Below are 72,089 nucleotides of genomic sequence, written 5' to 3'. Positions count from 1 at the left end.
CTTCAGCCCGCTCCGGCCTGCCTCTCCCTCCTCCTAGCTTGCTGGCAGGCTTCCCAGGCGGCTCCCCCTCCTCCCCGTCATCAGTACTCTGCTCGGGGGGCGGATTTTCGTGTAATGACGCATTTGCGTTGTGACTTCACGGCGCAAACGTGTCATTGTACAAAACTACGCCACCCGAGCAGAGTTGTAATGACGGAAAGGAGGGGGAGCAGCAAACTGAGCCACCTAGAGCCGCTGCGGGCGTCCCGTGCGAATGCACGCCTCGCCCGCCACAAGAAACGGCTCTGGTCCCCGCGGCCGTAACATTACCCTTCCCCCCCCCAAAAAAAATAGTCAGCTTTGGCCGGGGCACTCTTGTGGGTTATCTCAATTAAGCTTGCGGTAAACCGCATAATGCCACGGTTCCCACCATGGAGAGCAATGGGGCTTTTCCACCATTTATTTCTATGGGGGAAAGTGTGACTGACAGCCCAGCCACATAGAGCCAATCAGCGCAGTGCTCCTCAAGCTCAGGCCCAAGCTGGTGACTGATGGGACTCCTAGTGACAGCAGTCTCCCAAAGCCCAGTAATTCGCATAGAAGGGCTGCATGGGTAAACACATGCTGCTCCTCAGTCCGGTTTGGTTCACTAGACCCATATTTCTATTTTTAACCCATGGAATGCCTATTTGGAATAAAGAAGACTGATCTACTTGGGAATAGATGAGTATTTTTTTTTTTACAGGTTATGGCGATTCTACCAGACAAGAGGACTTGAATGGCTACAGGGCATGTAGGTAAGTATGTGTGAATATGTATAGGAGTGTGAGATTATGAGTGTGCAAGTGTTTAATAAACTTTTACTTTCTATGGTGTGTATTTTCTTTTTTTATATTTCTTTTACAGGGCGCTACAGGTACCAGTGGGTCCTTAATGCCTCGCATGCTGGTACTTATGGTTCACCAAGTACTAGTATGCAGGGTATGCAAGCTAGGATTTGTAGTTCCACCTGTAAAAGACAACACTATTTCAAAATTTTACACTTACACGTGGCATACACCGCCCAGATGTGCCAAGGATAGCCTCAGGCTTCAGCTTAGCCTTGGGTGAGGGATCTTTATTGTTAGGGGTTCTCACTCCCCCAGGGTACCCCAGCAGGGATGACTAGTTGGTGGGGTAATGTTACAGCTACGGAGACCAATATAAGCGTATGGCATTACCTCCCTGGCTAGTGTAGTCCGGTGCTGGTTTCAAAGATACGGGGAGCCCCACGTCTCCCCCCATTTTTGGAACCAAGAAAAGTCCAAAAGCCTGGAGCTGGTTGTTAAAATATAGGGAACCTCACTCATTTTTTCCCCTGTATTTTTTTAACCAGGAGCCTGGGGCTGGTTGTGCTTTTGAAGAGGGGACACTTGTTTTTTTATTATTGTTTTTAAATATCTGTAACCTTTCTCAGACAGAAACATACACCAATCTCACTGTTCTGTGCATGCCCCTGTCAAACTCGCACATTTTAATGAAACTCACATTACAATGTGTGAGCTTTCATACGAGTAGCGTCGGTGCTAGGGTGTTCGGCGCCCTCCTGCAAACTATAAATTTTGTGCCCTCCTACAAATACAGATGTGGCTGCTCTCATCCTACTCACATTCAGCAACAACACACTTGTAACATTTGCGGTAGCGTACACACCATGCGATTCTATGGATTGCGGGTGCATGCACACCCACAGGCACGCTTATTGCGGAAAACGAGTTGCATTTGCCACAATTAGAGGCAGTGGCCAGTGCATGACAGTGAGAGGAGGAAGTGCATGACAGTGAGAGGAGAGGAAGGTGACAATGAGAGGTAGAGGGTGAAAACAGATGGTGACGCAGAGAGGGTGAGTCATTGGGTGACAGGAGAAAGAGGTGACAGGGAAAGGGTTAGAATTAGTTGGCAACAGGGAGGGCGTGACAGGAGAGAAAGGTGACGGGGAGAGGGGGAGCGTTAGTGGGTGACAGGGAGAGGTGATGGGGAGATGGTGAGAGTCAGTGGGTGACAGGAAGAGGGTGACAGGAGAGAGAGGTGACAGGGAGAGGGGGAGAGTTAGTGGGTGACAGGAAGAGGTGATGGGGAGAGTCAGTGGGTGACAGGGAGATGGTGACCGGAGAGAGAGGAGAGGGGGAGAGTTAATGGGTGACAGGAGAAAGAGGTTATGGGGAGGTGAGTGACGGGGGAGGTTATGAGGGAGAAGGTGAGTGTCAGTGAGTGACAGGGAGAGGTTATGGGGAGAAGGTGAGTGTCAGTGAGTGACAGGGAGAGGTTATGGGGAGAAGGTGAGTGTCAGTGACTGGAGATGTGACGTCAGTGACAGGGAGATGTGTCAGTGACAGGTCGATGTGATGGGGAGAGTTAGTGGGTAACAGGGAGAGGGTGTAAGGAGAAAGTGTTTATGGGGAGAGAGTTAGTGTCAGTGAGTGACAGGGAGAGGTGATGTGGAGGTGGTAAGACCTAGCCGGTGACAGGGAGAGAGTGTAAGGAGAAAGAGGTTATGGGGAGAGGGTGGAGGTCGGTGAGTGACAGGGAGAGGTGAAGGGGAGATGGTGAGAGTTAGTGGGTGACAGGGAGAGGATATTAGGAGAAAGAGGTTATGGGGAGAGGGTGAGTGTCAGTGAGTGACAGGGAGAGGTTATGGGGAGAAGGTGAGTGTCAGTGACTGGAGATGTGACGTCAGTGACAGGGAGATGTGTCAGTGACAGGGAGATGTGATGGGGAGGTTAGTGGGTAACAGGGAAAGGGTGTAAGGAGAAAGAGTTTATCGGGAGAGAGTGAGTGTCAGTGAGTGACAGGGAGAGGTGATGGGGAGATGGTGAGACCTAGCGGGTGACAGGAAGAGAGTGTAAGGAAAAAGAGATTATGGGGCGAGGGTGGGGGTCGGTGAGTGACAGGGAGAGGTGACGGGGAGACGGTGAGAGTTAGTGGGTGACAGGGAGAGGATATTATGAGAAAGACGTTATGGGGAGAGGGTGAGTGTCAGTGAATGACATGGAGAGATGACGGGGAGACGTGAGAGTTAGAGAGTGACAGGAGAGACATGACGGCCGGAGAGAGGCAGTGGCTGACAGGCAGTGGGAAACTGCATTAATAAAATAAAAAATAAAAAACACATTAATATGCCACTCCCTCCCACACACACATTGTTAATATACTACTCCCCCACCCAGCACACATTAATATACCACTCCTCCTAACACACATTAATAATACATCCCCCCAGCACACATTTATACTACCCCCAGCACACATTAATATGCCACATTCCCCAGTGTATCTAGAGTGACAATATTATCCCTTTTACCTGGGACGCTCATGGATTACACAGGTTCTGTGGCTGATTAAAACCAGCTGTAATACAGGCTTGAAGTCAGCCAGCCACAGAACCTGTGTAATTCATGAGTGTCCCAGGTAAAAGGATAATATGGTCAGCCTAGTGTATCAGCACATCAGTGTACCTGAGTGTCTGCTCCTCCATATGGTATGGCTGACTGCTATGCCTGCGGGGCTGTACATGACATATTCATGCCTGAGGCTCCTCCATTGCAGTCACATGTGCACCATGTGACTTCCTGTTCTTGCTTCTAATCAGGAAGTAAACTCAGTAGAGCATTGGGAGTTGGCTGCCCGGCATCTGCTATGAGCATAGTGCAGCATGTGGCTACATATGAAAAATAAAAGTGCCCAGGCCCTGAAAATGTCTGTTGGTAGCCCCTACCTAAATTCACCACTGATGGGATGGGGCAGCGGGCGGGTGATGAAGACTGCTGTGTCTTTAGTGACAGAGGAAGGGGAAGGAAGGGGGTGGGGGCAACACTGCAGTCTGTCTGTCATCCTGCTTGACAGGTGCAGCGGGGAGGAGGCAGGTGGAAATGGAAGAGGGGAGGGCCCTTAAATGAGATCAGAGTCGTCAGACTGAACCGAAGGAGCTTCTGTGCTTCTGCTGCCGGCACTTCTGCTGCCTGTCCTACAGAATGACAGGCACAGGCTGCGGCAGCCAGCTGCAACATTTGGAAGTGCGCATCAGCAATGTATAGTAGCAGAGCGGTGAGGGCACCTCTTGTGTCCGGCACCTCCCTGCTTTGCAGACTTCGCTGAGCGGGTAGCGCCGGCTCTGCATACGAGAAAACTCATACACACTTGCACAATGTAATTGCCTCAAACTTAAAAACTTTCAGCTTATTGCATTGGCCAAGCTGTGGGACAAACTCGCACCTTCTAATGTGTAAGAAGCTGCTAGTTTGTCCCACAAAAAAATCTCGGACCCAATTACATTTCCCCCCATGAGCTATAATGGACTATTTATTGAAAGACTTTAACAGTAAAAGTGGGTGGAGCAAGGATTGATGACAGGTTAGTATGTGAATTGCATTCTTATGGCCCCACCTCTGGAATGTTGAGCTGTGAATCACAGCATTACACCATGGGTAAAATGGGTGGGATGATGCAAAATGCAAAAATCACACCTTGCCCCTCTCTATTGGACAGCTTGCTCTCAGATCCCTGGGAAACATATTGATAAAGCAACTTTAACAAGTGAAATTCCCTAAATGGTTGTCACCACACCCAATTCAACATTAACCCCAAGAATAATAGGGAATTTGGTCCTACATAAATGCTAATTACATATGAATTAGACAATTAGATAATTTTATGTGTTATTGAATTATGTCCTCGTTTTCCTTCTTCCTTTGCTTGTTGATGCCTCAGTTGCAAAGAATATGTGGAACGAAATCAATGAAGTAGACAATGTGTAGTATTGTTAGAAAAGGATTCTAATTAAACCAACATGATCCCACAAATTTGAATCAGGAGGGTAACAGGGAAAAAGCGTACCCCAACTCACAATGGAGCTCCAAAGATGGTGTATATGAGGGTTTCTTTAATCTTCTCAATTCCCTGTGTGGCCTCCACCAAAAAAATCAAGAAAGATGCGTACGTCACTGACTGATAGTATAGATGAATGAAAGCACATAAAGGTATATTTTCCTATGAAAAGGTTCATATGCATACCAACTCATGGATTAATTAGTAATATGACTCCTATCTGGGTTTCTTTGATCCACCACCACCTCAAGCAGTCTTCCCTGGACTCAAGTCAGTATATATCGACACAAATCCAACCAAGAGAAAAAAATGAAGCTCAATTGCATAAGTCAGTTCAAATACAACATTTACTTATTTATTACAAAACCCCATAGTTGAGGTATGTATGACAAAAACAGAATTACACAAACATATAAAAAGCTTAAAAATGCTGGATCAACATAAAAAAAGAAAAAAGCATCAAAAAATGCCCAAAAGATGGAGTCCGGACCATCGGGCAAGAAATGCTGAATTACCTTGAATCTCTTATGATGGTGAGAGGTTTCATAGCGCCCAGTGTCAACGCATTTTGACTCAGTAGGAGCCTTTATTAAGACATGTGGGCACTGTGGGTCCCCATGCGATTTAACTGGAAAGTAGCCAATGAAAGGCACAGGAAGTAACATCGTGATCAATTGTCCATACAAATAAATACATATAAAAATAATTTAATATAATAAAAAAAGATCAAACATAAGAAACAAAATATCCCAATTCCATTATGTAATAGGTTTTATACAGAAACATTCAAACTTATACAGCCAGAGTGGGGAATATATCTTGGCTATAGTCAGAGACCGGAAGTAGTTGTCACTTTCCAGTACTTTAGATGCACTGCTACAAGTGGAGTACCAGATTCAGGGCAACCATTTTAACACCATCTTCGGAGTTAACAAAGGGGGCATTGTGCTAATAGATCTAGAAAAATATGACAAAGAGATATTTAGACAGCTTGATGACTAAAATACATATAAAAAAAACTGAGGGGGGTCCTCAGAAGTCCATTCAGTATAAAATTAAAACACTGATTGATAAATATTTATAAAAGGTACAATTACTGACAGAGAAACCCTATTTATTTTAAATGAGGTTCCAAGAACCCCAGTTCTAGGAACTGTATCTCCCCAGAGGGTCTGGTGGACCCTCTAAGGAGACCTATTATCTCCGGAGTAGAATCCACCTCAGCAAACCTTTCATAATATCTAGATTTTTTTCTACAACCCTTGGTTAAGAAAAATAAATTGCACCTTATGGACATGAGAGATTTTTTTTATAAATCTGGAAAAGGCAACACAGGAAGAAGGACTCACATTAATTACTGCCGATGTGAGTTCCCTCTATACAATTATAGATCGTGAACAGGGTATTGAAGCCTAAACATATTTTTGGACCAGTCTGGAATATTTTAAGATTTACAAAAAAAAATATTTGACAGTATCCATTTTTCTTTGACTAATAATGTGTTTTTATTCAAAGATTAATTTCTTATTTAAAAAAAACTGGAGCCATGATGTGCACTAGGTTCGCTCCGAGTTACACAAATCATTTTATGGGTTTATGGGAACTTGAGACTGTTTGGTCTAACAATCCCTTTGGAGCAAATCTAGTGTCCTACATGCGCTATATAGATGACATCTTTTTTTATTTGGAAGGGAGGGAGAGATCGTTTAGAATTTTTTTTTTACTTTTCTTAACTTAAATAACCACAACATTAAACTGTCTTTTGAGGCAAGTAAGACACTCATTAACTTTTTGAGATATTACTGTCTATGTGAAAGATGGAAAGTTTACACCATAAACTACACAAAAACCTACTGACTCTGGTTCTTATATTCCTTCAACCAGTTGCCATAATGAAAGCTGGATTATTTCCATCCTAAATGGCAAGATAAAATTTAATTGTACAGGACAGGACACGTTCATGGATCAAGCTGTAGATATGAGAATTAAATTTGAGACTTGTAGTTATGATAAACAAAAAGTTGAGAAGGTGATCTCTACAGTTAGAGATAAGGGGGGTAAATTCAGACCTGATCGGTAGGCAGCGATTCTTGCACTGCTGCGATGAGATAGTCGCCACCTACAGGAGGAGTGTATTTTAGCTGTGCAAGTATGCGAACGCATGTGTAGCAGAGCTGCACAAACTGATTTTGTACAGTCTCTGCGCAGCCCAGGACTTACTCAGTCACTGCGATCACATCAGCCTGTCCAGGACCAGAATTGACGTCAGGAACCCTCCCTGCTAACGCATGGACACACTTGCGTTTATCTAAACACTCCCAGAAAATGGTCAGTTGCCACCCACAAACGCCCTCTTCCTGTCAATATCCTTGTGATCACCCGTGCATTCGTAAAATTTGCACCATCCATCGCTGACCGGTGATCCCTGTTGCTGAGGTCCATCATGCCTGCACATTGCGGTGCATACACATGCGCAGTTCAGATCTGATCGCAGGCTGTGAGAAAACGCAGCCTAACGATCAGGTCTGAATTGGCCCCATGGATAGGAAGGGACTTTTTAGAAATTAAAATAAGGAATAAGACTGTGGGTAACAAATTCCAATGTGTCTTTATCACAGAGTTCACCAGCCAGAATAAAGCAGTGGAGAACCTTCTGAAGAAACATTGCGGTGTTTAAAAAAGGATCCAGTTATTGGGACTTTATCCTGATAAAACAAGTCATATTTATAGGAAACTCGTTTCAAGCACACTTTTAATAAGTCCAAAGATACCACTATAAAATCACAGGGCTTCTATAGGTGTGGATGGTGTCAGAGCTGTAAGAACATCAAGTACAAAGGTATTAGTAAATTTGACAAAATAGAAATCAATGAGATCGAGGTCCATATTAAAGATTTCATAACATGTAATTCAAAAAAGGGAATTTATACCATCCAATGTTCTTGTAACAAATTTTATATAGGTAGAACATCAAGACCACTCAAAGTTCGCTTAGACAAGCACCTTAGAAACATAAAAAAAAAGTTTAGAAACCCATGATCAGTCATTCCATTTTAAAAAAGTCCATTATTGTTCTTTGAAGCAAGTTTTTTTGTCATACGGATAGTAAACGAAAATACACTATAAGGAGTGGGAATATTTCTAAAACATTAGCGAAAACTGAAATCAATTATATTTATTCATACAAAACCCTCACACCTCTTGGTTTGAATAAAGACTTCGAAATGAAGTGGCTCCTTTAGTAAGTATAATTTGAGGACCTTTGTCCACTTTGTTAATTCTAGATATATGAATTACTGGTTATCTTTATTGATTCATGTATTTTTAGCCTTTCCTAGATTGATGTATGGGACTGTCAGAAAAAATATGGACTTAATGAATTTCAGATTGATATCACTCATAGGACATTCAGACTGTTCGACTCATGGATCCGGATTGTTTTTATCCAACGGTATCAGGAAATGATATGCATGTGTTATTATCTCTGAAACATGTTATTATGTACACTGGTCCCTTTCCAGTGGTGCTGTATTGCGCCTTCCTGCTGGGATTGGAAAATGTTGTGGACATCTGGTCCGGGTGGCGGGCGCTGTACACTACCATCTGGACATATTATATGCATTACAGTACTTATAATTGCATTTTAACACCTGTTTAAAATTCATGTTTTTTATTTGTTCTTTTATAATTTAGTTCCTCACCGTTAAAACATGGTTGGAACGCATGGGATATTGCGGTGACACGCACTTGTTAATACCGGGAGTATGGAATGCATGTGGGGGCTCTGTGACACACATGCGTCACTCCAGGATACTGTGATGGAATGCAAACAGCGCCGCTTTGGAACTCAAGTGGTGCTGTTTGACAGACATCTGGAAATTGTAATGTAATGCAAATGGTGCTGGCTTGGAATGCAAGTGGCGCCTTTTAACAGTGAGAGTCCCATCTCCGGAAAGAACAAATGTTTGTTATATCCGGAGATGGTAGTAAAAGTGTCAATCTGCACATGGAACGCCACTTCCAGTAGTGCATCTAAAGTATGGGGAAGTTACAATTACCTCCGTTCTCTGACTATATCTGGGATATATTCCCCACTCTGACTGTATATACCCACCTGAGTTCATGGAAGACTGCTTGAGGTTTTGGTGGATCAAAGAAACCCAGATAGGAGTCATATTACTAATTAATCTGTGAGTGTGGTACGGTATATTAACTTTTTCATAGGAAAAGATACCTTTATGTGAGTTCATTCATGTATACTATAAGTGAGTGGGGTACGCATCTTTCTTGATCTACAGTATATGGTGGAGGCCACACAGCGGATTGAGAAGATTAAAGAAACCCTTATATACACCATCTTTGGGTCTCCATTGTGAGTCAGGGTAGGCTTTCTCTCTGTTTGACCTATACTTCCTCTGATTACCCTCCTGATTCAGCTTGGTGGGATCATGTTGGTTTAATTAGAATTAATTTCTGACAATACTACACATACTATTTGAAACTGGAAACATACTTTTGAGACATCAACAAGAAAAGGAAGAAGGAAGAGGAGGACATTCTTCAATAACACATAAGAAATGTATATTATATTATCTATCTAATTGTCTAATGCATCTGTGATTAGCACTTATACAGGTCCAAATTCCCTAACCTTGGGTTCAATGTTGGTAAGTAAGGACAATACAACAATGTCCAGGTGGAGTGAATTTTGCATACCATGAATGACATTTGGCTACAGTTATATATGTGCTGCAAGGGTCTAATAAACAATGCATGATTTTCACCTGGCATTAAGCAGGGTACAGTATCTTTACCTTTTCATTTGGTCTTCCAGAAAATTAAACCCTCTATCATCACCACTCAGGTTATGAGCTACTATCTGACTTCATCATGGTCCAAGTATATGTAGATATTCTTTCCACCACGTTGGTCTCTCCCGTAATGTAATTTCATGTTTGATACATAAGTTTCTGTAACTTTTTATGTGTTAGTCTTCAAAGAGTTAATCCACATGTGCCTGTCCAATGCCAAATAACTTGTTCTACTACAAAATTGATTTGTGCATATAAATCTTTGTGATTTAATAAACAGCTAACAAAATCCTCAAATGTATATTTGGCAGGGTACACGGTGTACGGAAGCTGTTATTTATCTATGTGAAAATTTTTATCTGAGCAGATGTCTTTCTTTGACCCATACACTAATTACTATAAAATGTATTTCACCTTGAGTTATCCTTCTATAACCCACGTGAATACATTCATGCCTCTAACCCTTGAACTCTTGCATTCCTATATAATCTTAACATATATAGAAGAAACCACTTAATGGAAGTTTATCAGTGCTTACTGCACAGTATTCAACACTCACGCATAAAAAGTATTCTAAAACACTATGTTGTGTAACATGGATAAATGTCTGGTATAAACTTCCAAATTATTGTATCTCACATCCCCTGCATGGAGTAAATACAGGAAGTCTATGAAAAAAAAAAATATATATATATATTCCACAGAGTTCAGTAAAGCGTAAAGAGACTTGCTGACATCCAGAGTTTATATCCCAATTGAGTGCCGCTCAAATCCTCTCCATGCCACAGGAGTAATTTTAGAAACTGTCAAAGAACAGAGAGTGCACTCGTGAATATATTAAAAAGTAACAAACTTTATTTGAAGACATATGCTCACATACATAGAAGTAAACTTAAAATTCATCAGCATGGGTGTTCCCACCACAACTCAGCCATTTGGTATTCAAGATCCCGGATCGTATCCACACCGGCTCTGCTTCCAGAGGATGACGTCACAGCGTCCACGTCTATCAGCCACGTCCAACGCGTTTCGTCCTATGGGGACTTCGTCAGGGGGTGTGGTTTGCCATCTACATGCTCACTTTATGTACCCATTCTGGGTGTTCCTCTCAATTAATCAATAAAAGAACCTCTAACTATAAAAATGATCATTTAGCACAACTCACAAAACACTGTACATTTCTATATATATTAGGAGACCAAATCCGACCATGGTCACGTTTCTCTGAATAAATCTTATTACGTAGTGCCACGTATTTCTAATCCTTTTGTTTGAATATCATTTCTCTTTAATGAATCAGTCAGCTGAACTACATCCAACGTAGCCATGATTTGGATTTAGCCTTTACATCCCATTACAAAACAGCATTTTAAAAAACTTTTTAATTCATCAATTCAACAATATAACAACATCCAGGGAAACAAATATATCAATGTGATTAAACTATGCCGCACTCCACCACACCGTGCTCTACATGTACATATTAAGTCTGCTGGCCGAGACATAGCCGCTGCAACCTGCACACTCTATGTCATGTGTACGCAATTGACTGTGGAGAAACGACACAATGTCACATCCTTCATTCATACCATGTGGGATGAATGTTTTCAATGTGTAGCTGCAAAACGTTTCCCGCTTTGATAATAAATTTAAAATATCCCCTTTTCTTTCATCCAATTCCACCTTCTCTATAGCCTTGAAGGAAAATCCATGTAGTTTTGAATCACAGCACCCAGCAAAGTGACGCGGAACACTGTGATTCTCAACTTTGTTTGTGATATTTCTTACATGTTCTAAGATTCTTAATTTCAGGATTCGTTTAGTTTTCCCTACATACTGCTTCCCACATTTACATTCTTAAAGGTAAATCACATGTGTACTAAGGTGGTCATTCCGAGCTGATCGCTAGCTGGATTCGTTCACTGTACAGCGATGAGGCAAAAAAATCGGCAGTTCTGTGCATGCCTATGCAGCGCAATGCGCACGCGCGACGTACTATTACAACAAACGATGTAGTTTAACACAGGGTCTAGCGAAGCTTTTCAGTCGCACTGCTGGCCGCAGAGTGATTGACATGAAGTGGGCGTTTCGGGGTGTCAACTGACCGTTTTCTGGGAGTGTGGAAAAACAAAGGCATGCCAGGAAAAACGCAGGCGTGGCTGGGCAAACACAGGACGTGTTTGTGACGTCGAAACAGGAACTGAATAGTTTGAAGTGATCGCAAGCGCTGAGTAGGTTTTGAGCTACTCTGAAACTGCACAAAAAAAACTTTGTAGCCGCTCTGTGATCCTTTCGTTCGCACTTCTGCTAAGCTAAAATACACTCCCAGTGGGAGGCGGCATAGCGTTTGCACGGCTGCTAAAAACAGCTAGCGAGCGAACAACTCGGAATGACCACCTAAGACAACTTAATTTTCCCTTATTCTTCCATGATTTATCATTAGTGGAGTTAAGAAATTGCTTATGGTCCTTATTAACAAATTCACAAACCTTACACTTTGTGCAAGCATAATAGCCTTCCAATCTATCAGATCGTAAAGTGATATTCTTCTTAAGATTACTTGGAGCTAGCTTGTTTTTCAAGGACCGGGATCTTCTATAAACCACCTGTGGACACCTGGGAATCACATTCTGTAATAACGGATCTAAATATAGGATATCCCAATGCTTCTGCAGAATCCTTTTTATTTCACCTCCCTTTGTATTGTACCTAGTTACGAAGGGAATTGAGAATCTCCCCTTGTCCTGTTCACCTTGTTTATATACTACCAACTCAGATCTATTTCTATCCCTTGCTCGATTATAGTATCCTTAAATAACCTGTTCAGGATAATTCTTATTTACAAAGCGTTGTTTATATATATCCGCTTGTTCCTCAAACTTCGCCAACTCTGAACAATTACGTCTAAGTCGAATAAACTGCGAATAGGGTATATTCTCTACCCATTTCTTATAGTGGCAACTCTGATAATGCACATATCTATTCCGATCCGTTTTTTTTAATATGTGTATATGTATTTAACTTTTTTCCTTCCTTACAGTCCGTAATATCCAATACTAGATCCAAAAACTCAATTTTATTTTTTTGAAAGTTTGACGTAAAGCGTAAATTGAATGTGTTATCACTCAAATGCACCATAAATTCCTTAAACATCATTTCACTACCAGACCACACAATAAGAATATCGTCTATAAACCTCTTATATAGACGGATGTATAACAAAAAGAATTATTCTTTTCTATTGATTTTTCCTCCCGTTTATCTAGATATAAATTAGCCAGACTAGGTGCGTATGGCGTCCCCATCGCTACCCCACATTCCTGGTTAAAAACTGTATCTTGGAATCTAAAATAATTATTTTCCAGAATATTTATAAAAGACTTTCTGTTTGCACTTATATTTCATCTGCATCCAGAAATGATTTTATAGCTTCAAGTCTCCACATATGGGGTATACTAGTATACAGCGCTTCTATATCAATTGTTGCCCATGAGAAGGTGCTCTTCCATTGAAATTTTTCCAACTCATTTAATATTTGTGTTGAATCTTTTGTGTACGATCTCTATGAAGTAACATATTCCTTAATGTGTGCATCAACAAACTCAAAAAATATGTGAGCTTGCTGAACCAATCCCCAATACAATGGGACGACCTGGTGGTTTTTGTAGCCTTTTATGAACTTTTGGCAAGCTGTGAAAAATAGGAATCCTAGGTTGTGGGGTAAATAGAAAATTATATTCCTCCTGAGTTATACTCAAATTATTAACCCCCTTTAATAATAATAATAATAATCTAATTTCTTCCACTATCCTCTCTGTAGGGTCTGCTTCAAGTTTCTTATACGTTGTACTGTCATTGAGGAGCCTCTCACATTCCTCTACATAATCCTTTCTATTTAGCACAACTATGCCTCCCCCTTTGTCGGCCATTTTAATGACCAACTCCGTGTTTTCCTCCAGAGTTTTTAAAGCCACTCTCTTCCCTTGACATAGATTATCTCTAAATTTACTTCCATCTCTACATTATTTATCTAAATCTTTTCTTACTAAATTGGAAAAGGTATCAATGAAGCTCCCCCGAGATTCTATAGGATAATAAGTAGACTTTTTTCTACATCTCCTTTCATGTATATTTATATCATCTGTTTCTAGCTTCTTACTTTTAGCAAAGTGGCACTTTAACGTTAAATTCCTCACAAATGTATTAACATCAATGAACAATTCAAATCCATTAGGTGTTGTGTTGGGGGGGGCAAAGGATAAACCTTTAGATAAAAGTTTAAGCTCCGTTTTACTCAAATTGTGATCGGACAGATTAAAAACGTTTAATTCTAATGGGTGTTCTGTCTCCTCATTTTTGTGCTTCTTTCCTCCTCTCTTACCTCTTTTAAATCTTCTTTCTTTCTTTTGATACTGGTTCCCGGACTGGATTCTACTTCCTTCCCTCCTATTTCTTCTGTCCCTCCAAGTCTGTTCCCTGGCAAAAAAAACAACAACACTATTCTGGTTTGGGAAATCCCGGAGAGGGTAACACTTCATACCTATTTCGTAATGGAATATTGTTAGACCTTTTTTCATTATATTTAACGGATCTCTTAACTTATAAGTGGATATCCTTTGCCACTTATAATCATGAGACTGATCTCTCTGTCTCCATTCCTGTTTTTGTCTAGGCCAATTTTTGAGGAATTTTCATTAAGCACAGGGCTAGTCTGCCCCGCATGTCTGGCCCTACCCCCTCCGCATAGCATTTGCACCCGCCGAGTAGCTCCCTGCCTGCGCAGCCTAGCTTCTCTGGCAGGCGTCTACCCGCCGCGTTCCAGGTCACAGCGACTGCGTGTGACGTCACGCACCTGCCACGGCCCGCCCCCGCAACAGTCTGGACACACCTGCGTTGTATGGACCATGCCCCACCAACGGCGTTCTAACACCGTTGGCACGCCCCCTCCTGCCCTGCGACTACCTCTGCCTGTCAATCAGGCAGATACAATCACAGCCATGTGATGCTTTTGCATCTCACTGGGCTTCATGGGGTGCACACACACAGACGCTCTCCACAAAGGGCTTCAAACTGCGATCGCTGCCGTTGCAGCGATCCAGTCTGAATGACCCCCATAGTTTATTGTTTTTAGCAGAGACTGCTTCACAATAGGCTCACAGAGAAAAAAAAAATTTTATTTTATTATTGGAATAAAGTACCGTGCACACACATTAGCCAAGCAGTTAAACAATTATACTGTCACTATCAGAATAGTTGTGTACAAAGACAACCAGGGTTTATATTCCTGCTGAAAGTGCACAAAGCTTGATCTATGCACCTACTGATCTCTTGTCTAGCTCTCTCCAATCAAAAACACTTAGTACAGCAGATTTTGGGAAAGGGCGCAGGACTGCACAGTATAACAGTACAATGAAAGGACTAGGACAACATGCAGTATGTACATGGATAGAGATCATGATAAAGGACCTGATTCAGAAATGTATGGAGATGCAGCCAAGGATGTGTCTATCGGCGGTCGCTCATCTGTGACCATAGGCAAATGCTGCTACAAAGTCCATACCTGGTGTACATCCATATACCAGGATGTGCAAGGACTGAGACGCCCACTCTCATAATCCGTTCAAACAATAATACCGATTAATGCTTCTTTAGATGTCACCATTGGTAGCACTAACAAAACTTGCACCAGCCCTATGATAGTGTCATGAATCAGGATCTTAGCATTACCTATCAAACCCAGTACTGTCATGTTAGCTTAATCTACAAGTCTCCAAATCATTACTGTGTTCTGACTCTGCTGTTTCATCCTCTGTGCACCTGTGATTCGGACTGCAGTTACAAATTGCACAAGTTGCTGGTTAATTCACTCCTATGACTACAGCGGTAATCTGAAATCCTGATCTGTTATTAACATCTAAACATCCTGCATGCTTTCTGTAGCCATCTTGAACTCTGTCATGTGATTAATTAATCCAACCTCAGTGGTGCAGTGGTCATCTGACTTCACCAATCAACTTTCTCCTTTTCTTATTTAAACCCGAGACTCCCAGCAAACCAGGTCAGGGCAATGCCTTCCCTCTAGGATAGTTCCTGATCACAGGTCTTTGCTACCTGAATGCTGCTAGGGCTATATCGCTATCCCTCTCCAGTGTCAGTGTGTTCCTGCCTTCAGCTCATCCATGCATCTTGTCCAGCACTTCCATGTGCCCTGCTCAGATGCTGCCACCAACTAATCATGGTATCCTGCTCAGCGCTGTCTCCAAGTACTATGTGTACTGATCAACACTGTTAGATTTCCAGTATACCCATATTCCCTGTATCTGTCTACATCTGCAGTATATCTGCATCTCCGGTATCTGTGTAAGCATATCCAGACTCTTTGCATATCTGGATTCCCTGCATCTGCTACATCTCCAGTTATCCTGATTTCCTGCACCTACAAGCATCTCCAATATAACTGCATATCCTGCTTCAGCAAGTGTCTTCAGTATATATTCATATCCTGTACCTGCAATCAACTTCACTATATCTGCATATCCTGCTTCAACAAGTGTCTTCAGTATATCTGCATATCCTGCATCTGCTACATCTTCAGTATTTCTGGATATCCTGTATCTGCCAGCTTTCAGTGCACTTCATTACCTTTGTGTAACTATCAGCACTGCGACTTCCACGCTGCACACAGACTTGCTTCCAACACTCCATCTCCAGTCCGGCCGGTGTACCTGTAGTTCATCTCATCTGCTGCTGTAGTCATCGCTAACCATTCTTGTGGATTCCACTCTGCATTGTACCGGATGCTTTCATGGGCTGTGTTTGCAAGTATTACCTATACTCTGTTAACAATGGCATAACTAGTGCGGGGCGAGCAAGGTATGTGCCCTGGGTGCCGTGGCAGGCCCAGCAGAGGGGGGTGCTGCTAGCCAGGGCATTATACCTTCTCAGACCCTGAGTAGTAAAATTAAACTACAAAACCCATGCATTGCACCATCTAAAGATGGCTGCCACTGGAGCAGCACATCATGTGAGTTAGGGGACTGAACATGTATGTCAAGTGTGTGTGTCTGTGTGTGTCAGTGTGTATGTCTGTGTGTATTTCTGCCTGCCTGCTTCTGGAAGTCCTAAGGGGTAATTACTCAGTGTGCTGCTGCTATGTGGTGTAAGAAGCTACAAGGGTGCAAAGGGAGATGATGATGATGTGGTTGAGAGAGACGCAGGGAGAATGATGGTGTGGCTGAAAGAGGCAGGGAGGAAATGGCGTGACTGAGAGATGCAGGGAGGATATAATGGTGCAGCTGAGAAATGCAAGGAGAGATGATTTGGCTAGGAGATGCCAAGGAGGAAATGATGGTGTGCTGAAAGACAAAGGTGGGAGATGATGGTGTGCTGAGAGATGACACTGGCAGGAAATTATGTTGTGCTGAGAGATGATGCATGGGAGATGATGGTGTGCTGAGAGATGATGCGTGGAGAAAATGATGGTGTGCTGAGAGACTCAGGGAGGAGATGGTGTGCTGAGAGATGACAGGGAGGAGATGATGGTGTGCTGAGAGATGACACAGGGGGAGATGGTGTGCTGAGAGATGATGCAGGGAGGAGATGATGGTGTGCTGAGAGATGACACAGGGGGAGATGGTGTGCTGAGAGACGATGCATGGAGGACATCATGGTATGCTGAGAGATGACACAGGGGGAGATATTGTGCTGAGAGATGACACAGTGTAGAAATTATGTATGACTGAGAGATGACACGGACGAAATTATGGTGTGCTGAGAGATGACACAGGATGGAGATGATAGTGTGCTGAGAGATGACACAGGATGGAGATGATAGTGTTCTGAGAGACAAAACAGAGGGAAATAATGGTGTGCAGAGAGATGATGCAGGGTGGAGATGATGGTGTTCTGAGAGACGACGCAGGGGGAGATGATGGTGTGGCTGAGAGAGACAGGAGGAGATGATGGTGTGTCTGAGAGATGCAGGGGGAGATGATGGTGTGTCTGAGAGATGCAGGGGGAGATGATGGTGTGTCTGAGAGATGCAGGGGGAGATGATGGTGTGGCTGAAAGATGCAGGGAGGATATAATGGTGCGGCTGAAAGATGCAGGGAGAGATGATTTGGCTAGGAAATGCTGGGAGGAGATGATGGTGTGCTGAAAGACAAAGGTGGGAAATGAAGATGTGCTGAGAGATGACGCCGGCAGGAAAGTATATTGTGCTAAAAGATGATGCATGGGAGATGATGGTGTGCTGAGAGATGACGGATGGAGAAAATAATGGTGTGCTGAGAGACGCAGGAAGGAGATGATGTGCTGAGAGATGTTGCAGGGGGGAGATGGAGTGCTGAGAGATTACACAGGGGGGAGATGGCGTGCTGAGAGATGACGCAGGGAGGAAATGAGGATGTGCTGAGAGACAACGCAGGAGGGAGATGATGGCGTGCTGGTAGATGACGCAGGGAGGAGATGATGGTGTGCTGAGATGACACCGGGGGAGATGGTGTGCTGAGAGATGATGCAGGGAGGACATGATTGTGTGCTGAGAGATGACACAGGGGGAGATGGTGTGCTGAGAGATGACGCAGTGTAGAAATTATGTATGACTGAGAGGACACAGGGAGGAAATTATGGTGTGCTGAGAGATGACACAGGAGGGAGATGATGGTGTGCTGAGAGACAACACAGGGGGGAAATAATGGTGTGCAGAGAGATGATGCAGTGTGGAGATGATGGTGTTCTGAGAAACGACGCAGGGGGAGATAATGGTGTGGCTGAGATACACAGGGGGAGATGGTGGTGTGGCTTCAAGATGCAGGGAGGAGATGGTGTGACTGAGAGATCCAAGGAGAAGATGATGGTGCAGATGAGAGATGCCGGGGGAGATGATTTGGCTGGGAGATGCAGGTATGATGTGCTAAGAGATGACGCAGGGAAGAAATGATGGAGTGTCTGAGAGACGAGGCAGGGAGGACATCATAGTGTGCCGAGAGATGACACAGGAGGGAGAGGATGGTATGCTGAGAGACAACACAGAAGGGTGATGATGGAGTGATGTGAGATGATACAGGGTGGAGATGATGATGTGCTGAGAGATGACGCAGGGGGAGATGATGGTGTGGCTGAGAGACACAGGGGAGATGATGGTGTGGCTGAGAGACACAGAGGGAGATGATGGTATGGCTGAAAGTCGCAGTGAGGAGATGGTGAGACTGAGAGATGCAGGGAGGAGATGATGATGTGGCTCAGAGATGCACAATTGAGATGGTATGGTTAAGAGGTGCAAGGGGGTGATGGTATAGCTGAGAGATGCAAGGGTGAGATGGTCTGGCTGAGAGATGTGGGGGGAAATGATGGTGATTTGACAGACAATACAGGGGTCAGGAAGTGATATGGACACAAGTCTGGTAGAAGAGCTGTTGTATAATGATGACCTTGGTAATATTCCTACACAAACATGCATCTTCCAGATGATGTTATATCCTACATGAATAGTGAATACCGACTGAAGATGCCATCTTCGAAGGGAGGATATATTTCTTCAGAGGTTCCCCATTGTGAGAACCATCACATAGGTAAGGTGCATATGGAATGGAAAGAAATGTTCCCAGAGTGACAAGAAACAGGTGGCATGTCATGTTGACATGACCCATTTTCAGTGGCCATACAGTACCTCTTCTGGCATGTGACCATGCATATATTTTTTGGCAGGGACACAGAGTTTCGGTGGGGGCATCGTTCTTCAACTTGCCCTTAGCAAAGAAGACCCTAATTACGCCTCTGGTGGTTTACTCAGGTTATAGCATTTTCTAACTGACTGTTATTGGTTTCCCAGCACTGTGTGCAGTCTTGAGATGGCAGTTTTGTTTACAGGTTCCAGGGCTAGAATACATGATTGGATTACTTTGGACACTATGCACTCTGGTGTCAATTACTGTTTTACCTCGATTCTTCCTCTGTTCTGAGTTCCTCATCTGGATTCCAGGTCAAGGTCTTGCATCAGAGCAGTACCAGGGATATTGCATTCTCAAGCTCTTTCCTGGTTACATAAGAGACTGATTCCTGATTTGGATTCTAGTTACATGCTGCCAGTACTATGCTGCTTTAAGTTCCAGGGGTTTCCTTGTTTCTGGAGTGGGTCTTTGGCCTGACTGGTCTCCCTGATCATTAGGTAATAGGTCGTCCAGTGACCTGGTGGCTTCTGGTTCCATTTCAGTATTCTTGCATATCACCAGCCATGGTTCCTATGTGTCACTAGTGTGCCTAATCTCTTGTGAAACCATGAGCATGCCCATATTACAGCCTCCTCACGTCACTCATATGCCTGTGTCTGCAGAGCCCAAGGGTCCCGATACAGATCACAGACATGCTTAATCTGTGATAGACAATTGCAGTTTCTCCATCCAAGCATGGCCTCCTACGTGAGCAGTTGAACATCTGTGTACACAACCACTTTCACCGACACAACTGCGACGCGACACTCCCGTAATATGCCCATAAGACCAGGCCTAGCTCCAGTCCTCCTTATCAAAATTAGAGATGTGCACGGACCTTCAGTGTTTTGGCCTTGTTTTTTAGTTTTAGCAAAACCACCCTCAAGTGTTTTGGTTCAAATTGGGATTTGGTCTTAGAGTTTTTGAAAACTTTTAAAAACAGCCATTTCAAGTCAATTTTGCCCACCAAAATGCCCACCTGAAAAATGTCCAAACTGCAGTTCAAAACTTTAAATTCATATATAAAATCCAAGATCTAGCATTATGGGAAGACCCAAAACCAGCGCTTGGTTCGACTCAGAATCTAAAGACATCCAAACCAGGATGTGGTTTGACTCAGAGCTCCAAAATTCGTGTGGCTTTGGATTTTTAAACAACCAAACCACACATCTCTAGTTAAAATAGGCCCATCATCATCATCATGGAAGCATAATAACAAGTTGTTTAGCTGGCCACACAGTCCATAAATCATATGTATTGAAGTTGCATTTGTAGTCAGGGCCATCTTAACAGCAGTGTCGGCCCCTGGGCACAGCAATGCACTGGAGCCCCTACCTATCCTCCAGCGGTAGGAGTGGGGGGTGCTATCAGTAGCAGCTTTGATGTTCTATCTTCTGCTCAGCATGTACTACCTGTAGCAGTTATGGGGTGGGAGGGAGAACACTAAACTGTAGAAGGAAGCATTGGACTGAATGAAGGGACCCCAGTTCATGACTTCCAGGGTGGTAGGGGTTGTTTAATACGCAGGGAAGGGGTGGATAGTGAAGTGTACTTAATATTCATTTTCTGGTGCAAGGGCAGCTTGCTTGACTGCAGATATCTGTAGGTCCTGGAAATAGATTTTTTCTCTTTGAATAAGTTCAGGAGCCAGTGCAATCCACCAATGAAAATAAACTGCATATTGGGCGTGTGGAGCTGGAGCAGGGACCAGCTGCTTGAAGCAGATAAGCTGCCAATATTCACTGAAAGGGAAGAGTCCTAACTTTTGGAGTATACCCTCAGAAAAACTCCAAGTCAGACAGAACCCAAGATATCTGGCTGGGAAGAGCAATTAATAGGCTTGGATGGGGACCACTGCTTTGAAGTCAGATTTCTCTGGTTTCCCAGGGCCGATTTTCAAAAATCTGGTACCTCTGGAAAGGGCGGACCCCCAGCTATCAGCTTAGGACCCTTATGCTCCTGGGGCCATTGAGCAAGGGCCCATTGAGCCCATACAAAAAGACGGCCCTGTTTGTAGTCTATTTCACAAACTTCTGCAATGTTTCTATTTTTCAGTACTTAGGGAGACATTAGGGCTGATAGTACATATGTACACACACACCTGGCTCTGGCCACTCACACACACAGCACTGGTCACGTCTCCGCCCATTCTCAGTATAGGCCCTTGAACATTTTCAGCTCCAGGCCTATGTGACTCTTAATTCGGCCCTGCATAAGACCAACTTATCCCAGAGAGGAGACAAAAAAGTCATAAAGTATGAATAAGATACCTTCAGGTTATTATTATTATTATTATCCTTTATTTATATGGCGCCACAAGGGTTCCACAGCGCCCAATTACAGAGTACTTAAACAAATAATCAAACAGGAAAACAGCAACTTACAGTTGATGACAATATAGGACAAGTACAGAGTAAATAAACATAGCTACATCAACAGATGACACTGGAATAAGTATCAGGTGGCAGAAGACTGCTGGATTTGGTGCAGTTGAAGATTATTAAAGTAAGAAAGGATAAGCACATGAGGGAAGAGGGCCCTGCTCGTGAGAGCTTACATTCTCAAGGGGAAGGGTAGACAGACAGGGGTGACACAGATGGGGTACATAGAGAGCGTAGTATTATGCAGATCACATACTTTTAGATGTAATTTATGCCTATGTTTTTGGCATATTACATCCAAATGTACATCAGTCCAAGAGTTTAAACATAATAGTCATTACAAAATAATCAAAAAATTGTATGACCATTCCCTACTGTACATATTCATGGCTTCTCATTATGCTGAATGCAGACTAGAATAATTGAAAAAAGGGATGGGAACAAGATTCATTTTAATTATCACTCATTAATTATGGGACATTTTCAAGTATTTAAAATATGCGTACTCAACAGAGCAGGCACCAGTCACATCCGCAGGAATGAAAGGGGAATCCAAACTGAAGTATACTTTCCATCTGATGCAATTCCCTTTCCTGTACCTTTTAGTACAGCAACAATAATAACATTCCATCATTTTTAATGTGTTTTATTCTGCATAACATGAACAATACTATCTACAACAGTAATCAGTTTATAGGTTGCCAGGGTTACTAAGCTCCCGAAGGGTCATATTCATTCCCATAACATTAGAATGGAAACACAGCAGGGGGATATTCTGTAAAAATCTCACATCTATGCTCTCATTGTTTCTGTCAATATTAGGTCAAGTGATTAGTGTAGTCTAATGACGGCATATCCCAGGCCACCCTGCGTTGGTATACAGTTCTCCTGATGTAGTAGTGTCATTGCTTGCATGGTATATTGTAAATACTACCTCCCAGAAGATTTATTTTTAAAGTCAGGCTAAGTTTACCCTCGTAAAGAAAGAAAATAATCAAATAAACTTTTCATTTGTACCCAAACCATATTTGGTTGGTTAAAACTGTCTAGGAAGGAATGTGATGTAATGTGCTAAATATTTGCACACAACATACTAAATATTTTCAGGGTATGGGACTCATGGTCTACAGTGTCTAGGTTGACACCTATTAGGTCGACACCTATTGGTCGACAGTGGCTAGGTTGACACTAGAAATAGGTCGACACAGCCATTAGGTCGCCATGAACAAGGTCGACGTGAAAAAAGGCCAACATGAGTTTTTCATGTTTTTCGGTGTCGTTTACTTCATATAGTGACTGGGATCCCCAATTAGTGCACCGTGTCCCCTCTCATGCTTCGGGCAAGGTGCCTCGCTCCACTACCACTGCACAGATTACCGTTAATCGTGGTGAACGTGGATCGTAAAGTATGAAAAAGTAAAAAAAAAAAGTGAAAAACGCAACTTAATGGTCGTGTCAACCTATTTCTAGTGTCGACCTATTCACTGTCGACCTAATGGGTGTCGACCTAAGTGGTGTCGACCCAGAGTCCGGATACTATAATTTCACTACATACACATAGAAAAATGTCTTCACTATTTATTAATTAGGTTTTAGACCCAATCATTATAATTTCTTATCATTGCAATAAGAAATCTTGTAATGCCAGAAAGTAATAAAACATATTTTGTCCCTGCAAAGTGTAAAAGGAAAAATGATCTTCTAAAGCGATCACTTTCCTTGCAGCTATGGGGGCCGACCGCACTACTGGCCATGTGCAGGGGTTTGGTATGATTTACCACCGCTTGGGATGCCGAATGTCATTATGCCGACATCGGCGTCCTGAGCGGTGGAATGCCGGAAGGGGAAAGAGTGCAACTAAGTCCCTTGTGGGCTCGGTGGCAAGTTTTGCTTACCCCAGGTTCTATTTTCCCGCTGTGAGTGTCATGGACACCCATAGAGGGGAAATCACCTACCTCGCTGGTATATTGGCAGCAGTATGGTGCCCTCGTCGGGATCCCGGCATCTGTATTGTGATCGCTGGGATCCCGACTGTCTGTATGCTAACCGCATACCTTGTGCAGTCATCAGACCAGGCATGTTTGAGAGACCATTGCCAGGGAAGGATTCTACAGACCTTTCATTTCCCAAAATTTGACCCACTGGACCAAAATTCATCACGTTCCAAAATTATACGAGCGAGAACCTTTGCTACCTTCAGATACTGCTGATTCCTGGACTTACGATTCTTCCTACAGGATAGAAAGGATGTCCGGATTGCGAAAAGGGATCCTTTCAGATTCCTCTACTCCTCTTTCTCTACTGGATGCCAGCTTCTTTGTGCACATTATTGAACCCCAGTTCACACACGAGTACTAGCATTGCTGAGTCAGAATCAGCAGTGCTAAGTTTCACTGCTACAAAAGTAGCGGTGATAGGCAACAGGGGTACAAGTGATCTTTGCATCAGTTGTCTCAGCACTGGAGCAATATTGAATTGCTGATGTGTTTTAGTTTCCATTGCTGCTACTCACAGTGATTTGGATACTAAACTAGTTCCGCCAAAAGCAGTGCTTAATGAATAGGCTCCTTAGTGATTCCCAGGTTCATTTACTAATCACTGAAATGATGAAAGGCAGTCACCAATTTCTCAGTATAGAGCACAATACTTTATGGGTGGAATTCAAATGTTTGAAAAGTCGGTTGGGTTTCTATATTTTCCTGTTTATTAGATAGGAAAAAACAGACACCCAACTGACTTTTCAAACAACTGAATCTCCCCCTTAGAATGATCACTATGGAAATCCCCAGAAATGTGTTCACTGGTTGCAGGAACTAGACACAACTTCAGTACCAAGAAGTTAAGAAAAAAAATGTATAGATGGATATAGAAAGAACAACTTTTATGTATGTACAAGTAGCAAAATTAATTGGTTCATTGGAATGAATGGGAAAAGTTCTGAGGACAGATATAAAAAATTGTAAACAAAAAAGGAGGAGGCAGCATATTCCCCCCAGATTTTCAACTAGCCCTCACATTAAACTGCCAAGCTGGTTTCCACTGTAAGAGGGTGGTCTTAACTGTGGGGTTCATTATTATAAAGAAAATCAGACCCAGGTTGGTCCCAGCAGCTTACACCCTCTCCCAGAAGGTTTATCCCCCTCATTTGGAAACAGATGCAAAAAGATGAAATTGTATTTTCCATCTGGGCTCAGAGGTAGGCGATGAACACTGTTTTTCTCTTTAATTCAATTTTAGTTTATGTTAAAATTGTGGATGTCGTCTTTTTTTAACTGTTTATGGGGGTTTTTTTGTTAGGGATCGTAGGGACCAATATATATTATACAGAGACCACTGGTCCATCTTCAAGTCCTTTTGTGGAGTACATTAGGAACAGTTGTGTATGTCAATGAATGCCCATAAATATACCATCTACACACTTTGACTGAATAAATTAATATAAAAATGAAATGCGCTGTTGTGTCCACCATGCATTTCATGCAAATATCTTCACTCAATTTCCTCCCTTTCCTTGGTCAAAACTGTGGGGTAAATGTATAAGCCTCTGTTATGGGGGAGAAGTGGTATCAGTGCACGTTATGTGCTAATATCATTAATTTACTGCTGTGTTCCTTCATATATGCAGATTAAGGGTAGGGGGGGTGTCATGGCCTTCACATCATAATTTTGTGTGCAATCAAAGCCCTTTCCTCTGTGTTTCTGTATAAAAAAAAAATGCACTTGAAGGTTGAGATTACTTTTGCTTGGTACTATCACCCCTTCCATCTGCTCCGAGATGATCTTAATCAGCACCGTTCTGCATTGCTGTCTACAGCTTAGGGGGTATTATTTTGGTAAGTCATTGATCAATTGATTTAATGTGTTCATATTAGCTATGTTTAGGACCCATCTGATGAAGTTCCCCTTGACGTAATAAATGGGCATGCATGTTTGGTCAAATATGTGCTAAGAACCTCATTTACACTCCATCATAACTGTACAGTGTATCATAATTGTTTTGACTATCAGTGTTCTTATTGCTTTAAACAGTGACTCCAAAAGTAGGTACACAAATATCTATAACAGAACATTAAGTACAGCATTCCAGTACTGTAGAACTCCAGAATATAAAATATCATACAGTATGTACTAGGATCATAAGCAAGTTTTCCTCCATCTCTACGTCCCTGTACAAGAGATGATTCAGCTCAGACATCACAATGTCAAATCTATTGCTTGTCAAATATCAGTTTCTGCTGCCTCAGGCTACATTGTGGCTCAAGCGAGAGTGTTAACCTCCACCTTCCTGTCTGTATGATGTGGCTTCCAGTCATCTTCTGCAATGCTTGACGCATACAGATGTGACAGTTCCCTTACCCAAGACCTCTGTAGCTGCACCCTTCTTCTGAAATTCAAGACTGCAATTAGGATAGGAGTTAATATCTGACAATATGCCAAACATAGCCAAACAAATGGGGAGTAGCACACAGGAAGGTAGAATACTTCCTCAGTAAGAACACTTGCAAAATAAATGTAACATTTAAGATTAATATATATATGTAGCGCCCTAACATAGGAAGACCATGGGAGTTTATTTAGAGGTATGACAAGTTACTATGACCCATTGAATTATACTATGTAATGGTGTATATAAATGAATTCCTGTATTTTCCATTATATATATATTTAACTATGTATGTGGCTGGTAATGATTACATGGTGTACAGGGCTGATACTACTTATGGGACAGCTGGAGAGATTGTTCCAGAAACTGACCCTCACGCTGCTATAACGGTCAAATGGCAGAGACCGCACGAGCAGGAGAGTAGGTGCACAAAAGTCAGTTGGTGCCGGTGACTCAGGAGACTGGATGCAGCTGGGAACTGCTGAACACAGCCAGCCCCGGGAGCAGTGAGAGGAGACAAGTGACAGCCGCTAGGGAGAACCGGCAGATCTTTACAAGGGGGAGCGCTGTGAGAGTGTGACGCAGCCCAGAGAAGACGTGGTCGGGAGCCCGGAGTCTGCACGGTACCTGCCAGCTATCCTTCCAGGCATCGGGAGGAGAGGAGATCACACTGAGGTATTGTGCCGCTGCACGCTGCCCCCGCAGAGTCTTCCAGGCAGGCAGAGGAAGGTGGTGTGACCCGCGGAGAGCCCTATTAGAGTCCTCTGAGCGGCAGAAGCAGCGGGAGGGGAAGCGGAGTTGGCCAGCGCTATAACAACATAGACGCCAATAGCGCCTAGCAACAGCCACACACACCCTAACCCCAGGCCAAGCCACAGAGTGAGGCACCTATAAGCAGTGAAGAAGCGGCCTATGCAAATGAGAGAGGAGGAGTAGGGAGAGCCCCTTACTGCAGCATCAATGGGCGGAGGTGTAAGTGTATTTAAGCAGATATTCATCGTACACTGTACACCAGCAGTACTATCGCTCTAGTCTATGACAGGAGTGGGACTGATTATACTAGCGTTAGACAACAGATATAGAGGAGACGACTATAGTACAGAGGAATGAAATTTTATTGCATCATTAGTCCAGTGTGGATTGTACAGTATCGGTTCCTGCTCCATCATAAGAAATTAAGACAGCTGGAAAGTGCTAGAGGGCTATGTACCTGTGGAACTGTGCCCAAGGACTATAGTAGCGCTGCATAAATATTTCTAGCAGTGTCAGTTACCAGTGTTTCACAGCATCAAATTAGCACTGGTGCAGGCGAATCGGAACCTTAAGCAGCCCTGAGGATTCATTTTTGAAGGATATGACCTGCTATGTATACAAAGGGTGTCGTTCTGCTTAGGAAACAGTAAGAGCAGAGACCAAGACATTAAGCGCAGCATTTTTATAAAGACATCAAATAAAAGCAGAGTCAATAGTAAAGGGATAGTCCAAATTAATCTGCATTTTATAAATAGTTGCTGAACAATTCACCTGTTCCATAAGTACAAGGTGAAGAGACTGGTAGTCAGCATATAAAAGACTCTACTGTTATGAGCCAAACTACTTCAAGTACCCCAAGACTGTGATTATATTTCATATATTGCTTCTAACCCGGATATCGCCTAAGGGACAGCTTAAACACTTAAACTCTGCAGGAACATAGAGGACCCTTGTGTTACGAAATACACAGGAATACAGTTGGTTAAGGAGGTACAGCCGCCAGGGATCAGATATACTAACATCCCAAGGAGTACCATATAAAATTGTATAGCTACAAATACACATCTTCTGTGAAGGGAAAAAGCCGATTGTTAGTGTTTGATACATATAAGTTAAGAAGTACCTTCTACTCAGCAGACCACAGAGAAACATTTGTAACATTATATAGGATAGTAACTGTTGCAATAATTTTCCAAACTGAGCCAAGAGGCCTTTCACTAGCTAAAGGGAGAATTGAAGGTTATGGTTTAGTAATGATGTTACATAGTCTGTACTAAATGCTGATGTTTTCATAGGTTTATGGGCCCTATAGTGCACTATCACCCTAAGAGTACCCGGGTCACTCAAACACCTATAGGTGTTATTTCAAAGAGTATTTTTTTTTGTAATGCATGCAGTTGGAAATGTATAGTATAGAGTATATAGGATATTCTATGATATAAAGAGATAAACTGAGATAAAGATTTATTACAATATAATTGCAAAGTTATAAGTGAGAGAAGTGGTTGTGTTTTATTTGCCATAAATACTTACCAATAGGGTTAATTGAGAATCCAGTTGATGACCGTTGGAGTGAATCTGAAACACAAGGAAGAACAGACAGTTGTGAAGGTACAGGTCAAAGTGCAACCTAGGGGAAGGGTATTAATACATGCTCTTCATTGGCTTTCCCAAGCAAGCCTAAACTACATAAGTGCTTGGGTGGAGGCACGCCTTAGTAGTCACTGATAGTAACCCCCTCACTGCAGGGAAATAGTGGGTAGGAAAGGGTTACATATATATATATATATATATATATATATATATATATAGCATGCAGAGTTGGGCGGCACTCACGGCGCAGGAAAAAACAGACAGGCAAGTCTGGAAGTTGCAATCAACGTTTCAATGTGTATTATAACATTTTCGTCAGGATAAAAAATACAATGTGTTACTCACCCTTTTAACTCCGTCTGACGGTCCATGGCGCCTCCTGCCAGTCGCATCCCGCTCCGTCCAACTGATGACGTCATCACAGGGCGCCAGCCGCGGCGTCATGGAGCGTCCGGACCGGAGCACACAGAAAATCACCTGTGACAGACATAGTTACAAACAAAAATTACAAACAAAGCACACATATAAACTCAGAAAAAACAGTATCGGTCACAGAAAAACAGTGATACTAAGTGTAAAAACTGTATCAACTTAAAGTAAAACACAATACATAATAGTATATGGTAATAAAAATGTTTAACCGACACTGATTTAATGGGAGAATTGCACAGGACAAGTGCAGCGACACCCATCAAGTGACAACAGTAACAAAATAAAGAAAAGAAAATTGATTATATTAACGACGGCACAATAAGCAGCTCATATTAGTCATATGAAGTTAATACTGGTTATAGCAGCAATGAGCTGTCAATCAAGGATGCGTTATAAAAAAGCTGATAATCCTGCTTGTTCATTTAACCCTTTAGGGGATAGGGTATCCAGAATGAAAATCCACCTAGCCTCGGCTCTAAGTAAAAGTTGTGCCCGATCACCTCCTCGTTTTAATGGGGGGATATGATCAATGATTCGGTGTCGCAAGACCGCAACAGAATGTTTGGCCTGCAAGGAATGTCTTGCAACAGGTTGGTCACTTCGACCAGAAGAAATTGCAGCCCTGATGGAGGCACGGTGTCCGGCCATCCGTTCTTTGAACATGCACTCCGTTTTCCCCACATAGTGGAGACCGCACGGGCAACTCAATACATACACAACAAATTTAGTAGTGCAAGTGACACAATGTTTAATTCTGAATTTCTTCCCAGTAAAGGGGTGATGAAACGAATCACCAGTCAGCATGTGGCTGCATGTAGTGCAGCCCAAGCATTTAAAGCATCCTGGACAGGAAGACTTAAGAAATGTGGTTGTAGAAGTTTTTTTGGGGATACTTTCTACATTAGTTTTAACGATAAAATCACGAATATTTTTGCCTCTGCGATATGCTGGCATAATCCGTGTGTTGGGCTGAAGACCAATTTTCGTGTCAGTTTGTATGATGGGCCAGAATTTTTTGGTTATTTTGCTAACTTCGGGGCTCAGAGTATTAAACTGATTAACCCAGATTAATCGATTGGTATGATCAGTTTGTTTAACAGGGTTCAGCATGGCGTTTCTCGGTATTTTAAGTACTTTTTCTTTAATCGCTAATAGGTCTAATTGGTTGTAGCCCCTCTGCACAAATTTAGTGATCATGTTGTCACATTCCACAGCTAGTTGGGATTCATCACTGATGATGCGTTTAAGGCGCAGCATCTGGGAATAAGGGAGTCCCTTGCGTAATGAGATAGGATGATGGCTGGATGCCAATAGAAGATTATTCCTATCTGTGCATTTAGTAAATAAAGATGTATTAATTTGACCATCACGTATTGAAATCTGTACATCTAAAAAATTAATACTTTTATCATCGATAGTGTACGTAAATTTGACCGGGGAATCAGACAAATTATGAGAATCAAGCAGTGATTCAAGTACATTACGGGGTCCAGTCCACAACAATAGCAGGTCATCAATATATCGCAAATACAACAGAACAAAAGGTTTAGTTGTCACATTGGATAGGAACAACTCGTCCTCAACCAGCAACATGTAACTGTTGGCGAATGAGGGCGAGACGTTGCTCCCCATGGAACAACCTGACAACTGTAAATAAAAATTATTGTTAAATAAAAAGTAATTACGCTGTAAAGTTAACTGTAATAAATTCATAAACAACTCAATGTTGGGTCCTAAAAAATAAGGATTATTACGGATTAAGATTTCCACAGCTTTAAGTCCTTCCATGTGGGGGATGCATGTGTAGAGATTTTTAACATCGATCGTTGCCAATATGCAGCTGTTTGGAACAGACTGGATGGTTGCAAGCTTGTTGAGAAGTGTTGTAGTGTCCTTGAGACAGTGATCAATTGATTGTATACAGGGTTGCAGATAATGGTCTAGAAAAATGGAAATTTTCTGGAACAACGACCCTCTTGCCGAAATTATCGGACGTCCTGGAGGAGATTTACTGTCCTTATGTAATTTGGGTATTGAGTACAGTATTGGTACCACTGGAAATCGTGTAGTTAAAGCTTCAGACTGTGCTGATGTTAAGGAGCCATCCTTGACTGCCTGGGACAAAACATTATCAAGTTCCTTTTTAAAGGATATGGTGGGGTCAGAGGGTAACTTTCGGTAAGTGGTATAGTCAGCTAGTTGACGATCCAACTCAGCTATGTAATCGTGTACATTTTGTATCACCAGGGCTCCCCCCTTGTCTGCCGGACGTATGACTATATCGTCATATTTACTGAGATTGTTGAGAGCTTGCCATTCACTCTTTGATAGATTAGAGTGGATATGTTTAGCATGTTTGAACGTGTTTTGAACTTGATGGTCCACCGTTCTGGAGAACACTTTGATAGATTTGTTTTGGGACACGGGATCAAATCTGGATTTAACCCGAAGAGCAGGAGGCAGTGTCGTATGCATAGAAGGAGTAGTTGGATGCTGTGAAAAATATTCTTTAAGGCGAAGTTGTCGCTCTAGTTTAAATTGTTCAATTTTCCAATTGAAGAGATCTGGTTTGGTGGTAGGGACAAAATTCAGGCCTTTAGACAATACTTGTAATTCAATTGGAGAGAATTGTCGATCTGATAAATTAAATATCATCTCCGTTTTGAGTAGGTTGTTTTTCTTTGTCGCCGACCTTTTGCACTGGCCACCTCGCCTCGTGAATTGGCGCCTGGATTTGAAGGTGCTGCTGGTGTACGAACCCCTAAAGGGGGTAAACCCTGGCTGGGGCAAGGAATTTCAGCTTCACTAGCTGTTGCTGTGCCCTCCGTAGAGGAATCAGTGTCCAGGTGGTGTACATTAAAGCGGTTGAAGGGACGTCGCCTCGCTGGTCGTTTGGCAATCGGAGTACCTGAGACCCAGGGATAAACCTGTCTCTTGGCGTAGTCATTATTCACAATGTCCAGTTTATTCCGTTTATAAGAAATCAGATCTCTCTGATACTTCTCCATTTGTGTAGTGAGTTTGTCATACCAGTTTGTGGAGGTATCCATCAAAAGAGTCGGTTTATGAGCAGTCTCAAAGATATCAATTTGGGCTTGAATAGACGCAAGCTCCCGGGTGACCTCCTCGATAACCAGGAGGATTAGGTCATAAGAACACTTGTTCAGAATAGAGACCCATTTTTTACAGAAAGCTGCGTTGAATCTCCCAATTGTGGGGATATTCTTGATACGGAAACCCCTCGGTATTTTTCCTTGTCGATGGTAATCTGATAAGGTTACCCCATGGTAATAAAAATCTTTTTCTCTGCGTTTGAGTTTAAACAATTCACGGAAGAGCTGGATGTTGTCAGGTATGCCACCCGTGGCCGCAAGGTCTTCCTTAAAGCGCAATCTAGTTGCATCGATGTCGGAATAACTGAAGGTCTCGCCTGGTGTCAGATCAATCGCTGAAAACAGATCATCCAATTCTGTGTCGGTGGGTGCCGACATCATGAGTCTGTGCAGGACTCACTGTGAGAAAAAATGGTGCAAAGAAAAAGTGATGTGTCAAAGTGACACGTGTTGCTGTGCTCCACACCCAAAAGTCCAGACGTGATAATGAACAGGGATGGGTGCCTGTGTGTGACCATAAACCTGCACGGTTGTAATGGTCCAAATATATTTGCCAAATCCACGGCACTCCCACTTCCCAAATGCTTGTAGAATCCACAGAATATGTCCGGTGCCCTCCCTGGTTACAGCCAGCGCTGTGTCCAATGTAGCATGCAGAGTTGGGCGGCACTCACGGCGCAGGAAAAAACAGACAGGCAAGTCTGGAAGTTGCAATCAACGTTTGACGGTCCAACGTTTGACGGTCCATGGCGCCTCCTGCCAGTCGCATCCCGCTCCGTCCAACTGATGACGTCATCACAGGGCGCCAGCCGCGGCGTCATGGAGCGTCCGGACCGGAGCACACAGAAAATCACCTGTGACAGACATAGTTACAAACAAAAATTACAAACAAAGCACACATATAAACTCAGAAAAAACAGTATCGGTCACAGAAAAACAGTGATACTAAGTGTAAAAACTGTATCAACTTAAAGTAAAACACAATACATAATAGTATATGGTAATAAAAATGTTTAACCGACACTGATTTAATGGGAGAATTGCACAGGACAAGTGCAGCGACACCCATCAAGTGACAACAGTAACAAAATAAAGAAAAGAAAATTGATTATATTAACGACGGCACAATAAGCAGCTCATATTAGTCATATGAAGTTAATACTGGTTATAGCAGCAATGAGCTGTCAATCAAGGATGCGTTATAAAAAAGCTGATAATCCTGCTTGTTCATTTAACCCTTTAGGGGATAGGGTATCCAGAATGAAAATCCACCTAGCCTCGGCTCTAAGTAAAAGTTGTGCCCGATCACCTCCTCGTTTTAATGGGGGGATATGATCAATGATTCGGTGTCGCAAGACCGCAACAGAATGTTTGGCCTGCAAGAAATGTCTTGCAACAGGTTGGTCACTTCGACCAGAAGAAATTGCAGCCCTGATGGAGGCACGGTGTCCGGCCATCCGTTCTTTGAACATGCACTCCGTTTTCCCCACATAGTGGAGACCGCACGGGTAACCCAGATTGATCGATTGGTATGATCAGTTTGTTTAACAGGGTTCAGCATGGCGTTTCTCGGTATTTTAAGTACTTTTTCTTTAATCGCTAATAGATAATATGACGCCGCGGCTGGCGCCCTGTGATGACGTCATCAGTTGGACGGAGCGGGATGCGACTGGCAGGAGGCGCCATGGACCGTCAGACGGAGTTAAAAGGGTGAGTAACACATTGTATTTTTTATCCTGACGAAAATGTTATAATACACATTGAAACGTTGATTGCAACTTCCAGACTTGCCTGTCTGTTTTTTCCTGCGCCGTGAGTGCCGCCCAACTCTGCATGCTACATTGGACACAGCGCTGGCTGTAACCAGGGAGGGCACCGGCCATATTCTGTGGATTCTACAAGCATTTGGGAAGTGGGAGTGCCGTGGATTTGGCAAATATATATATATATATATATATATATAGTCAGAAAAAAGACGGCGTCACTTTGTCATTTGTGATGTTTATCTGAATTACACCATCACTATTTGAAAGACCTGGAGTGACGCCGTCTTTTTTCTGACTACATGCCCTAACCAGCACGGAGGGAACCCAGGCATCTTATACCAGCAGGACCAGGAGTGCCGGGCACCATAGCTACTATATATATATATATATATATATATATATATATATTTAAGTTTGTATTATACTGTATATTATATTAAACATTTACTATTTTTTTATCACAGTTATTATTATTTATTTATTTTTAATTATTATTATTATTATTTAGTACATATTTATTACATAATTATATGCGGTCCGCGAGTGAGAGGAGCCCACATTGTAGAGGGGCTAAGAGTGGACTCATAAAGCAAAATTGAGTATTGCAGAACTTGGAGTTGGGAGCAAGGATGGTAGTCTTTGGTGTATAGATTCGTTTTGAGGGCACGTTTAAAGGGTGGGAGGTTGGGTTGGGGTCTCACAGAGCCTGGTAGAGCATTCATGAAATAAGAGGCAGCACTGAAGAAATTTTGGCATCAGAGGAGGTGATCGAGGAGAAGGAGAGGCAGTATATATTAAAAAGTTAGACATGTTTGGGGGCTTTGATGAGTATCAATTTGAATATTCTTATTAGTATTATGCTGATTATTTATTTGTTGGATTGTTCATAATGATGCATTAGGAGACTGGAGGAATGTGTCTCAAAACATGAGGATGTGTCTCAAAACTGTTCAAATGGAGAAACTGAGGTATTCTTAGTAAAACCAAGACAAAAAGTTCTACCATTATATCATATACAGTACTTTCGGACCTGCCTCTTCTCGCTGTACACTAGTACTATATCTTTTATATGTATCTTTCAGCTGGAAAAATATTGTAAGACCTGTTGTTTAGCTGTAAAGTGAAATGTTTCTCCTTACAAACAATGATATTTCTTAAAATGTATATCAAGGGATCTCTTTTGGACAAAGATTGCTGAGTCTATCTAAGCTCTGACAAGATTCAAAGAATTTGTAAAGATTTATAAGGGTTTATTTATGACGTAGCTTTGACCATGTTTATGCCACAAATTTTAGCTGTGTTTTGCTAGCAAAAATTGTTACCCTTTTAAATTTCTGACATAATAACGTGATCAGAAGTGCTGGGTTTTCAACCCAACACTCCATAAATAAACCACCTAGGGGTAAATTTACTAAGATTCGTATTTTCCAGATTCAGGTCAAAGTTCAATCACGAATGACATCGAAAGTGTAAAACTGCAACTTTTTGAATTGATTACGACTAATTTACTAAGCTGTCGTATTCGGGTTTTTCTTTTGTTCCGATGTCGATGTCATTCGTGGTTTTTTTTCTATTTTTACGGCAGTGATTAGCAAAACACTGCCGACTTTTTTTACAATCAATCTCGGCCGGATCTGTGTGATCCGTGCTGGGGTTTATTTTTTTTTATTTTTTAATTAAACACTGTAAAATAATAAAAAAAAATGCGTGGGGTCCCCCCTCCTAAGCATAACCAGCCTCGGGCTCTTTGAGCCGATCCTGGTTGCAAAAATATGTGGAAAAAAATGACAGGGGTTCCCCCATATTTAAGCAACCAGCATCGGGCTCTGCGCCTGGTCCTGGTCCCAAAAATACGGGGGACAAAAAGAGTAGGGGTCCCCCGTATTTTTAAAACCAGCACCGGGCTCCACTAGCTGGACAGATAATGCCACAGCCGGGGGTCACTTTTATATAGTGCCCTGCGGCCGTGGCATCAAAAATCCAACTAGTCACTCCTGGCCGGGGTACCCTGGGGGAGTGGGGACCCCTTCAATCAAGGGGTCCCCCCCCCAGCCACCCAAGGGCCAGGGGTGAAGCCCGAGGCTGTCCCCCCCCATCCAATGGGCTGCGGATGGGGAGGCTGGTAGCCTTTGTTGTAAAAGAAAAGATATTGTTTTTAGTAGCAGTACTATAAGGCCCAGCAAGCCTCCCCCGCATGCTGGTACTTGGAGAACCACAAGTACCAGCATGCGACGGAAAAACGGGCCCGCTGGTACCTGTAGTACTACTACTAAAAAAATACCCAAAAAAAGACAAGACACACACACCGTGAAAGTATAATTTTATTACATACATACACACATACATACATACTTACCTTAAGTTCCCACGCAGGTCGGTCCTCTTCTCCAGTAGAATCCAAGGGGTACCTGTTGAAGAAATTATACTCACGAGATCCAGGGGTCCAGGCTCCTCGGGAAATCCAGGGGTAATCCACGTACTTGCATAAAATAAGAAAACGGAAAGCCGAGCCACGAACTGAAAGGGGACCCATGTTTTCACATGGGACTCCTTTCCACGAATGCCAGAAACCCACTCTGACTGATGTCTAAGTGGGTTTCTTCAGCCAATCAGGGAGTGCCACGTTGTAGCACTCTCCTGATCGGCTGTGTGCTCCTGTCCTCACTGACAGGCAGCACACGGCAGTGTTACAATGTAGCGCCTATGCGCTACATTGTAACCAATGATGGGAACTTTCTGCCCTGCGGTTGACCTAAAGTGACGTCACCGCTGAGCAGAAAGTTCCCAGCATTGGTTACAATGTAGCGCATAGGCGCTACATTGTAACACTGCCGTGTGCCGCCTGTCACTCAGTACTGGAGCACACAGCCGATCAGGAGAGTGCTACAACGTGGCACTCCCTGATTGGCTGAAGAAACCCACTTAGACATCAGTCAGAGTGGGTTTCTGGCATTCGTGGAAAGGAGTCCCATGTGAAAACATGGGGCCCCTTTCAGTTCGTGGCTCGGCTTTCCGTTTTCTTATTTTATGCAAGTACGTGGATTACCCCTGGATTTCCCGAGGAGCCTGGACCCCTGGATCTCGTGAGTATAATTTCTTCAACAGGTACCCCTTGGATTCTACTGGAGAAGAGGACCGACCTGCGTGGGAACTTAAGGTAAGTATGTATGTATGTGTGTATGTATGTAATAAAATTATACTTTCACGGTGTGTGTGTCTTGTCTTTTTTGGGGTATTTTTTTAGTAGTAGTACTACAGGTACCAGCGGGCCCGTTTTTCCGTCGCATGCTGGTACTTGTGGTTCTCCAAGTACCAGCATGCGGGGGAGGCTTGCTGGGCCTTGTAGTACTGCTACTAAAAACAATATATTTTCTTTTACAACAAAGGCTATCAGCCTCCCCATCCGCAGCCCATTGGATGGGGGGGGACAGCCTCGGGCTTCACCCCTGGCCCTTGGGTGGCTGGGGGGGGGGACCCCTTGATTGAAGGGGTCCCCACTCCCCCAGGGTACCCCGGCCAGGAGTGACTAGTTGGATTTTTGATGCCACGGCCGCAGGGCACTATATAAAAGTGACCCCCGGCTGTGGCATTATCTGTCCAGCTAGTGGAGCCCGGTGCTGGTTTTAAAAATACGGGGGACCCCTACTCTTTTTGTCCCCCGTATTTTTGGGACCAGGACCAGGCGCAGAGCCCGATGCTGGTTGCTTAAATATGGGGGAACCCCTGTCAATTTTTTCCCCATATTTCTGCAACCAGGATCGGCTCAAAGAGCCCGAGGCTGGTTATGCTTAGGAGGGGGGACCCCACGCAATTTTTTTAAATAAAATAACAACTTTCCCACCCCTTCCCACTGATATACATGCACGGATCTCATGGATCCCTGCATGCCTATCCAATCACGGAAAAAAAAAGTAGGTCTGTTTTTTTTTAGCACTTTTTTACGAGTTGTAATTTTTCACGGCAGTGTTTGTTTGTTTTTTGCTTTGCACTTCTTAGTAAATGACCGAGATTCATACTTAAACAGCCGCGTTTTGACCGATGGTGTATTCATTCGTAATTTTTTACCTGAACTTGCAAAAAATTACGAATGCCCTCATCACTGCCGTGATTAGTGCTTAGTAAATTACCGAGATGACACTTTGATGAAAAAACGGCATCTCGGTCAAAATCGGGAGCTTAGTAAATTTCCCCCCTAGTGTCTACAGACAATGGGGTAAATTTATTAAGATGGGAGTTCTATTTAAGATTCGATGTTGCCTATAGCAACCAATCAGAATCCAGGCATTATCTTCTAGAAGGGATTAGATAAATGAGAAGTAGAATCTGATTGGTTGCTATGGGCAACATCCTATCTTAAATAGAACTCCCATCTTAGTCAATTTACCCCAATAACAGTGGAAAGTTGTCAGATAAATTTATGAATAATAAAAAGAAGTTGTAGTAGGGAGATAGGAAAGCTAATAGAAGGAAAATTAATGTATTAAGTGTAATTTGTGTCTGGTTTTCAAACAGAAAAATTAACTAAAGGCTGAAAAACCACCAACCTGGGGGTAAATTTACTAAGATTCGTGTTTTCCCGTTTGAGGTCAAAGTTCAATCACGAATGACATAGAAAGTGTAAATATGCAACTTTTTGAATTGATTACGACTAATTTACTAAACTGCCGTATTCTGCATTTTCGGGTTTTCCGATGTCGATGTCATTCGTTTTTTTAGGCAGTGTTTTACGTGAGTGACTTGTAAAACACTGCCGACTTTAATACAATGAATCTCGGCCGGATCTGAGAGATCCGTGCTGGGTTTCATTGTGCACTTTTTTTTAAAAAAAAATAAAGTTTAAATGTTAAAAAAAAATTGCGTGGGGTCCCCCCTCCTAAGGCAAACCAGCCTCGGGCTCTGCGCCTGGTCCTGGTTCCAAAAATACGGGGGACAAAAAGCGTAGGGGTCCCCCGTATTTTTAAAACCAGCACCGGGCTCCACTAGCTGGACAGATAATGCCACAGCCGGGGGTCACTTTTATACCGTGCCCTGCGGCCGTGGCATCAAATATCCAACTAGTCACCCCTGGCCGGGGTACCCTGGGGGAGTGGGAACCCCTTCAATCAAGGGGTCCCCCCCAGCCACCCAAGGGCCAGGGGTGAAGCCCGAGGCTGTCCCCCCCATCCAATGGGCTGCGGATGGGGGGCTGATAGCCTTTGTTGATAGTTATGAATATTGTTTTTAGTAGCAGTACTACAAGTCCCAGCAAGCCTCCCCCGCAAGCTGGTACTTGGAGAACCACAAGTACCAGCATGCGGCGGAAAAACTTGGCCGCTGGTACCTGTAGAACTACTACTAAAAAAATACCCCAATAAAGACAACACACACACACCTTGAAAGAAAAGTTTTAATACATCCATCCACACAAACATATACACATACTTACCTTATGTTCACACGCAGGTCGGTCCTCTTGTCCAGTAGAATCCATGGGGTACCTGTTGAAAAAATTATACTCACAAAATCCAGTGTAGATCGGTCCTCTTCAAATCCATTTGTAATCCACGTACTTGAGAAAATAAAAAAACGGAGTCCCGACCACGAACTGAAAGGGGCCCCATGTTTTCACATGGGACCCCTTTCCCCGAATGCCAGAAACCCACTCTGACTGATGTCTAAGTGGGTTTCTTCAGCCAATCAGGGAGCGCCACGTTGTAGCACCCTCCTGATCGGCTGTGTGCTCCTGTACTGACTGACAGGCGGCACACGGCAGTGTTACAATGTAGCGCCTATGCGCTCCATTGTAACCAATGGTGGGAACTTTCTGCTCAGCGGTGAGGTCACTTTCGGTCAACCGCTGAGCAGAAAGTTCCCACCATTGGTTACAGTGGAGCGCATAGGCGCTACATTGTAACACTGCCGTGTGCCGCCTGTCAGTCAGTACAGGAGCACACAGCCGATCAGGAGGGTGCTACAACGTGGCGCTCCCTGATTGGCTGAAGAAACCCACTTAGACATCAGTCAGAGTGGGTTTCTGGCATTCGGGGAAAGGGGTCCCATGTGAAAACATGGGGCCCCTTTCAGTTCGTGGTCGGGACTCCGTTTTTTTATTTTCTCAAGTACGTGGATTACAAATGGATTTGAAGAGGACCGATCTACACTGGATTTTGTGAGTATAATTTTTTCAACAGGTACCCCATGGATTCTACTGGACAAGAGGACCGACCTGCGTGTGAACATAAGGTAAGTATGTGTATATGTTTGTGTGGATGGATGTATTAAAACTTTACTTTCAAGGTGTGTGTGTGTTGTCTTTATTGGGGTATTTTTTTAGTAGTAGTTCTACAGGTACCAGCGGCCAAGTTTTTCCGCCGCATGCTGGTACTTGTGGTTCTCCAAGTACCAGCTTGCGAGGGAGGCTTGCTGGGACTTGTATTACTGCTACTAAAAACAATATTCATAACTATCAACAAAGGCTATCAGCCCCCCATCCGCAGCCCATTGGATGGGGGGGACAGCCTCGGGCTTCACCCCTGGCCCTTGGGTGGCTGGGGGGGGACCCCTTGATTGAAGGGGTTCCCACTCCCCCAGGGTACCCCGGCCAGGGGTGACTAGTTGGATATTTGATGCCACGGCCGCAGGGCACGGTATAAAAGTGACCCCCGGCTGTGGCATTATCTGTCCAGCTAGTGGAGCCCGGTGCTGGTTTTAAAAATACGGGGGACCCCTACGCTTTTTGTCCCCCGTATTTTTGGAACCAGGACCAGGCGCAGAGCCCGATGCTGGTTGCTTAAATATGGGGGAACCCCTGTCCATTTTTTCCCCATATTTCTGCAACCAGGATCGGCTCAAAGAGCCCGAGGCTGGTTTGCCTTAGGAGGGGGGACCCCACGCAATTTTTTTTCCGAAAATTTAGAACATTTCCCCCCCCTTCCCACTGAAAAACATGCACGGATCTCATGGATCCGTGCATGCCTATACAAACACGGGATAAAAAAGCAGGTCTGGTTTTTTTTAGCACTTTTTCACGATTTGTATTTTATCACGGCAGTGTTTGGCTATTGTCGGCAGTGTTTGTGTTTTGCACTTTTTAGTAAATTCCCGATTTCTAGCAAATTGCAGGCGTATTTGACCGATGGTGTATTGATTCGTGATTTTTTCCAAGGACTTCCAAAATATTACGAATGCCCTCATCACTGCCGTGATTATTGCTTAGTAAATTACCGAGATAACACTTTGATGAAAAAACGGCATCTCGGTCAAAATCGGGACCTTAGTAAATATACCCTTATGTTTCTTCAACGTAAAAATACAAACCATGAAATTTATTGTTTCAGCTTGACAAAGAGAAAAGGTGGATTTGAAGGTTGAGATTCCTAATATCACAGGCCATTGGCCTATAATAGCCTGTGATAACTATAAAAATGGATCCCAATCTGTTTGCAATTATGGGTTAGGCAGTTAGGTGGCTATATATCATTGTTAGGATGGGCTTGTGCAGCAATTTACTAGATGTATTCTGGAGGAGAAGAGGCTGGAAAAGAAGGATCACTACCATGTGAGGAGGCCCCTCAGAGGTAATGTTTCTAGAGCGTCCTTGAACCTAGACTTATCTCAGGTGAGGAGGTTGTGCAAATGATTTGCCTCAACCGCAGGTGGAGATAACTTGTATATATGTAATAATTGATATTTAATAATAGTAGCCCTGAAAACTTTGTTCAAAATCATGAATAAATAATTTACATCATTATGTTGACAACTACTTTATCAACATTTGCGTGTCCACATGTCATGTAGAAAAGTACAAACGTTTTATTTTTCTCCTTTGTGTGATGTGAAGACAACTTGTTCCAAGTTCTTAAGTACTAAGGAAGAAGGAAATATCTCAAATATAGTGTTGTATTTTTTATTATTAAATAATGAATCACACTTATGATGAATTATGTATTATTTCCAACACTAAACATTATTCCAAAGCATTTTCATTTTTCCACCCGTCCCTTTGTGAATGCACTCAAAAAATGTCTACAATTTCTGACTCATATGTCTCTCTCCTTTTTTTCTTTGTTTTTTTCCTGTTTAAAATTCCCAGCTGTTACTTCTCATTAGTCTTTCACTTCAAGCTTGATTATAATCATTCTCAAGATAACAGTGGAAATAAAAGAAAGAAATGTCCAATCTGGCACATTACCCTTTATAAAAAGAATTGATTGTATAAAATAGCACTCACATTTGAAAAGTAGAAAAAATCACGGCCTCATATATTATTGGCATTCAATCCTCAAGTGAAGCAATTTTTACTACCACATTTAATACGTATGTGGGCATATAAAGTTCTTTATTGGAGTCTTAGGGCCCTATAATTGTTGTCAAGCTCTAATACTGTACATCCAGAAACTACATCAAGAATAGATATATGGACAATCAAATTGTGACATGCCATATATTCTTGGAAACCATGATAAAATGCTTCCTCTGATGTGGAAATGCTCTGACACAGTTAACTTCCTGATAGCTTCTACCAATTATTTAAGTGACCATTCACTTTGTGTCAGAAAAAAAGAAAAAAGAATGGCGCAGTCAAGGAGGTATAGAAATTGGTTTTCTGTTGATATTTATATATGTTTATTGGTTTAAAATATTTCTAAGATATCCTATGTTGCAATAAAACATAACTTTTATTATGTGTGCTAACATGAGAAGGATATAGTATATTTAGGCGAAATAGGTATATAAAATATAGAAGTGTAGGTGAAAAGATTAGAATAAAATATATTTTAAAAAGTTGTCGCTGCAATAGTTGTCTTAAAATGGCAAATTTGGTTTTCAGTAGCTGTTGTAGATAACGTATTTGTATTTATGAAGGATCTGGCTAGTCACCTAATAGTTTGAGAAGGTGTTGGCTATCTCAAACAAATAATTCCCTTTGTGAATTATGGAGGATCGCAAGTGATAAGTTGTTAGTTGTTTTAACTTTATATTTGTCTTCCCCATAGAGGCTTACTAATATTGATTAATGTGGAGATCATTAGTTAGATTGTTATATTACTCGTTACTAGTCTCACCATAGTATTTTGCATTTTATCGGGAGAAGCAACTGTTACAAAAGAAAAGTAACTATTGCAAAATTTTATACTTGTTTTCCTTTCCCTCCACTGTGGAGAAGTTGCTGCTGATACCAATTATACTAGTATAGTATATATCTCCTGATACTGTATATGTATTCCCCTTAATAGTTTATGGAGGGTCTCTTATTGGTTACAGCTTGTTATAATGTTACAGTAATTGTTTGTCTTCCCCAAACAAACTGATAATATTTTGGAGAGCATAAGTTTCATGTCTTTATCATTATCTCACCATAGTATGCTATTTACAATACATACAGTAATTAGCAGATACAATTTAGGTAATAACCGTTGATTGTTATACAGATTCCCCCTGGGAAGAAGAAGATATATGTAATGTTATGCAGATTGTGAAGTTATATAATTGTTGTTCTCAATGTCTACTCCACATTGACAGATTTCAAAGCAGTTATACCACAAGGCTTCCAATCACATTGTGTCACCTCATATTTTGGAGCATAGTAAAATCCAAGACTGCAATAAATAAAATTACGCCCAATCCTGGATCATCATATAATTTATTGAGGCATGTTAGAAATCTAATGATCTAGTATCACTTTCTTATATAAGCATGTTCCATACCTCCTCAACTCAGCTTCCAGACATTTTACCTTGCTATGATGTCTGGCAGCACAGGTGGCGGGACGCTTAGCATTGCTGCCTCACAGTAGTGAAGTCATGGATTTAATTTCCACCATGGCCATAACGGTGTGGCGTTTGTATCATCTTCCACATCTTGCATGGGTTTCCTCCCACAATCCAAAATTATACTTATAGCTTAATTGGATCTTGACAAAAAAAATCAACCTTAGTGTGTAAATGTGTGCATTAACATGTGTTTAGTGCAGGCGGTTAGATGGGCCAAGTGGTTCTTGTCTATTATCAAATTTTATGCTTTTATGTCTCTTTTTGATCTGCTACCATAGCAACTAGTGACCAAATTGTAGATATCCTACAATTTACTGTACATTTCATATGGTATTAGTAATCCTAGTGCCTAAGACACTTGTAATGGCCATCTTGAGTACTGAAGGCAATCTTCCATTCATCCAGTTCCCTAAAGCTGCTCAAGTTATAATTACCATGAAGATCCAGTTTAAAGAAATTAGAAGATTCCTTAACGAGGTCTAATAATTCTTAGGGAATACAGATCGTTGCCATAACAGCATTGCATTTACGATAATCTATACAGGATACAGACCTCCATCTTTCCCTTGACCAAATTAGAAGCTTGTGCCATCTGGAAAGAAAGACTTTCAGATGAATTCCCATTCCAAATTTTCTTTGATATACTCATTTACCACTTGGGTCTTGGGCAAAGAGAGAGAATATAATCGGCTTTACATTTGTAAAAACCATCTTACAGTAGATTGAGGCATACTGTGGAGGTATTTGTTGGTTCAGAGACACCGTCCATTGGGATGGAGAATTGTCCTTCAGAAAACAGTGAGAGTTGCAAAAATAGCTGCAGGCTAAATTTTGTATGAAGTTCCGATCCAAAGATGGATACAGGCCATGGCACGAGGAGAGACTCAGGACAATACTGGTAAGTATTTGTGGAATCCAATAGAAAGTACTGAGTTTTTAGTGCAAATCTTTCACTAGCAAATTTAGTAGAACAGTCTGAAATCAAATAGTTACATTCTTTATTCTGCTGCCATCGATATCGGTTAGAAAAATAAGTAAGTCAGAAAGAGGATAGTAAGTGTGCAATTGGACCCAACATGGCTTCTCCCTTACGTCACATGCTGAACTGGTAAAGCCTGTTACTGTACTTGGCGCTGTCACTTCTTGACTCACCTAGACTACCAAGACATGTTGTAGGCCATTTTCATCATGTAGAGCTGGCGGTCCGGGACATGAGTGCAATTATCTTACTGTAAATCATATATATAAAACAATTACAATTTTCATTACATTTAATTTCCAAATTTTCATAGGCAAATTTATTTTCATGTATTTATAAAAAAAATAGTAAAAATTTAACATACAATTTCAACCAAAAATACAAATCACTGAAACAATGTACTGTAAATTTTCTGGAATTTTTTTTTTTTTAAACTTAACTTAAACTATTTACTTTACGCATTCATGTAGTAAAAAAACATCAACAGAGAATAAATGTATGTTAGAGAAGTGAAACTGCAAGTGAATTGTGTTTCGCAATGGAACAGGTCAAACTCTCGGCAGCATAATAATCAAGTCACGCTTTTACTTCTCCATTCGGCAGTACGCCAATCCACACCATAAGCTTTTTATGGAATCTGTGGTCAATGAAAAGGGCTAGAACAATCAGGTATGTGGTTTGGTTGGGGTAAGGCTTTTAACACCTATGGCTAACTTTTGCAGCAGAAATGTCCAATATTTCAAGGCCAGACTGTAGTAAAATTATTTATCGTAAAAAAAATACTTTTGATTCATAGCTAAAATATGCAAGAACCCACAAAATGGAAAAGTAGACCACCCTTAGTGATTTGCCTGACATTCAAAAATTATATAAAATATTTCCTAGTGCCTAATGTAAATATACAACAGGCTAATACATTTTTATTTCACATATATTAATATCAATCAAATTGGAATTTCAGCATAGTTTATAAAAAAAATGAAGTTTTATATTTTAAACTGAAGGTCATGGAATTATGAAAAATAATATTTCTAAAGAAACATTCTGAGCAAATAAAGCAGATATGTGAAATGCATATCTAGAAAAATATTACCTTTTGGAGAAAGGTACAATTGCTACAAAATACGTCAAAGTAAAATTGTCATCATACTTTTAAAAAAGCTTGATTAGAATGAAATTATAATTGCTCGCCACAATATTTGTTGTTTCTATATAAACGAAAAACAGAACATAAAAGAAAAGAAACATCAGAACAAAACTACACCTAAGCAATAAAATGTCTGTTTTTTGGGGGTGTTTTAGCAATAAGTGGGCAGATTCCAAGATGTACTCAAACCTGATGGATTGCGTACATCTCCAATGTCTTCAGTTGTGCACATCTACAGGATCTGTACTGCGCATATTCAGATCTTTGTCTGTGACAATGGTGCCAGTTCCGCCTAAGCCGCAGTCTGATTGACATGCTTCTGGCATTTGGGGGGTGACGGCCAGCATTCCAGAAAATGGGGAGGTGGGGATGGCCCAGTTTTTGGCTGTATCCTTAGATGCAGTTTCACTAGCCCCAGCTGCGTGAAAACATTAGCCATCTTGAGTAGTCTGAGGGTTACTCAGATGGCCCATGGTAACGCAAAGTGATCCAATGATACATCTTAGGACACAGGAGCAGGTCACAGAAGCTGGCAGGTGGCGTCTACTGTATATACTCAAGATGCCTCCTGTGGAATTAGTATATTTAAGCTTAACCGCTGCGTACATAGACACAGCAGCTAAGCTACTGTATTTATCTCTGAATCAGGACTAATGATAATTCTCCTTTGGTGGTATTTACTAAAGTAATTAAACTTTTGATAACTTTCCTGTTCAATTTCACCTAAATATGGTATCTCTTGTTAACAAACAGCACAACCACTGACCACTGTGATAGTTTATTAAACAGCGTTATATAAGAATTCAGCAGAACTGTGCAGAGAGTATAACACTGCAAGTGTTCATCAGTGTACATCTACGATGGTCAGTGTCACTGGTCACAGGTTAAAGACTTGTTATCATCTTACATTGTGTCTCTAACTAAGGGCAAATGTACTATGTCTTGGATAGTAATAAAGTGGAGAGAGATGAACTACCAGTCTAACTGTCATATTACAGGCTGTGTTTGACAGGTGCTGATTGGTTGGTACTTTAGGGTCTATTTACTAAGCCTAAGAGAGAGCTAAAGTGGACACAGATAAAGGACCACCCTACCAGCTCTTGTCATTTTCAAACACAGCCTGTGACATGACAGTTAGGGGCTGATTGACTGGGACTTTATCTCCATCCACTTTATCCCTCTTCAAAGAGTATATCTTCCCCTAAAGTTGTTATAACTGCAATATAAAATATACTGTCTGTCTGCCACCTGTACACCACAGTAAAGTGCATTGATAAATGTTGTTCCCTGTACAGTGAGCAGCCTAAACTTTGGCAGTCTTGCCAAAATCCCCACCCCATCCTGCTCCTATTGGCCGGGCTGTGGCTACCTCCCGCCTGCTTATGAAATCCCTACTCTTATTGGCCTGGTGGCTCCTCCCACACACTTCTGGATGGTTCGGAGCACCTGGAGCATGGATGTAGTAGTTAGGTATAGAATCCTACTCTGCCCAGTAGTACACTGTCCTGGCCACTGTAGCCCCTCTCTGACAGCCCTGCCACGGCACCAAAGGCACGTGCCCCGCTCGTCCCGCCCTTGTTACTCCACTGGTAAATATATACAATCTGCTCCGAAAAACTGATTCTTATAGAAATTAGGACTTTAATATTTACCATGTTACTTTAGTGTGGGTTATATACATAGTAACTGTAAATTACCCTAAGGAAATTGCATTTAATAAGGTGTAAAGCCTGTATTAATACTATACATGTTTTTTATTGTTCAATACTGTATGTATAAAATATGGATATGCGCTATGTGATAATGGAGAGTAGGTTACAGTTTTAATTTTTTTGTGTGTGTTATAGATGTGATTGCGGTGCTGTGGGATCTTTAGTCATTGTCTTTTTGTGGTTTTGCAACCTAGCCACAACAGCTTAAGTCATTTCATCAATACCCTGTTTATATTATTTAGATTGAAATCTACAATTCTGTTATTTATTTATTCCTTGGCACCCTAATTCAAGCGCCTGAGGTTCTTTAGTTGACAGCGAGCATTTGCACAAATAAGGAAGTGGGCACACACCTATGTGTATCATAGGTGGATAAAGAGACACATTTGACAATAACGTCTTGTGCATTAACATAATCGACTGTTAGTGTATGGTTTTAAACATACCAAACAGCACACAAGCTTAGACAAGCTTAGGTAAAGAAGCATACAGCGATAAGGAATACATGGGAATATAACAAGGAAAAAAGAATTATATTAATTAGGGTAAAGGTCACACTGACTGACTAAGAGAGCTGTGGCTAAGTATGAATTCAATGCAGAATGTTATGAACGATGAATTTAATCAGAAAATTGTATTTGTTGACAAAATGCTGATCTATAAAGAATATGTACTGGCAGAGGTTAGCACTATGTTATTTCTAGATAAAGACTGAAATAAACATTGAGTAAAAGTGATGTTTAGTAACCAAGTCGTGCAAAGGTGCAAATTAAGAAAACCATAATTAAGACTTTTAAGATTGTTACAATAGCTCATTTCAGTTGCAATACAAGCCGATGATATGTTGTAATGTACATTTATAAAGGTTGGGCATGATATTTTTCACAGTTATAATGTGGTAGTATGAAATATTGACATGATAGATTGCAAACATATTGTCCCTGGTGGACCAGCACAGACTTACCTGCTCCAGATAGCTGCATGTGATCATAACTTCTAGGTCAGACCTTCAATCCTCTAGCTTTGGAGTGATTATTTCTCCACTATCTCTAACCATACCCCTGCCCCTGATGCTCCCTCTAGTGCCTACCTCTAACCTTCCTCCTATCTGCAGCCTAACCCATTATCCCCCCCCACACACACTATTTAAGATTAACCACCCCCTGCAGCCTATTCCTAACCTTCCCCTGCAGCCTTACTCTAAACTCCTTCTGCAGCCTAGCCCTAACCTCCCTTTGCAGCCTCATCCTAACCTCCCCTTGCTGTTTAACTCTGACCTCCCTCCTCAGCCTTACCCTGGCCCTCCCGTCCGCAGTAGAAGCTGTTACAAACAATGATATACAGTATTGGAGACTGAACTTCATGCATTATGATGCTGTGAATTCCAGGTCTGCTGAAGTTATGACTAACAGTGCATCAATATGGTAGAGAATAGTCAGGTATAGATCTGAGTTTGGTGCAGGCAGCTAACAGAATTGTAAGGTCTATATATAATGGTAGATGCTCAATCAGCTTAATGATATCATTCAGGTGCTCGAAAGGGAGGGGTATTTCTAAGCAAGAAAAAAAGAGAGACATTGTTTCCCCCAGCACCCTGAATGATAACAGTAACCAGATATAAATCCCACATAATATTAGAATTCAGAGATCTTGGTTACACATATTTGCGCAAATGTGTGAATAAGCCCCAAAGCCGCATCAAGGCGTCTCTGTATATTTGGGGAATAGTAAGGTCACAAGCTGAGATCAGGGCAGGCAGCATACAAATGAAGTAAGGTGAGGCGAGTGGATGAAGGTGTTAAGTTAAGTTTAGAAGAAACTGAGTTATTTAGAGGGGTATGGATCAATAGATCTACATGGACAAGATGGACAGTCAATAGGGTTGACCCCAAATATATCAGTAAATAGACTACCAACATTTAAAATAACATTGTTATATGATCCATAGGTCATAAAACCTTCATCGACTAAAAAAAATAAAATTAGAAAATTGTTAAATAGTACTTCATCCACTCACCTCTTCAATTATTAATAGCAACCGGCAAAGGTCTAGGCAGGCAGCAGACGAGAAATGAATACTACTGAGTAACTTATTAGAAGTGGACAGCAGGCAGAATAGTCAAAATAAACAATGTCAATAAAAAGCAAAATAATGGGTGAATGACAACACTAGCCAAATATGTAATACTACAGTATAATGGGCAAATAGATAGTGCCACTGAAAGCCTTATAAACCCATCTGAGACCAATCCTAATATGTCAATTACCCCAGCCCTAACCACATTAATGAATTAATATCTAGCACCTGCTCACTCTGGTGAAGGTGTCAAGGGAACAATAAACAATCTAATTGAAATGATGTGGATGGCTATAACTGAGACTGCCACTGTTTCTAATCTGAAGTCTGGCATTACATATTGGTGCAGCTACCAGTGATGTAGGGCAGTTAGAGAAGAGACAGCGGTAGGCAGAGACATTAAACAAGAAATAATACAAATCATAAATCAGTAATCAGAAACTTACCGCATCTGTACTTTGTCATTTATCAGAATGGAGCAACCTTGCTCTGCTGTTTCTAGGTCCTCATTCCGAGTTGTTCGCTCGGTAATTTTCTTCGCATCGCAGCGATTTTCCGCTAATTGCGCATGCGCAGTGTTCGCACTGCGACTGCGCCAAGTAAATTTGCTAAGAAGTTTGGTATTTTACTCACAGCATTACGAGTTTTTTTCTTCGTTCTGGTGATCGTAATGTGATTGACAGGAAGTGGGTGTTTCTGGGCGGAAACTGGCCGTTTTATGGGAGTGTGTGAAAAAACGCTACCCTTTCTGGGGAAAAACGCGGGAGTGGCTGGAGAAACGGAGGAGTGTCTGGGCGAACGCTGGGTGTGTTTGTGACGTCAAACCAGGAACGAAACTGACTGAACTGATTGCAGTGGCAGAGTAAGTATCGAGCTACTCAGAAACTGCAAAGAAATTTCTATTCGCAATTTTGAGAATCTTTCGTTCGCAATTTTGCTAAGCTAAGATTCACTCCCAGTAGGCGGCGGCTTAGCGTGTGCAATGCTGCTAAAAGCAGCTTGCGAGCGAACAACTCGGAATGAGGGCCCTAGAGGAGGCATTTGCTGTCTTACTGCACATGTATTGTTGTCATTATATGCCAGTGGAGTGTGAGTGTGAGACGCTCAGTGTTCTCCTTAGTGCTTGCATGGCTGCTGCTTGGAATTGAGATCAGGCAGTTGTTCCCCATATTTGATGGCAGCTGATGTCACCAAGAAGGAAACAAAGATCACCAAAGAAGGAGTAGAGAGAATAGCAACAGTGACAGTTAAACCCTCAAAACTCAGATTAGTTACAATAAGGCAGGATTTTATAAATGAAGAGTACATAGGGCCTAATTCAGACCTGATCGCTGTTGTACGTTTTCTCATAGCAGCTGATCAGGTCTGAACTGCGCATGTGCCGGCTCAGCAGTGTGCCGACGCATGCCAGACAGCCGACAGCTGTCTCAGACCTGCGATGGCCTCTGCCTGATTGACAGGCAGAGGCGGTCGCTGGGTGGGAGGGGGCAGGCCGGCGGCGTTTGGCCGCCGTTTAGGGGGCACGGACGGGGCAACGCAGCCGTGCCTAGACCGTTGGGGGAGGAGGGCCGCGGCTGCTACGTGATGTCACACGCAACCGATGTGACCCTCACAGCGACGAGTAGCTCCTGCTACTCTTTCAGTATAAAAGCGGCGATGCTTTTGTACTTGTGCGGGAAGGGGGGGGAAGGGCCTGACATGCGGGCAGACTAGCCCTGTGCTGGATGTTCCCCCACATTTCTGTGTGACTGATCATAGATGTGCTAAATTTAGCACATCTACGATCAGGTCTGAATTAGGCCCATACTGCTAACTGTAATACAAATTCTATTGCATTGTTTCTCTAAGCATGTAACTCCCTACCTAGTCTAAGAAATCATATTGCACAGCATAGGGCACTGTATCCCGCAAATTGTCCTTCCAAGGGGAAGACCATAATACAGTTCTGCTGCATGGTAAATAATAATAATTCTTGTTGAATAATAAGATAATAATAATAATAATAATAATAATAATTCACTTACTGTTTGTGTATTGTGATAAGTGTCATTTTCAGTACCTGAACTTCTACAGCTCAGCTGAGACTGATCCATATGAGTAAGGATATATATATATGACGTAACCATAAACTTTTATCTTAAATAGCATTTTTTTTTCTTTTTTTGGGGGGGAGATGTATCAAATCTTCTAAAGAGATCAAAAGGGTAATTCAGATCTGAACGCTGCTGTGCGTTTTCACACAGCGGGCGATCAGGTCCTAACTGCACATGCATATGCACCACAATGCGCAGGGCATGGTGGACAGCTACGGCGGGCAACGCCGGTCAGCGATGGAATGGTGTGAAGGATACATTTGCATGGGCGTACGCAAGGTGATTGACAGAAAGAGGCCTTTTGTGGGTGGCAACTGACCGTTTACAGGGAGTGTCTGGAAAAACGCAGGTGTGTCCAAGCATTTTGAGGGAGGGTGTCTGACATCAGCTCCAGCCCCGATCAGCAGGATTCAATTGCACTGGTAGAATAAGTTCTGGGCTGCACAGAGACAGCACAAACTGATTTTTAGGAGCTCTGCAACACATAGGAACGCACACTTGCACAGTGAAAATACACTTCCCCTCTAGGCGGCGACTATCTGATCGCAGGACAGTAAAAAACGCAGCCCAGCGATCAGATCTGAATTACCCCCCAAGTGGGGAAGTTATCCATAGCATGCAAGCAGCTTCTAGATATCATTTCTAATGTAAATTCTATAAAATGATAAATAGAAGCTGTGCTATGGACAACATCTCCAACAGTCCTCTTAAGAAGATTTGATACACCTTCCCTTTTTTCATTTCATGAAAATGTTTTCTAAACATTTAGTAATTAAACCTCACCTATAGACAGATATTTTCTCTGCCTCACTAAACTACATCTGCAGTTTTACCAAGCAACAAAGCAAATAACTTCACAAATGAAAATGTGTTTATCATACTGTATTGCTTTGCCCTAAACATTAGTCCTCGTTGCTCAGTAAATAATAATATGTGTCCGTTGCTTATTGAACAATAAAGTGAAGTGTTAGTGTTTTTGGAATTCAGTTTTGATAAATGTGTCCCCCGTGGTTTTTCAGATGAGGACGTACTCCAAAAGAGAAATGGCTTACTCGAGACAAAAAACGAGGGAGATGCCAACACACTTGGAATACCACGGGTCACAGTTTTCCATGAAAGGTCATCAGAATTAATATAAGAGCCTGGCTCTGTAACAGGCTAACTCGAAGAAATATCAATAAAATATAATGAAGACAATATTTCAAACATTCAAGAATGAAAAATACAGACTAAGATTATAAATTGTATTCAGGATTTTCAATTCTGAACCTGTTATTTCCCCTTTTCAATAAAAAAATCATTGCATTGGAATATTCAGATAGTTGGCCTGGATGGTATTATTCAAGTTATATTTCCCTGTCACTTCTTAGAACTTAGACAAGAATGTTCAATATTTTATCAACGTAACATTTCACTTTTGGGGATTCAAGGTGATCTGGTTTTCTTTCTTATTGGCATATAAACACTTGTGTTTCAAGTTGACAAAAATATTTTTTGTTTGTAGTGTCCCATTGTGAAGGTAAAAGAGTTGGAAAATGTCATTCCTAGAGGCGCAGAGAAATGAGACTGTAATTAAGTAAAATAAATGAAGAACACTGCTGCTGCAAATTCAGTTGTCAGTTACCAAAGTCAATGAGAACATCAAGATATGATTACGCTATGTTTAAAGCTATTTAAAACAATCTCCTTTGGGGCAGTTGGTCTGTGCTAACTTGGGTGGGTCTTGTGCCCTGGACTTGAACCTTAGTGTTAGAGAGCTACCAGATGAGGTCACCTGATCATCGGTTGGTGAGCCTATATGTTTTGGCCAAAAATTATGCTAAGTACCTCCATTTTGCCCAGTGTTAGATTGCAGAGATTATTATAATTATTCTGATAAACAGTGCTTAGTACTATAGAATGTGCATATGTATTATCTTTTTCTCTGTGTGGAACTAAAGTCTCAGCATGATAGCACTTCTCCTTATGTTTGGAATTAGGGTGTTCAGTCCAAGGTCCCATCCATCCGTTTCCACCATCCCCACCATATATATATATATATATATATATATATATATATATATATATATTGTGATAAAGTGACAGGCTAGCATACCCCTTTAGATTGTAAGCTCTTACAAGCAGGGCCCTCTTCCCTCATGTGTTTATCCTTTGTCTTACTTTAATCATCTTCAACTGTACCACATCCAGCAGTCTTCTGCCACCTGATACTTATTCCAGTGTCATCTACTGATGTAACTATGTTTATTTACCCTGTACTTGTCCTATACTGTCATCAACTGTAAGTTGCTGTTTTCCTGTTTGATTATTTATGCACTCTATAATTAGGCGCTGCGGAACCCTTATGGTGCCATATAAATAAAGCATAATAATAATAATAATTATTATTATTATTATTATTATTATTATTATTATTATTATTATCATCATAATCCAGATTCTATGGCGGGATGAATCAATCTAACAAATGCGGCAAAACCTTCAAAAACTGCCATTTTCTGAGGGTTACCGCAAATTATAATGGCCTGCAGTAAATATCAGAGATATCAACTATGGACTGCCGCTACTGCAGTCCCCTTAGAATTCTATGGGATGCGATAGGTTGGTATGCAGCAACTTTTTGGACAGGGAAACTATCCAGAGCTTCTGCCCGGTAGGCAGTGTCATCTACAGATAACATTGCCTGTCTTACGTGAAAAGCCTTGGAGAGGGATCTGAGTGGATTGTTGGTACTGTATGCTTGACTTTTATAATTGCAAACAGGTATTAAGCACAAACTCAAAGGTCCCTTACTTAATCAAACAGCCAGTTTGCTAACTATCAAGTATCAACTTACTGTTTTATTTCCTATTCTTTGGACCTAATTATTTTTGGCACTGATTTTAAGGTGCTACCTTGTGGAAAGTGGAGACAATGCAGTATACATAAAATACAGTATACAGTATAAAATACAGTTTACATAAATTAAGGGATATACAAGATAGACCAAATACATGCTAAATGTAGGTAGGAATCTGCTTAAGAAAAAGTTAATAATCAGGTGGGAAAAGGACAGGACTGAAGCTGAAGGAGTGAGTATGAATAATAGGTGACCTATTAGGCCGTTAAGAGTGAGGTATGAGAAGCAGGGGTGGTGTAGTGCTTTGTACAGTAATTTGGATTCTGCATGATATGACAAGACAGTTTAAGGACTAGCAGAGGGGTGCAGAGAATATGGTGCAATAAGAGTGAAAGAAGAAGCTTTGCCATAGCATTTAGGATGTACGGAAGCAGGAACAGATGGCTAAGGGGAATGCAAAATAGAAGGTTCCAGTAGTCAAGGGGGAGATGATGAAAGAATGCATTGAGGTTTGGTTGCATCTACAGTATCATTTGAAAAGACTGTAATCTAGCAATACCAGTTAAGGTGGTAGTATTAATAGAGAGACTGAATGCAAGGAGTATATAAGAGGCTGGAGTCAAGGCTCAATGGTGAATTCAGTGCAGTGGGTTAAGGAGGAAATATATTGGTTGTGAGGGAGATTTGAGAGGAAGCAATGGATGCAAGGAACACACTACTATCTGTTTTACACATGGTGAGCTTTAGATAGCTTTGAGAAGTCCATTTGGAAAAAATTGAGAGACCAAAGGTCACACAAGACAGTAGAGAGAGAGAGAGGTCAGGGGAGCACATCTGAGTGTGATCGCTGTAATACTGGTATGAGAGGGTAGCAAGCTAGTGTAATGAAAGAAGAGGTGGACAAAAATAATGGGAGCTGGCTGGAAGATAGATTGGTGTACAATTCATTCAAGAAAGCAGAACCAATGTAATAAAAATAACCAATCATGAGATACAGTAAGTAACAGAGCTGCAGTGTCGCCTCAATCTCAAGACTTATTTAAGATATTAAAGGGCATATTCATCAATATGCCCCTAAGGCTCCCCCAATACTTAAATATCTGACCCACAGTGAATTGTGGGTCCAGATACCATCTGATCTGAGCAATTCAATATTGCTCGATTGTGAGGATGCTGTTTTGAAAAGCAGACACTACATAATTACTACCACTGCCAATTCTGCTGCTATAACCATGGCGGTACCTAACACTGCCAGATCCAACGCAGCAGTGTTAGTGCACATAAAGAAACACAAAGCACCATAGTGGCACTTGTTAATCAGCTGCTATTCAAAAGAGAGCAGGGTTGGACTGGCCCACAGGTGTACAGGGGAACCCCCGGTGGGTCCCACTGCCTGCCTGCTCCTCCTCTAGGGATCAGGTTACAGACTATGTTCTTGAATTATACATTATACATGTTACCTAATACTGCACAGGACTATGGTTTATTGTCTACAGTGCATTTCTGTTATTCATCTGCTACATTATCATGTATGCACTAACAGTATTTACTAAATATATTTATCAAAGGGCCCAGTCCATGCATTCTCTAATGGTTAGGAAAACCAATGTGGCGGCTGGCCATACCCCTTCTGGAAACTGGCCACACCCCTAAAAATGGGCACCTACCACTGTGTTCCCCCGTGGGCCCTTCATGCCCCAGTCCGACACTGAAAGAGAGTGTCAGTCTCCTAATGTCAAGTAGAATACAAACAGCAAGAGAACCCTCGCTTGTGAGTTTAAATACATCTACACTATAAATATGTATAATTATGTTTGGTAGATAAAAAGCAATATTTAATAAAAAATATTATAATATACTTAAAATAGGAATTAATATTAAAACACGTAAGGAAATCAATTTATGCTCTTAGGGTGTTGTAGACTAAAGCAATTTCAGACATCTATATTGAGATGGGTGTGGTATGGAAGCCACTATTAGTTGACAATAACTAGGTTGACAGGGTTTCTCGGTCGACAGTTCAAAAGGTCGACATGAGTTAACTGTTTTTATATATTTTTTGTGTCGTACAGTGACCGGGAACCCCAATTAGTGCACCGTGTCCCCTCGCATGGCTCGCCTTGGACAAGGTGCCTCGCTCGGCACAGGTTACTATTCCCAATGGTAGTCCACGTGGATCTTTAAGTATGGAAAAGTTCAAAAAAAAGAAAAAAATTGTGATAAACTCATGTCGACCTTTTTACCTGTCGACCTAGAACATGTCGACCTAGAGACCCTGTCGAGCTAGAAACCCTGTCGACCTAGTTACTGTCGACCAATAGTGGTCGGCCTAGACATTGTCGTCTTAAGTGTGGTCGACCTAGAGACCAGATACCATTAACATTGTGAACCCATTCAAGAAAATGGAGTAGTATATGAGTCCAAATGATTCTTCCAGTAATCTGTATAGTATGATCAATGGTGTAAAAACTCAGTCTAAAAGCACCTGTAAACTTAATAGCAGGATGCAACTGAGAGCAAACAGTTCCATTATAATTACCAACCAGTGGATAAACTTTACCCAATAATGGTGACGCCAGTCTGTATGGGCCTTAATTAGCAAGAAGTCCTCACAATAATTGTCCAAACCATGGTAGAAAATGGCTAGGTTCTTGTCCACCAGGTGCTTCTGGCCCGGGATATCAGAAAGGGAATACCCCAATAGGTCCAATGTAGGCTCAACGCGTTTCAATGTAACAAAAGTTACACACTTTCTTCAAGAGCATGTTCACATTTTCTACCATGCCATACTACAAGTCTTCAATAAACTAGTTATTTCAAATAATTGGTACTGACTATTGAAATGGGAGGTATTTGCGCCAGAAAGGACATTGGGGGAGATTTACTAAGCCTTGGAGAGATATAAAGTGGAGAGAGATAAATTACCAGCAATCAGCTCCTAACTACCTTGTTACAGGCTGTGTTTGAAAAATGACAGGAGATGATTGGCTGGTACTTTATCTGGGATCGGCATGTGTGACCAGAAGACTGGATGCCGGCAGGCACAATAATGACGCTGGCATCCTGATAATCATGATCCCAACACGAGCGAGGTAAGTTTTATACCTCTCCCACCCTACAACCCTAAGCCCTAATCTCCCCCATTAGTGCCTAAACCTAACCCTCCCCCTTCCGCAGCCTAACCATAACCTTGCCCCCTTGTTGCCTAAACCCCCCCCCCCCCCCCCAGTGGTGCCTATCCCCTATCTCCACAGCCTAATCCTAGCACTCCCCTTCCCTGTGCAGCTTAACCCTTATCCCCCAGGTGGCGCCTAAAATTAGCCCTTCCCCCATGCAGACCCTCCTGGGTATACTACCGTTCAGCATTCCGGCTGTCGGGATTCCAGCTTTGGGGTGTTGCCCTGATTGGGATTCTGGTGTCACTGTTCTGACTGGTGTCGGGATTCCGATGTTATTTTTCTAACTGCCAGGATCCCGAAGGTATGTAGTCGTAGTTTATAGGATATAGTTTCAGGATAAAGATATAGAATGTACTGCGGTGGTCATTCCGAGTTGTTCGCTCGCTAGCAGTTTTTGGCAGCCGTGCAAACGCATTGTCGCCGCCCACTGGGGAGTGTATTTTCGCTTTGCAGAAGTGCGAACGCCTGTGCAGTAGAGCGCCTGCAAAATCATTTTGTGCAAAACAAGACCAGCCCTGGACTTACTCTTCGTGTGCGTTGATTCTAACGTTGGTGGTTTGGCTTGTGACATCATACACCCGCCCAGTGTTCGCCCAGCCACGCCTGCGTTTTTATTAGCACTCCCTGAAAACAGTTGACACCCAGAAATGCCCCTTTCCTGTCAATCTTCTTGCGGCCGCCAGAGCAAACGAAAACGTCGCTAGAACCTGTGCAAAACCACAAAGGCCTTTGTACCCGTACGTCGCGCGCGCGCATTGCGGTCCATACGCATGCGCAGAAATGCCGATTTTTTTGCCTGAATGCTGCGCTGCGAACAAAGGCAGCTAGCGATCAACTCGGAATGACCCCCTGTAACTGTTTTCTTTATCTTTCCTCCCATTATAGAGTTAATGTATGTACAGTATGACACCAGAGTCCTTATGTGATCTGTGTAAACAAAAATCAAGATTGAAATCAATTTATCATAAGAACTTCCCGTGTAGAAATATATTTATACAGAGTACAGCCAGACACATATACCTAAGAATCTAATCTGCTGATGCCTTACTTCCTGGAAAAGACACGAGGCTGCCCACACAGGTGCCAGATTAATAACCTTCTAGAAATATAAATATGCTTGGAGATTTCAGATATTATTGGCTAACATTTATTTTTTTTGGACAGCACTAACACTACAAAACGAATGTCTGACAATGGCGCAATAGCAACAGCTTTATGTTGTTATATTTTATCGGTTTATGATAGTGCCTATGTGCAAAAATGTACTTGCTATATACAAAATTGTTAGCTTTTGACATGTCTAAGCGCACTGCTAAACCCGAGCGCTATATATGTTTGAGCATGGCACCTGTAAGGTAAAATAAAGTTTAGATAAAAACAATTTATGTTTACATCTCCTTTTGGAGAGGGTATGGCACTCAGGAATGGATACAGTCTCTTTAGTTGTTGCTGACCCTTACTTTCCCTACATGGAGATGACTTGCAGGATTCCTCAGCCTTTGTACAGCTGTCCGTGGCTCCGGATGCTTTACCGCCTCACTGCCGCTGTGTCCAGCGGGGGGCGGAGAGCAGAGTGGTAGTGCTGACTGACGGGTGCCGGGTCTCAGGGGCACATTTACTAAGCAGTGATAAGAGCGGAGAACTGAGCCAGTGGAGAAGTTGCCCCATCAACCAATCAGCAGCTCTGTATCATTTTACAGTATGCAAATTATAGATGTTACTTCAGTGCTGATTGGTTGCCATGGGCAACTTCTCCACTGGCTCACTTCTCTGCTCTTATCACTGCTTAGTAAATGTCCCCCTCAGATCAAAGTGGCGTGAGTCTCCTGGCTGCCTGTAGATGCCTCCACTGCGTTTCATACATAAAATGTACTTTTACAAGGATGACATTTTATGAATGAAACGCATTGGAACATCTACAGGCAGCCAGGAGGCTCACACCACTTCGATCTGAGAGATCCTGCACCCGCCGATCAGCACTACCACTGTATGCGGTAAAACATCCCTGAGCCGCGGACAGCCGTACAAAGGCTGAGGAATCCCGCAAGTCATCTCCAGGTAGGGAAAGCAAGGGTCAGCAACAACTAAATAGACTGTATCCATCCCTGGCTGCCAAACCCTCTCCAAAAGGAGCTATAAACATAAATTGTTTTTAACTAAACCGTTTTTTCCTTACAGATGCCATGTTCAAACATATATAGCGCTGTTTTTTTAATTAATTTATCTGCCCAAATCAAATGAGCTGCTTTTTCATATAAATAGCGCTGATAACATCCCCTAACCCTGTACAGCTAAACCTGTAAACAAATCTGAATATGAGACATTGGGGCAGATGTATTAACCTGGAGAAGGCATAAGGAAGTGATAAACCAGTGATATGTGCAAGGTGATAACACACCAGCCAATCATATCCTAACTGTTAATTTACATATTGGAGCTGATTGGCTGGTGCCTTTATCACCTTGCACATATCACTGGTCTATCACTTCCTTATGCCTTCTCCAGGTAAATACATCTGCCCCATAGAGAACGACAAGCTGCAGTCTTTTCCCTTTCCGGAAATATCAGAACAAATTAATTCTATCTTAAAGTCAATCCTGAGTTGTACATCAAATTCAGAAGCACAATATACATAACACTAAATGCATGACACTAAATTAAGGTTGTCATTTGTTTCTTTAGTGGCTCCCTAGTCAGACTTTTTAATTAAATGCACGCATAACTTTCTCACACCTGCAGTGATGTTGTATCATCTAAACCTACACTAATTCCATGAGTCCCACAATTATACACATACAGATGGGTCCACGGTTATCTTGGCTAGTTTGCTGCACCTAGGCACAACATGGTTTATTAACATAAACCCTTCATCTCTTGTTCTCAGCTGCAATACAATACAGAGAACAATACAGCAGGGGATTAGGTCTGACTGTCTAGTCTCAGTTAATCCTATTAAAGGTCAAGATTAACATGGACCCATCTGTATACCGTAGATGCATATACATTCCCGTTTTCTCTTGCAGGGGGATAGCAGAGCAAGGAAACACTATTATTTATTACTACCACAAATTAAGTGAATGGTTTTCATTCTTTGGTGGTAGTGAGTTTTGGCCTGTTTCAGAAGAGCAGCAGTAGTGATCGGTGCTGCATGTTCAGCAGCAGTGCATCTGAGAAGGTATGTAAATGATGCAGGTGTCGTCTTTTGAAATGAGCGGCCTACCACGCTCTGCATGCATCTGATGAGGCAACATACTGTAGATCACCATTGAGGCATTGGGAGGACCACTGGACATCTGAGTAACCTTAAGGATACTCAGGATGTGTACCACATCTAAGCTGCCAAGGCCGGTGATATGCAGACACCTGTGCCTCCATTTTGTGCAATGTTCCCTGTCTACATCCCTAAACACCTTCAGCAAGTCAATCATGCTCTGGCTTTCAGTGAAATGTGACCGCCATCTCATCTGTATTATAGCACATGCGCACTGGATCTCCAACGTATGCGCAGTCCTCAAAACATTGCCCGTCTGTGACCAAAACAGAGAAGTGCCCACCTCTGAATTAGGCCCATTACTACAAACAAAGTACTACCTCTCATTATCTAAGCATTTTCCCATAGTACGTAGTAATTGGCTGAATGGTGAAGAGTGACCCTAATAATTCTAGGCTATTCTATCCTCCCCCATTGGACTATGAGGGACATAGAAGAAAATATTTTTCCCATATGAATACTGAAGATACACCTCCTTGTTATAAGTGAGTTGGGTACGCATCTCATATATTTGGGTGACAGCCATATGGGATTTAAGAAGCAGTTAAAGAAACCTTTACGCACATAGTCCACGAGTTTTTCGTGTGAGTTGGGGTACGCTGCTGATTATCCATAAACATCTTCATACCATTTCCGGGGGACCTTATAGGCTGGATAAAGATTTTTTCTGACAATACTAGACATGGTTTGATTTGTTTTTTTCACATGTTCATCGGACCTAACAACTTACCACTGGGAACCCTTTATGAGTGAAAAGAAATAAGACACAAGATCGAAAGGACGTATGAGGAATGTATCATTTTTCTTGTTTTGTTACTAGCGCTTACACAAGTTATTTTCCCTAATTTATATATACATTCGAGCTGTTTTGGGTGCGGTGACACCTGTGTAGGGAATTCTTCTTGTTAAAGCTGCAATTTTGCGCACATCTCTCTGGTAATCAAATTTCTTTTTGTGCATCATGCCTGCTTCCTGAGTTATGTGCTAATAGCTGCAGGTGATCCCCTACATTATCTAAAATATTCTTTTAAACATGTAAAAAATAGTATAATGGAAAATTGGCAGTTACATAAAGAATTCCACAGGGACTGAATTCCATCAGTGTAAAACAGACTGAATGCGCCTGAGGGGGCTTACATTGCAGTTCAAATAGAAATCTTATGCATTGTATATGTATTTGGAAGAGATATGCATTTCTTTCTCCTTGGAAACCAAAACCATCCGAGCTTCTATTTTCCGAGTACTTCTGAGCCCAGGCTTGGTATTTTCCACCAGTATCTGATCTGAAAATGAGTCAAAATGTAATCTACCTGGAGTTGGGTCTCGCGTGCTTTGGGTTCGGGCGCCATTTCACACAGAACGCCATAGGGAGATGATGTTGGGTGGGATGCCGTGTGATTAAGGGCTAATGTGACTGTGATTAAGGGGTACATTTACTAAGCAGTGATAAGAGCGGAGAAGTGAGCCAGTGGAGAAGTTGCCCATGGCAACCAATCAGCACGGAAGTAACATCTATAATTTGCATACTATAAAATGATACAGAGCTGCTGATTGGTCGATGGGGAAATTTCTCCACTGGCTCACTTCTCCGTTCTTATCACTACTTAGTAAATGTACCCCTAAGTGCTTTGGGATACTGTGCCTCACACACTCAGTGTCATCAGTGAACTAGGGCTGTTGGCTACAGCACTGTCTGTGACTGTGTCAGGGTCTGTCACCATCAGTGAAGGGCTGTTGGCTGTGGGCTGCAGTGTAAGGACTGTGGGCTATGGCGTCAGTGTCATCATCAGTGAACTGGGACTCTGGACTGCAGTGCTGTCCATGACTGTGTCAAACTCTGTCATCAGTAAAAAGCTGTGGGCGGAAGAGTAAGGGCAGTGGGCTTCTGTGATAGTGAAGGGCTGTGGGCTGTAGCATTGTGACTTTGTCAGTGTTAGGAAAATCATCATTTAAAAAAAAGTGTGTGTTTAGGACAGCTTCAGGCACTGTACTGTACTTGTGTTGTGTTCAGTGCAGGTGCCACCGTTCTTTACTGCAGTGTTAAAAAATATAAACTGCGTGTCTTGTTGAGTGCACTGTACTTAAAAAAAAAAATAACGTTCAATAGGTGCCATTGTTACTTACTGCAGTGTTAAAAAAATAAAACGTGTGTGTTGTCATTCAGGCACTGTACTTAAAGAATAATGTTTAATAGATGCCACTGTTAGTAATAGTGCTGTGAGTTGATATGGATAAGTCGATAGAAGAGCAGGAGTAACAAGCCAGTACTAGTGCTGTGGCTGCTGCCAGTAATGATAGTACTTCAACATCTACTAAAGGTGGTCCAGGTGGCAGTGTCCACATTAGCTATATGTGAGTCTGATATTTCTGACATTGTACTCATAGAGAAGCCTCCTTCAGCCTTTTCTGTACCCTCGGCAAATGTGGGCTTGAGCTATACAAGTGAAGACGAGAACATAATTAGAATTGAGGACGCTAATGTGGAAGTGCAACAGAATGAGCGGGAGATTTGTGTATTATCTTGCTTTACTGAGGATGTTGTTTGTGTAAGTCAGCCACCAGTGGCAGCTGTTCTTCCTCGTGATAAAAAGAAAGCCATTGTCATGCCCGGGAGTGAGACCAAATAAGGTACCTCTTGGGTGTGGAATTATTTTTACCCAAATCCTGACATTTGTGAAGGCATCTATACCATTTGTAAGGCCAAAGTTAGCAGAGTTGGGCACATTAATCATTTAGGAACCTCCTCCTTGTTACGTTCATGCAGCTTACTTAACAGAATTATAATAACATGTAAAATAATAAGAAGTACAACTAATGACCCCGCTCAATATATACCTCTTAACATCCACCCTCAGTTGGACTATTTAAAATCACAAATCAAGGTGTGGGGTTAATTGCCCCTTACAGTTATTGGGAGAATCAATCTTATAAAGATGACTGCTCAACCTAAATTGTTATATGTGCTGCAGCACTCCCCAATATACATTCCCCATCAAATTTTTAAGTGTATTGATGGTATACTATCATCTATCATCTGGTCCAGCCAGAGAGTTAGGATTAAACGTAACACTTTAACCCATACACGTGACACTGGGGGCATGGGGTTGCCGTTATTTAGGCTTTACTATTTTTCAGCACAAATGGCTCACTTGCTGGACTGGGTTAAGGGGGAGAGGGGTTCATCACTACCTTCCTTGCTAGTATCACACTTGCTACTGTGTCTTACGCCTCTAAATATTTTGCTAAGCGGTCATTTTAAGCTAGTTAAATTGCCACTCTTCAGGCAGGCAATACAGGTTTGGAAACAGGCTGGCATTATTCTGCATGCAGAAGGGTGGGACCCAGATACTCCATTGGATGGTATGATTGGGTTTAAAGAATTGCTGTAACTGGTTTACAATTACGTGAATTCTGGAGTCAATGGGGCATAACTACTATTGGACAATTGTATTCCGCGACTATTTTCAAGACACTTCAACAACTGCAGGTTGATCACCCTATTCCAAACATGCACTTCTTTAGATACTTACAACTTAGGCATGCTTGCTGGGCCCAATTTCTTGATGACCCTACTAATATACAGGATTTACCAGTCAAACGGCTATTGACATCTATTGGTAGCTCACACTTGATATCTACGATGTACTCTGATCTTCTGGCCTCGCACCATGGGGATGATACCTTAGAAGCAAATGGGAGATAGATCTAGGTCCATTGTCTCCGGAAGTGTGGGACGCAGCTTTGGGAAGTCCCCATATCTCTTCCACATCAACTAGATTTCAGCAAATTCAGTTATTCCTCCTACATAGAATCTATTTGACGCCTGAGCTTTTACTTAGAATGGGAGGTAGAAATGATTCCCATTGTCCTAAATGTACCTCAGCGGATGGCTTATTTTGGCACTTGTTGTGGGCCTGTCCTGTAATCTATGGGTTCTGGAAATAAACCACCCATATCATAGCGGCAACGGGTATTCCCATGGACGCTTTTAACCCATTGGCGTGTGTACTGGCAGCTTTTGAGCAAGATATCCTTAATAAACTTACCCAGCGATATGTCATTAACTTATGTACACTAGTGAAGGTTTGCATAGCCAGATCCTGGCTTGCCTCTTCTGGTCCCACGGTAAGGTATCTTTGACTAATGAAGTTGTATGGCATGAGAAATTTGTTTATATGTCCAGACAGTCTGAGAGCAACCATTACAAAATTTGGGACAGGTGGTCAGAGTCGTCCTTTATGTGACAAACTGAAGTTACGGACTGACTATGTCCCAACTTATAGGGTTACCTAATGTTAGTGATGTGCATAATGTTTGGTTGAAATAAGGGTATAGTAGTTTGCATTTACAATAATACCATCGCTACCATCACCACACCACTTAATTTCTATATAGGCTTAAAAGACCTTGTTCTGACCTATGGTTGGTACACTTGTTATATTCTTTATATACCAAACAATGTGTTCACAAGGGTTTGATAGATAAATAATTGTATAATTGTTTATTGACTCTGTGACATACTGTTGTACAAATCTGCAGTGACAAAAAATTACTGTCTATAGTTTTATTTTTGTTTTTGTGTTGTGTTTATTTGTATTTTTAAAAAGCTCAGTAAAAATGACTGAATTGAAGAAAAAAAAAAGAAGTCCAGTATCAGCTACCAGCAGTTTGCGCCAGAACATGCAATCTCCCCCACCAACACCCTCATCATCAACCTCATTAATGATCAGAACAAATAAAAATTAGTGTGGGGACCAAACAAACCAAGCACTTCAGCAGGATAATTACATCTTTTCTTTTCATAATGGCCTTAATTTTGAGGGGCACTGGGTATGGTCTTTTTTGCACAGACAAACATTTATAGGTTACTGCTTTCATACATTACTAATTTGCAACACATTTTTAACCAGAAAAGAACACAATGTTAATTCAATAGCCACGCATTCAAGACAAGGTTTGAAGAGCAATGTTAATAGCCAAGGATACCTGACTAGGGTTGAAGAGAAGCCAAGGAAATGAATAGTTGCAGCTATTTATTGATTAATGAAAACATTCTTGGTTTATATGGGGTTGTATAGTTTATTAAACTGCAGCCTGTCTGCCAATGCTGTGTGGCAATGTTTCATAGGTTTTTAAACTGCCGTGTGTTTGTGCCGCTGCTGTATCGCTTCTTTTAGCCAGCCAGCCTTTGTCCTACATTGGTGAACATGGGTGGTCATTCCGAGTTGATCGCTCGCTAGCAGTTTTTAGCAGCCGTGCAAACGCTATGCCGCCGCCCACTGGGAGTGTATTTTAGCTTAGCAGAAGTGCGAACGAAAGGATCGCAGAGCGGCTACAAAGTTTTTTTGTGCAGTTTCAGAGTAGCTTCAGACCTACTCAGCGCTTGCGATCACTTCAGACTGTTCAGTTCCTGTTTTGACGTCACAAACACGCCCTGCGTTTGCCCAGCCACTCCTGTGTTTTTGTGAACACTCCCTGAAAATAGTCAGTTGACACCCAGAAACGCCCACTTCAAGTCAATCACTCTGCGGCCAGCAGTGCGACTGAAAAGCTTCGCTAGGCCCTGTGTGAAACTACATTGTTCGTTGTAATAGTGCGTCGCGCGTGTGCATTGCGCCGATACGCATGCGCAGAAGTGCCGTTTTTTTGCCTCATCGCTGCACAGCGAACTAATGCAGCTAGCGATCAACTCGGAATGACCACCAATATTGTGAACTGTGAGGTGGTCAAAATTTATGGGAAATGACTGGAAATGAATGTTACTGAGGTTAATAATACGGGATCCGGTCTGAAGGTCGACACTGTCTAGGTCGACAATGTTTAGGTCGACCACTATAGGTCGACAGTCACTAGGTCGACATGGATGGAAGGTCGACAGGGTTTCTAGGTCGACGTGTGCTAGGTCGACAGGTCTAAAGGTCGACATGCGTTTTAAAAAAAAAATCTTTTTTTGAATTTTTTCATACTTAATGATTCACGTGGACTATGATTGGAATGGTAATCTGTGACGCGCAAAGCGGTAGCGGAGCGAGGCACCTTGCCCGATGCGAGGGGACACGGTGCACTAATTTGGGTTCCCAGTCACTTTACGAAGAAAACGACACCAAAAAAAACAACTCATGTCGACCTTCAGACCTGTCAACCTAGCACATGTCGACCTACAAACCCTGTCGACCTTCCATTCATGTCGACCTAGTGACTGTCGACCTATAGTGGTCGACCTAAACATTGTCGACCTAGATACTGTCGATTTGATGAACCACACCCAATAATACTGTAGGGACAAAACAGACCCAAATTACATGAATTTAGCTGTTACCAATTTTGTTATAAAAAAATTCTAATCCAAAACCAAAACACGGGTATCATCATCTTGGTTTTTATTCACATACTGTATTTTTCTGAGTGATTTGCTGTGTTTCAGTACAGATCACATCTCTAATAAAATAATTTTATTACACCGGTCCCCAAATGTTCCCCTAACAAATTCAAATATAATTTCAAATATCATTAGGACACATGAATGATCTCTCTTCCATAAGCCATGACACTTTCTATCATTTGCAATTGAGAAAATCCTCAAGTGTACGGGAAATCTGCGACTGAAAGTGGGAGCCTGTCTTGCCGCACTGCAGGCAGAATTCAGACCTGATCGCAAAAGCAAAAGCTTTTTCTAATGGGGAAAACCATGGGGGTCATTCCGAGTTGATAGTACTTAGCAACTTTTTGCTGCTCGTGCAATCAACTTGACGCCGCCTATGGGGGAGTGTATTTTAGCATAGCAGGGCTGCGATCGCTTGTGCAGCCCTGCTATGCTAAAAAAGTTTCCTACAAAACAAGACCAGCCCTGCACCTACTTACCCTGTGCAACGGATCCAGCGATGAAGGTCCTGGCTGTGACGTCAGACATCCGCCCTCCAAACGCCTGGACGCACCTGCGTTCGCCTTACCACGCCCGGGAAATGGTGAGTAGTCGCCCCGATTCTCCTTCCTGCTGTCAATCTTCTTGTGATCGGGCCTGCGATTGCTTTCTTTGATCCTGGCATCGTTGACCGACGACTGCCTTCGCTGGGCAATGACGCGCGTGCGCAATGCGGGAGCCGCGCAGCCGCAGATCCGACCCGTTCGCACCGCAGCGAAGAACCGCTGCGTGTGAACGGGTTGGAATGACCCCCATTGTGCAGTGCACGTGGGGCAGATGTAACATGTGCAGAGAGAGTTAGATGTGGGTGGGTTATATTGTTTCTGTGCAGGGTAAATACTGGCTGCTTTATTTTTACACTGCAATAAAGATTTTAGTTAACACACCCCACCCAAATCAAACTCTCGCACGTTATATCTGCCCCACCTGCAGTGCACATAGGGTTGCCACCGCTCCCTGATTTCCTGGATTCTCCAGGATTCTCCAGGATTTGGAGGCAACCCTCCAGGAGGCTTTTCCCTTCACCCAGATTACTGGAATCTCCAGGAATAAGGGGACCCTGGAAGCACCAGCAGTGCTCCTTGGCAGCCGAGGAACTCAGTGAACTACAGTGATTGTCGTGCGAGATGATGACATCACATCTCACGAGACTGTGTTCAGCCCAGACTGAGCCGAAGCTGGCGTGACGCTGCCATCGGCAGATCTTCCTCAGCGTTTCCCCGGGCTGCGGCGGTAAAGTAACGCCGGCTCGGCTCATGTGAGAAGAGCAACGAGAGCTGACAGGCATGTCACACAATGTAGTTTTAAGGCACAAAATGGCGACTATTATATTCCTATTTATATAGATACACGGTTTTATTTAGATAGTTTGTGCGTAAAATATTTTATAAATAGGGTACTTCATTTTATTTACATGAACATTGCTTGGTGCCGCAGGGGGGGAAATGGTTGGGATTGGGGGCTGGATCTCCAGGAATCGATGATGTACCCTAAGTGCACATGGTTTTGCCCATTAGAGAAAAAGATTGCTGTTGCGAGCAGGTCTAAATTAGGCCATGGGGGGGTCATTCTGAGATGATTGTAGCTGTGCTAAATTTAGCACAGCTACGATCATTCACACTGACATGCGGGGGGACGCCCAGCACAGGGCTGTCCCTCCCCGAATGTCAGTGCTGCCCCCCGTAGAAGTGCAAAGGCATCGCACAGCAGCGATGCCTTTGCACTTCAAGAGTAGCTCCCGACCAGCGCAGCTTTAGCGTGCTGACCGGGAGCTACTCATCGCTCCCCGGCCCGCAGCGGCTGCGTGTGACGTCACACAGCCGCTGCGGCCTGCCCCCATTCGGTCTGGCCACGCCTGCTTTGGCCGGACCGCGCCCACGAAACGGCAGCCAAATACTGCCGTTCCGCCTTCCCCCGCCCAGCGACCGCCTCTGCCTGTCCATCAGGCAGAGGCGATTGCAGTCCTGCTACGGCCTTCGGCCGTCTGGCATGCGCTGGCGCACTACGGCGCCAGCGCATGCGCAGTGTGGACCCGTTCGCTCGGCTGCGATAAAAAGCAGCGAGCGAACGGGTCAGAATGACCCCCTGGGTTTCCATCTGCAGATGCAGCTATGACCATTAGTATCCGTTAGACTTACACTAGTCCCATGGTAGGTGCATTAGATCCACAAGAACAGGCGTCCTATCTCTGTCCGTATGGTAACAGTTATGTATGGATGTTCAGTTATCCCCCCATTGCACTCCTATGAAATGAGGCTGTTCCCTGCGAATGCATGGCCACTGCCCAGTTACTACCTGGAGAGGCCCATTTCACGGAAAGTGTGGTCCGTCAACAGATAGATAAATCTGTTTAAGTCCAATGCCGCGTATGCACAGTCGCCAGTTTCTTTTGCGAACAAGCACGAAGCGAAGAGCACGACAGACATCGGCTGTACCGATGGCATCTGACTCAGAATCAGCCCCACTGTATGTGCAGTATCTGTGAATCTTGGAAGATACATCCGTGCACTGGATCACGTTGCATAGAGCTAGTGTGTGTATAGGTCCTCTCGCATATCTCTGTTCCTTTCTGTGTGGGCCATGTTGATCGAATGCATCTGGAGCTCTGCACAGCAGCTGTTACTCAAAATCTTTATGTCTACACGGGAGCAACTGCAGACGTAATTGGCCAAATGGGATATCTTTTATAACATTTTTCCTGACACAATTACAGTTTTCAGGAATGAATTTATGAAACTATGATGTTCGCTAGTCATGTTGTCTCCAGTGATGGTGTAAGAAGGGGATAAAAGCAGCACCCTGTGTGCCCTTCCGAGAAGTTTGGATGTCCCTTTTTCTGATATGGTTAGTACCAACTCCCCTATGAGACCAGCTATAGTACATCTGCTGTCAAGCAGGCAGATAGAAATCTTCCATTATTTAATAGTCTTGCAGAGAGAAATGCTCACTTGCATAGAAAACCAGCCGCTGCTAGTCACAGTCTTTGGTACCGTATTCTATACATGTTTGTGAATACCAGCTCGGGTATGTTGTCACTTTGGAACTTGGATTTAAAACCGAACTTGTGTTTTGGATGGCATATAGACAGGTCCAAATTACATGGACCTGTTAAATTGAATTTTTTTTTAGCAATGGGGGTCATTCCGAGTTGATCGCTCGCTAGCTGTTTTTAGCAGCCGTGCAAACGCTATGCCGCCTCCCACTGGGAGAGTATTTTAGTTTAGCAGAAGTGCGAACGCCTGTGCAGCCGAGCTCTGCAAAAACAGTTTGTGCAGTTTCAGAGTAGCTTCTGACCTACTCAGCGCTTGCGATGACTTCAAACTGTTCAATTCCGGATTTGACGTTACAAACACGCCCTGCGTTCGCCCAGTCACGCCTGCGTTTTTTCCTGGCACGCCTGCGTTTTTTCGAACACTCCCTGAAAACGGTCAGTTGACACCCAGAAACGCCCACTTCATGTCAGTCACCCTGCGGCCTGTGATCAACTCGGAATGACCCCCAATGTTTGGCAATTTTATAGTAATCCAAAACCGAACCAATAAAGGAATCCAAACCAAAACACTTTGAGGGTGGTTATGCCAAAACCAAACCCAAAATATGATGATAAATTGGATCCAAAACACGAGGATCTGCACACATCTCTAATTTAAAAGGGATTCAACAAGTATTAAGTGTTTTTCATCAGGGGTGGTTTAAGAGAGCAGGGGTCCGTGTGCTGGCTCCGTACAGACCCTCTCCTCTCTGTACATCCGTAGACTCTGTCATTGTGCCAGAGTCTTCTGCACATGCGCAGGTCTCCAGGAACATGGAGCCTGCACCATGTTCCTAGAGACTTTTCACCTGCGTATGTGCAAATCTCTGGGAAAATGGCCGCTGCTGCAGTGCCAAAACAGAACTCCAGAGAGATGAGTATAATTATTTGGTTACAGGGCACAGGGCATTATCTATAATGGGTGCAATGTTTGTATGGTGCACACAGGCCCCTCGGGTCTAGGGGGGGCCCCACATCGCACACACTTCACTCATTTTTTTAGCACTCACCTATCAAGAGTCTGGTGTTCACTGGGACAGCCCTGTAAAAGCACCGGGAAATAGTGTAGCATCCATTAGCCTTGCGTTTTGCATGCACAGTAGAGGGAATCACTCTTTGGGGTGGCGGCCATTTTCCCGGAGACCTGCAAATAAACAGTAGACTCTTACACAGTGCTAGAGTCTACTAGTGGCTTCCTGCAAGAGAGAGAGGAGGGGGCCCAGATGGAGTCAGCACATGGGCCCTCTCCTCTCTTAAAATGCCCATGGTACAGGGTATACATTGTAAGCACCCCCGGACCCAGGGGCCCGTGTGCACCACATACTCATAGTAACAACATAGTAACATAGTAACTAAGGTTGAAGAGAGACAATTGTCCATCGAGTTCAACCTATTTGTGGGCTCCTATGCAGTCTTATTATAGGACTAGTTATTTTATGTTAGGACTAGTTATATTAACTATAATGCGTGCCTACGCACCATAACCCTGAATATCTTTATCCAATAGGAATTGATCTAACCCATTCTTAAAGGTGTTGACTGAGTCCGCCATTACTACTCTCTCAGGCAGGGAATTCCAAACACGTATTGTACTTACTGTGAAAAAACCTTTTTGCCTCAATGTGCGGAAACTCCTCTCCTCTAACCTAAGCGAGTGACCACGTGTCCTCTGTGCTGATCTTATAGAAAACAGGTCCCTCCCAAGCTCTGTGTATTGACCTCTTATATATTTGTAGATGTTGATCATGTCCCCTATTAGTCTCCTCTTTTCCAATGTAAACATGCCTAGCCTTGCAAGCCTTT

At 42.5% G+C, this 72,089-nt stretch overlaps 1 long non-coding RNA gene across 1 annotated transcript; it reads left to right on the top strand.

The window, feature by feature from the left end:
• Positions 1-26,541: 26,541 nt before the first annotated feature.
• Positions 26,542-52,862, top strand: LOC134980536 (uncharacterized). Its single transcript, XR_010190425.1, has 2 exons — positions 26,542-26,803; positions 52,565-52,862. It is a non-coding gene; the product is annotated as an uncharacterized LOC134980536 (long non-coding RNA).
• Positions 52,863-72,089: the final 19,227 nt, after the last annotated feature.

The sequence above is a fragment of the Pseudophryne corroboree genome, chromosome 12, assembly GCF_028390025.1.
Source record: "Pseudophryne corroboree isolate aPseCor3 chromosome 12, aPseCor3.hap2, whole genome shotgun sequence".
NCBI classification, from domain to species: domain Eukaryota; kingdom Metazoa; phylum Chordata; class Amphibia; order Anura; family Myobatrachidae; genus Pseudophryne; species Pseudophryne corroboree.
The sequence above is the reverse complement of the archived record's forward strand: the minus strand, read 5'-3'. Positions and strand labels throughout refer to the sequence as shown.